The sequence below is a fragment of the Gastrolobium bilobum genome, unplaced genomic scaffold (assembly GCF_033153095.1).
Source record: "Gastrolobium bilobum isolate Gb01-03AN ecotype WA unplaced genomic scaffold, APGP_CSIRO_Gbil_v1 utg4103, whole genome shotgun sequence".
Taxonomy (NCBI): Eukaryota; Viridiplantae; Streptophyta; class Magnoliopsida; order Fabales; family Fabaceae; genus Gastrolobium; species Gastrolobium bilobum.
In genome coordinates this window covers 29,805-88,861 of record NW_026897561.1, presented here as the reverse complement: position 1 = coordinate 88,861, position 59,057 = coordinate 29,805, and the positions used below count along the sequence as shown (strand labels likewise).

The 59,057-nt window shown below is 34.2% G+C and overlaps 3 protein-coding genes and 2 pseudogenes across 10 annotated transcripts; all 5 read right to left on the bottom strand.

Moving 5' to 3' along the window:
- Positions 1-3,369: 3,369 nt before the first annotated feature.
- LOC133308054 (uncharacterized) lies at positions 3,370-5,689 on the bottom strand. The gene is made up of 9 exons (XM_061508633.1): positions 5,540-5,689; positions 5,412-5,494; positions 4,991-5,323; positions 4,745-4,869; positions 4,485-4,492; positions 4,202-4,395; positions 3,988-4,111; positions 3,710-3,892; positions 3,370-3,480 (listed from the first exon to the last, which is right to left on the bottom strand). The coding sequence occupies exons 1-9, from the start codon at positions 5,687-5,689 to the stop codon at positions 3,370-3,372; spliced, it is 1,311 nt and encodes a 436-aa protein (XP_061364617.1).
- A 7,147-nt stretch (positions 5,690-12,836) lies between these two features.
- On the bottom strand, positions 12,837-15,647 carry LOC133308053 (protein REDOX 2-like; annotated as a pseudogene).
- Positions 15,648-18,250: 2,603 nt separating this feature from the next.
- On the bottom strand, positions 18,251-20,579 carry LOC133308052 (protein REDOX 2-like; annotated as a pseudogene).
- A 5,540-nt stretch (positions 20,580-26,119) lies between these two features.
- On the bottom strand, positions 26,120-51,861 carry LOC133308069 (two-component response regulator ARR12-like). Of its 6 annotated transcripts, none has more exons than XM_061508655.1 (8): positions 34,979-35,113; positions 34,798-34,893; positions 33,472-33,652; positions 29,816-29,914; positions 28,197-28,343; positions 27,529-27,843; positions 27,136-27,212; positions 26,120-27,046 (listed from the first exon to the last, which is right to left on the bottom strand). In XM_061508655.1, the coding sequence occupies exons 4-8, from the start codon at positions 29,892-29,894 to the stop codon at positions 26,264-26,266; spliced, it is 1,401 nt and encodes a 466-aa protein (XP_061364639.1). In that variant the 5' UTR covers positions 29,895-29,914; positions 33,472-33,652; positions 34,798-34,893; positions 34,979-35,113; the 3' UTR covers positions 26,120-26,263. The 6 variants fall into 6 exon arrangements, with proteins under 6 accessions (XP_061364639.1, XP_061364637.1, XP_061364638.1 ...); XM_061508653.1 differs by having other exon boundaries at positions 33,472-33,637; XM_061508654.1 differs by having other exon boundaries at positions 33,472-33,632.
- On the bottom strand, positions 41,469-53,692 carry LOC133308071 (two-component response regulator ARR10-like). 3 transcript variants are annotated; one of them, XM_061508660.1, is made up of 6 exons: positions 53,582-53,692; positions 53,392-53,497; positions 51,697-51,791; positions 43,674-43,815; positions 42,135-42,296; positions 41,469-41,847 (listed from the first exon to the last, which is right to left on the bottom strand). In XM_061508660.1, the coding sequence occupies exons 3-6, from the start codon at positions 51,724-51,726 to the stop codon at positions 41,657-41,659; spliced, it is 525 nt and encodes a 174-aa protein (XP_061364644.1). In that variant the 5' UTR covers positions 51,727-51,791; positions 53,392-53,497; positions 53,582-53,692; the 3' UTR covers positions 41,469-41,656. The 3 variants fall into 3 exon arrangements, with proteins under 3 accessions (XP_061364644.1, XP_061364643.1, XP_061364645.1); XM_061508659.1 differs by having other exon boundaries at positions 53,392-53,686; XM_061508661.1 differs by having other exon boundaries at positions 43,674-43,812; positions 53,392-53,686.
- Positions 53,693-59,057: the final 5,365 nt, after the last annotated feature.

Here is a 59,057-nt window from a genome sequence, read left to right as displayed (position 1 = left end):
TTAAGGCCTTGGTACACTGTCAAAGTTCAACACATGATAATAGGCCACAAAATAAGGAAAATGTCAATAGCTCCTCGTTACAAAAAATCGACCAATCTACCGCTTTTATTGGCATTTATTAATTTGTTTGAAAATTTAAAAGTCCAACACACTAATTCGAAATTCAGGGGAGCATTAAAAATAACTTCAAACGAAACGTTTAATGCGCCACTTACCTTCACATTGGAATTGGTCATCTCATCTAATGAGTCAGCTGATTTAAAATTTTGAATTTTGAAATGGAATCTCTCACCTGTTTAATGATTCAGCTATTTTTACATTGAAATTATTAAATATTTTAAATATTTTAAAATACGAAAAAAAACGGAAAATTAATTTTTTATTCAATTAAGTTGTGGTGTAAAATTTTGAATTTTGAAATGGAATGACTCACCTATTTTAATGACTCAGCTGTTTTTACATTGGAATGATTAAATATTTTAGATATTTTAAAAAACAGAAAATTAATTTTTATTCAAATAATTTTTTTGATTTTTCTTTTAAAAATCAAAATTCAAGTTTAATTTCTAATAATTTAAAACAAATGTGGTAGCAGACAAACCATTTAATGCGCCACTTACCTTCACATTGGGATTGGTCATCTCATTTAATGAGTGAGCTGATTTAAAATTTTTAATTTTGAAATATAATCACTCACCTATTTTAATAACTCAGCTATTTTTACATTGGAATTATTAAATATTTTAAATATTTCAAAATACCAAAAAAACGGAAAATTAATTTTTTATTCAATTAATTTTTTCGATTTTTCTTTTAAAAATCGAAAAAAAAAATAATTTCTAATAATTAAAAACAAATGTGGTGGCAGAAAAATCATTTAATGCGCCGCATACCTTCACATTGGAATTGGTCATCTCATTTAATGAGTCAGCTGATTTAAAATTTCTAATAATTTAAAACAAATGAGGTGGCAGACAAAACATTTAATGCGCCACTTACCTTCACATTGGAATTGGTCATCTCATCTAATGAGTCAGCTGATTTAAAATTTTTAAATGGAATCACTCACCTGTTTTAATGACTCAGCTGTTTTTACATTGGAATTATTAAATATTTTAAAATACAAAAAAAAACGGACAATTAATTTTTTATTCAATTAATTTTTTCGATTTTTCTTTTAAAAATCAAAAATCAATTTTAATTTCTAATAATTTAAAACAGATGCGGTGGAAGACAAAGCATTTAATGTGCCACTTACCTTCACATTGAAGTTGGTCATCTCATTTAATGAGTCAGCTGATTTAAAATTTCTAATAATTTAAAACAAATGAGGTGGCAGACAAAACATTTAATGCGCCACTTACCTTCACATTGGAATTGGTCATCTCATCTAATGAGTCAGCTGATTTAAAATTTTGAATTTTGAAATGGAATGACTCACCTGTTTTAATGACTCAGCTGTTTTTACATTGGAATTATTAAATATTTTAAAATACAAAAAAAACAGACAATTAATTTTTTATTCAATTAATTTTTTTGATTTTTCTTTTAAAAATTGAAAATCAATTTTAATTTCTAATAATTTAAAACAAATGTGGTGGCAGACAAAGCATTTAATGTGCCACTTACCTTCACATTGAAATTGGTCATCTCATTTAATGAGTCAGCTGATTTAAAATTTCTAATAATTTAAAACAAATGAGTTGGCAGACAAAACATTTAATGCGCCACTTACCTTCACATTGCAATTGGTCATCTCATCTAATGAGTCAGCTGATTTAAAATTTTGAATTTTGAAATGGAATCACTCACCTGTTTTAATGACTTAGCTGTTTTTACATTGGAATTATTAAATATTTTAAAATACAAAAAAAAACAGACAATTAATTTTTTATTCAATTAAGTTTTTTGATTTTTCTTTTAAAAATTGAAAATCAATTTTAATTTCTAATAATTTAAAACAAATGTGGTGGCAGACAAAGCATTTAATGTGCCACTTACCTTCACAATGAAATTGGTTATCTCATTTAATGAGTCAGCTGATTTAAAATTTCTAATAATTTAAAACAAATGAGTTGGCAGACAAAACATTTAATGCGCCACTTACCTTCACATTGGGATTGGTTATCTCATCTGTGCTGATTTAAAATTTTGAATTTTGAAATGGAATCACTCACCTGTTTTAATGATTCAGCTGTTTTTACATTGGAATTACTAAATATTTTAAATATTTTAAAATACGGAAAAAAACGAAAAATTAATTTTTTATTCAAATAATTTTTTTGATTTATCTTTTAAAAATCAGAAATCAATTTTAATTTCTAATAATTTAAAACAAATGTGGTGGCAGACAAATCATTTAATGCGCCACATACTTTCACATTGGAATTGGTCATCTCATTTAATGAGTCAGCTGATTTAAAATTTCTAATAATTTAAGACAAATAAGGTGGTAGACAAAACATTTAATGCGCCACTTACCTTCATATTGGAATTGGTCATCGCATCTAATGAGTCAGCTGACACTCACCTGTTTTAATGTTTAAGCTGTTTTTACATTGGCATTATTAAATATTTTAAATATTATAAATTAATTTTTTATTCAATTACTTTTAAGTTTTTTTTTGCAAACTTTGGTAAAAATGAAGAAGCGAAGTTGATATCAAAATATTAAAAAACAAATATTAAGGCCTTGGTACACTGTCAAAGTTCAAAACATGATAATAGGCTACAGAATAAGGAAAATGTCAATAGCTCCTCGTTAAAAAAATCGACCAATCTACCGCTTTTATTGGCATTTATTAATTTGTTTAAAAATTTAAAAGTCCATCACACTAATTCGAAATTCAGGGGAGCATTAAAAATAACTTCAAACGAAACGTCAAGCAATTACTAATAATGAAATTAATTGTTAACAATTGGTGTAATGGGGAATTTCAAATGACATCCCTAAAACTGAAACACGTCGTACTAAAGAAATTCACACGTCGTACTAAAGCTGATAACAAAATATTAAAAAAAAAAAATTTTGCAAACTTTGTTAAAAATGAAGAAGCGAAGTTGATATCAAAATATTTAAAAACAAATATTAAGGCCTTGGTACACTGTCAAAGTTCAACACATGATAATAGGCAACAGAATAAGGAAAATGTCAATAGCTCCTCGTTACAAAAAATCGACCAAAGCATAGTTACAGATTTTCTTTCTGCTCCAAAGTGTCACCGGCTGCAGCATCAAAACTGTGCCAAAAATAAACAAAAAGGCACACAGAGTGAGAGGGATGAAATTATAAATCACGTAAACTTTATAATATCTATAGTCATAACTTAACTCTTTCTCTAGCTTTATTTTTTTAAGAGGACGGACAACTCAACAATTATTTTTATCTTCAACAACATCACCATACTTCATAGACGGTGACAACAAAGTGAGAGAAATATCAGCATCATCAGTACTATCACAGGTTTGGCTCTGAACATCCTGTCAACAAAATGACTCTGACCGCTATTAATATAAGGATATGACAATCAAATTTTCCAATTATGTCAATAATACCAACTCACCGCAGCTTTTCCTGACCCTATCGACATAATATTATCATCAGAAGGACCGTCAAATACAGAATCATCTTGAAATGTTTTTTCCACAAACGCAAAAAAGTCATAACTTTGAAAAGTATAGGTTATGAATAATAATAAAAAAAACAAACATTTGGGTCCACTGTGGTCTTCAGAAATGATGTGATAATACTCTCACTGATGCAAACTTTGGCCACATGATATTTTGGCTCACTGTATGAGTTCAAATTGCTAATTTTGACATTCACTTTAAACAACATAGATCTATCTTTAAGAACGTTCAACTCTTCCGGATAATGTTCTAAATCTGCACCCTACAAAAAAGGAAACACAGCAAAAGAAGTACTAAGGGTGTTAAAAGTTTTGAGAACCTCACTAATAAAAAAATTCAAAGTTTTGAGAACCAAACCCGCTTAAAATGTTGCTCGCGCAATTCAGCAGCACTCACTCCTAATAAAGAAAGACAGTCTCTATCAAATAGTACGAAAGAAGCAGAATCCGTGTTATCAACAACTCTGACTTGAACACTAAACCTAAAAAAATAAAAAATTGAATTTTACATTAGTCACACAGTGTGCATGAATAATTTTTCGATAACAATGGCAAATCAAAAAAAGGCTTACTTCGGAGTATATTCATTCCAATGTTTCTGACAGTTCTTACAATACCATTTCTCAAAATCTTCGCACACTGAATATGGACATTCTTTACAGGACTTGTACCACCAGTTGTATTTACTTTCAATGGATTTTACAATTCCATAAGTAATGCAAGTAGTAGCATCTATGCAATTCTTAATATCAGTAAGAAATTTCCTCTATGTATCCTTGAGAAAATCATTTTCATAAGAATATGAAGATGGGCTGGACAACTGAGTCAACATCTGACTACTTTCCATCAGATCACCGGAAACCCTGGAATATAAAATATATAAAAGAATGAGTGAATAGAGCAAAAGAAATGCCTCATAATTTCTCACGGTAGCCCACCTTTTTTTGAACTCTACGATCTCAGGTATATTGGAATCAAAAAGAATTTTCGTCGTATACTTTGTATTAGCTATTCCAATCTTTCCTGGGGGAAAAAAATGCTACGTAAATAAAAGAAAAAGTAAAACAGCAAAACAAAAAAATAAAAAATGAGAATTTTAATCACAAAAAAAGTACCCCTAAAACCCTTTATCCTTGCAAGCTGAAGTATTATAACATTTTGAGCACTCTGATTCTTTGCTAAGAAAGTTTGGACCTCGTCTACGTATGACTCCCTCAAAGTGCATTCAAGTTTCTGACCCCTATCATGATATAGAAACAAAAGGCACATAAGAAATGATGTAAAATCCCATTCTCTTTAAATTCAAAAACACATAAGAAATTACATTACAATACTATCAGAAATATAGATAACATAAATACCTCAGGTTGTCAAGCTCCACGACAACCATTTTTGTATTCCTACCAGAGATGACATGTTCACGTACTTCCCCAATTCCAGACAGCAAACCAATGACGTCTACACAACAAATAACATGGGTTTCAGCCTTACGTCCTATATACAAAATCTTAATTGAAAGCGCATAACACAATACACCAATCCCATCACCTATTAAATAAGGAGAGTCAGAGGATTCTTTCTCAATAACGTCAAACTCAGCAAAATCAAAACCACGCTCAGGAATCTTAGCATCAACAATGGATTTCACGTCCGTCCTCAAGTTGAAAGACAGATGATATTCATGTCGTGTTGGCCTGAAATTACCCGTATTCAACCCAACTCCAAAAATTTTTATAAAATAAGCATCACCCTCACGAATTTTCTTCTGAAACTACAAAGTACCCTTGGCCGTAACATGGATCCTTCCACCCTATAAAATGAAAACACGCAACAACAACAACAACAACAACAAAACTGACAATGAGCTACTGAAAAGATAAAAACATTGAAAAAAAGAAAAAATACATTACCCGTTCGTCGACCAAAACCATATCCACATTGTCATCAAAATCTTTTTGATTAAAACTGGGAACCTTCCAATATCTAACTACACGCACTTTAATCCTCCATTCTTCTTTCGTCGGATTAAGATCCTTTACGAAGTCGTATTTTGAGGACATTGAATACATTGGAGGAGTAGAGAAATGGACCACAGAAGATACAAAATGCTCGTGGCAGTGATGTAGACCAAAAGGCAAAAGCAACACCAAATATCGTCTTTATACATGCAATGAATACATAGAAAATTTCAAAACATTTTAACCGTTATGATCTTAATTAACTCCCAAAAATACATAATGAGTCAGCTGATTTAAAATTTTGAATTTTGAAATGAAATCACTCACCTGTTTTAATGATTCAGCTATTTTTACATTAAAACGGAAAGAATCCTCTAGTGTGAACAGAAATTCAAACATATATATTTTGTTCACTATATCGAAAAGAAGTAAGTTTTCAAGACATCCTCTAGTGTGAACAGAAAGCTGAGATTTAAGGAGAATGCGACACCTCAGCTAATTTTCAAAAGTTTTTTTTACATTAAAACGGAAAGAATCCTCTAGTGTGAACAGAAATTCAAACATACATATTTTGTTCACTACATGGAAAAGAAGTAAGTTTTCAAGACATCCTCTAGTGTGAACAGAAAGCTGAGATTTAAGGAGAATGCGACACCTCAGCTAATTTTCAAAAGTTTGGTTCTCCTTTCTATATAGTAAGATGTCTGTGCTTTAGAGCATGTACAAAATGACGTGGCTTATTTTATTTTTTTTTAAATTTTAACAAGCAAGACATTGGATTTGCATTTCAGATTGTTCGCAAAGCGATATTTTAAGCAGATTAATTCGTTAGAAGAAGAAAATTATTATTATTACTTTTTTTTAAATAAAAAATAAGATGATAAATTTTGGAATCTTCACACTCCGGAATAGGGATGTAAATGGGCTAGGTCGGCCTACAGGGGCCTACGGCCTAGCTTATATTAGGCTCAGTTTGGCTAACTATAAATAGTAAAATAAAACAGACCTAGGCTTTTAAAAAAATCTATTTAGAAAACATGTCATAGGCTTTTTGGGTACATGTCGGGTCTATAAACTTACAGGCCGGCCTATATCATATTATTTATTTAATATATAATAAATAAAATTATTATTTTAATAATTTTAAATTATAAAATAATATTATTTTAGTTATTCTTTTAATCGTTGAATGTTTAATAGGCTTAAACAGGCTAACAGACCTAGGCCAAGGTTTTTATTTTTTAAATATAGGTCAACCCAGACTTGTAATTTGGGGACTACTATCTGGTCTATTTAAGTCAAAGCCTAATCTAGCCTATTTACACCCTTATTCTGAAAACATTTGTTACGAGAATTATTTTTGTTTATATCTTCCTTTTGTTTGTGAGTTTTAAGGGAATTGGAGATTTTTACAAAAAGAGTAAATACCATTTTGGGTCCCTAACAAAAAACACGGTCCCCATTTTAGTCCCTTACAAAAATAAATTAGTCAGTTAGTCCCTAACAAATTCAAAGTGGACCCATTTTAGTCCTTTTGAGGGACTAATATGGGTCTTTTTTGAATTTGTGAGGGACCACGATTTCAACTAAATGAGTCTACTTTGAATTTGTTAGGGACTAACTAACTAATTTATTTTTGTAAGGGACTGAAGTGGGGACCATATATTTTGTTAGGGAACAAAAAGGGTATTTACTCTTAAAAAAATTTCCAAAACCCTTCTTAACCTTCTTCTACCTAATTCTAGATCGAACCTTAAAAACTTTCGTCGACAAACTGAAAGAAAAAGAAACGGTTTAAGCTAGTATTTCGTCGACAAACATATTTTGTTTGACGGTAAATTACTTTTAGTTTCTTTTCTCAACATTTTTATCAGGTTGTAACATTCTCTCAACATTTTTCTTCCAACGATTTTTCTTACGCATCTTGATTGATCAAATATTTCTCATCACTTGGTTCGCATTTCATTACTCACTTTTTTTTTCTTTTCTTTTTAAGTCAAATACGTAGACATAGCGTAAAATTAAACATGTCCTCAAGTGCAAACCCAATCAACAATTGAATAACGACTAACTTGGGAAACTAACTTTGCTGGAGATTCAACTATATCCATATTGTTAGAAATATTGTATTTAGGTTTTCCTTATTTTGTAATTAGGGTTTTCTTATTTTGTATTAAGTCAGATTACATTAGGTTTGAGCTTAGCCCATTAGTTTGCTTATATATTGTACATCCCTCATTCGTTAAATACACACAGAAATATGTCAAATGTTCCTCTCTTTTCTCTTGTTATTTAACATGGTATCAAGAGCCTAAGAAACTTTGAAAAAAAAATTTCGGTGAACCCACTGTTCATCGTTGTTTATTTTTTTTTCCGGAGCTGTCTCATTGTCAGTTTCCGGACGCTTCTCTCTCCGCATACAGCTTCTGTCTCGTCCAGAACCACCGTCCGGTCACCGTTTTCGGCGATCCACATACCGCCGTGATCATCTCCGCCGCACGGTTCCAACGCCACCGGTCTCATCCAGTTTCAAGGCCACACGCGACCTCACGCGCGCGTGGAAGGTCTGCCACTCTCCTCCACTCCGGCGGCGCGTGGCAGCTCCTCTGTGGCCGCGGCTGGTTGCGATCTTCTCATCTCGGTGTGTAGGTTCTAGATCTGGTCTTGTTTTGGTGTTTGGACCTCTTTTTGTGTTGACGCACAGATCCCTCTTCTACCGGTTAGTTTTTGACCTGTGCTTTATGCTTTTTTATTATGGTCACTCCTTTCTCCAATGTTTCTGTTTCTGGGACTCCGGCTGGACAAAAGTCGGAGTCTACTATTTTCTCAAATTATATCCTTGCTCCGTTGAGTGTGGATAAATTGGATGGGTCCAATTATGATACTTGGTCTTCCAATCTGCGACTCTGGTTGGATGGGCAGAATTACACATCCCATCTCACCACTAAGGTTGAATTTGTGGCGGAAAATGAGCGCACACGATGGAAGATGATTGATGCTCAGTTGTGTAGTCTCATTAAAGCTACTCTTCATCCGTCTATCAAATAGATTTTTCGACCTGTTGTTACCTGTGAAGCTATTTGGAGTCAGGCAAAGGCATTATACACCAATGATACCCAGAGACTCTATTGTGTGTGTCAGAAATTGATGACTACCTTTGCTCCTAGGGACTTTAACTGTCCTATGACTGAATATTTGGGGAAATCTCAGAGTCTACTCCGTGATCTTAATGAACTTTTGCCTCTCACTGGTGATGTTGCTAAGGAACAGGAACAACGTAATACACTGTTTATGTTGTTCATTTTATATGGTTTTCCTGATCATTTGTCTGCCAATCAGGATCAAATTTTGGGATCTGCTATAGTTCCTACACTTGATTCCGTGATGTCTACCTTGCTTAGAATTCCCTCTAAGCCCTCTACGTCATCAGCACCTCCTATGATGCATATACCCCCAGCGAATTCTGTTGACTCTTCCGCTCTTGCTGCTCAAAGGTATGGTCATGGACGTAGAGAAGACTTTGTTGACTCTTCCGCTTTTGCTGGTCAAGGATATGGTCGTGGACGTCGAGATGATTCTGTTGACCCCTATGCTTTTGCTGTTCAAGGATATGGTCGTGGACGTCGATTCTCTAAAGGCAAGCTCTCATGCACTCATTGTCATCAGACCAATCATACTCTTGACCGCTGTTGGGAGCTTCATGGCTGGCCACCTCCACCTTCTCGGAATGCTCATGTTGCTCAGGCTTTCTCTAGTACCTCTGCTCCAGAGTTACCTTCCAGTGCACAACCTCCAGCTGCTCTTTTGAATGAATTTGCGACTTGGTGGTCTGAAAAGCAATCATCAGGTCCTACTGCATCCATTGCTCCCTCTGGTAATTCTTTTGCTGGCATTTCTCAGTTGCACTCTATAGGCCCTTGGACTCTTGATTCTGGGGCTTCTGATCACATTTCTGGTAATAAGTCCTTATTCACTTCTCTTTGTACTACTGGTTCTTTTCCCACAATTACTATGGCCAATGGGTCTCTGGTCCAATCAAAGGGGATTGGCACAGTTCTTCTTTTACCTAATTTATCTCTGGATCATGTTCTATATGTGCCCGATTCTCCTTTTAACTTACTTTTTGTTAGTTGTTTAACAAAATCCATTGACTGTGTTGTTTCTTTTACTAAAACCTCTGTCATCTTTCAGGATCGGAGTTCGGGGAAGGAGATTACCAAAGGATGTGAGTCTCAAGGCCTCTATCAACTAGTTCCCTCTTCTTCAGCCTGCTCCTCTTACTATCCATGCTCGTCTGGGTCATCCGAGTCTTGCAAAGCTTCAGAAGATGGTTCCCCATTTATCGTCTCTTTCTACTTTAAATTGTGAGTCTTGTTAGTTTGGGAAACATACTCGTAGTGCGTTTCCAAGTCGTCTTAGTCGTCAAGCTGTTTCTCCTTTTTTGTGGTCCACTCTGATGTTTCGGGACCAAGTCGTCATTCTTCTACTTTGGGTTTTAAGTACTTTGTTACTTTTATTGATGATTATTCCTGATGTACTTGGTTATTTGTAATGAAAAAGAGATCTTATTTGTTTTCTATTTTTCAGTTATTTTATAATGAAATAAAAACTCAGTTTGGTATTCCTATTCGTACTTTTCAACAATTCTTTTCATCTCATGGAATTTTTCATCAAACATATTGCCCTCATACACCTCAACAAAATGGTGTAGCTGAGCGCAAGAATCGCCATCTGGTTGAAACCACTCGTGCCTTGTTAATTGATGGTAATGTTCCATACACATTCTGGGGTGATGCTATACTTACTGCATGCTATCTCATTAATCGCATGCCATCATATGTTCTCAATCATAAGGTACCTCACTTTATTTTATTCCCCCATCAGACTTTATATCTTTTAACTCCATATGTGTTTGGTTCTACGTGTTTTGTTCATCATCTTGGTCCAGGTTTGGATAAATTGGCTCCCAAGTCTCATAAATGTGTTTTTCTGGGTTATCCTCGGTCTCAGAAGGGTTACCGTTGCTACTCTCCCACTTTACGTCGGTACTTTATCTCGGCGGATGTCTCCTTCTTTGAATCGGTTCCCTTTTTTGGACCATCTACTACTCCTGTGGATACTGATTATGTGCAGTCGTCCTTCCCGGGTGATCTTCTTTACCTTCCGCCTTTACCCGTCTATGTTCCTGACTCTCCTTCTATCACCTCTTCTGCTGATGAGATCGAGCATAGTTCGTCAGATGTCTCTGTGGACTCACATTCACCTGCATCTCCTCCCACGACTTCGGTCCCACCTTCGGATAGTGACCTTCTCATTGCTCTTCGGAAGGGTACTCATGATACTCGCCCTCCGGCCAGGTATACAGTCAATATTAGTTATCATCGTCTTTCTCCATCATATTTTTCTTGTCTTTCCTCTTTGTCCTCTGTCTCTGTTCCTAAGACTACAGGTGATGCACTTTCACATTCGGGATGGAGACAAGCTATGATTGATGAGATGAGTGCTCTTCATCATAATGGCACATGGGATCTGGTGCCTCTTCCTTCTGGCAAATCTGTTGTTGGTTGCAGATGGATTTATGCTGTTAAGATTGGACCTGATGGTCAAGTGGATCGTCTTAAAGCTCGCTTGGTAGCGAAGGGTTTTACTCAGGTCTTTGGCTTGGATTTCATTGATACTTTTTCTCCTGTGGCGAAAATGTCTATTGTCCGCCTTTTATTGCTATGACTGCTATTCGCCATTGGCCTCTCTACCAACTGGATATCAAGAATGCTTTTCTTCATGGTGATCTTGAGGAAGAAATTTATATGGAGCAACCTCCTGGATTTGTTGCTCAGGGGGAGTCAGGTCTTGTTTGTCGTCTTCAGAAGTCTCTCTATGGCCTTAAACAATCTCCAAGAGCATGGTTTGGAAAATTTAGTAGTGTTGTTCAACAATTTGGCATGTCTCGGAGTGCAGGTGATCATTCTCTCTTTTATCGGCATTCTGCTTCTGGATCTATTTATCTGGTGGTATATGTGGATGATATTGTCATCACGGGCAGTGATCGGCATGGGATCACTCGATTGAAACAACACTTATGTCATCACTTTCAGACTAAGGATCTTGGAAAACTTCGATACTTCTTAGGAATCGAGGTGGCCCAATCTAAAACTGATGTTGTAATATCTCAGAGGAAATATGCTCTGGATATTATTGAAGAAACTGCTCTGTTAAATTCAAAATCTGTTGATACTCCTATGGATCCAAGTATCAAGCTTCTACCAAATTAGGGGGAGCCATTTTCAGATCCTGAGCAGTATAGAAGATTGGTTGGAAAATTGAACTACCTCACAGTCACTCGGCCTGATATTTCCTTTGCAGTTAGTGTTGTCAGTCAATTTCTCAATTCTCTATGTCAAGAAAATTCGAATGCAGTCATTCGTATTCTTAGGTATATTAAGGCATCTCCAGGAAAAGGCCTTGAATATGAAGTTAAAAGTCATGATAAAGTGGTTGGGTACTGTGATGCTGATTGGGCTGGTTGTCCAGCTGATAGGAGATCTACTGCCGGGTACTGTGTCTTTGTTGGAGGCAACTTGATTTCCTGGAAGAGTAAGAAACAAAGCGTAGTTGTCAGGTCAAGTGCTGAAGCAGAATACCGCTCCATGGAGACTACTACTTGTGAGCTCATATGGCTTAAACAGCTTCTCAAAGAGCTTAAGTTTGGAGACACTGGATAGGCAACTCTCATTTGTGATAATCAAGCAGCTCTTCACATTTCATCAAATCCAGTGTTTCATGAAAGAACCAAGCATATATAAATAGATTGTCATTTTATTCGAGAAAAGGTTCTTGCTGGTGAACTTAAAACTAGCTTTGTACCCTCTAATGAGCAATTAGCAGATGTGTTTACAAAATCTTTGAGGGGCCCTCGAATAGAGTTTATATGTAACAAGCTTGGTGCATATGACTTATACGCTCCAGCTTGAGGGGGAGTGTTAGAAATATTGTAATTAGGTTTTCCTTATTTTGTAATTAGGGTTTCCTTATTTTGTATTAGGTCAGATTACATTAGGTTTGGGCTTAGCCCATTAGTTTGCTTATATATTGTACATCCCTCATTCGTTAAATACACACAGAAATATTTCAAATGTTCCTCTCTTTTCTCTTGTTATTTAACACATATCATTGATTGGCAACATTGATAAATACACGCCATGGATACGAAGTTGTATTTGATGACATTTTGCTACAACTAGGAATAATTTCAGGGGTCACCATGCCACAGTTCTTCCAAGGACTTGAAAGGCCCATTTTCTGATACAAATTGTTCTCCTCGAAACATCCTACGCTGTGGAATCTGGCTGATTTTCTGTGATTCTTCCTGGCCCAGTTCCCAATCAAATAATTCAAGGTTTTGTTTCATCCTCTCCGTTGAAATGAGATAATATTTGCTGAGTTGTACAATTGATGGAATTTTAATCATTGATTACACAATTACATAATCATAGGAGATTTGTATTAAATAGATTAATTTTCACAATGGCACTTGCCCCTTGCTCGTATATCCATCTTAGTGCCAGCTGCATGACAACGATATTGCCCTTGATGAACATAATTGTGTAATTTGTTTATGAACCACCTGGTTATCAAAATGAGAAATTATGTCCACATAAAAAATGTTAGACTTCACACTATTTTATTTTTATTAAATCACAATGTTTTATTATTATTAAATGGTTGAAAATATTTGAAATTAAGAAATGTTACACTTCACATATGTACTTGGCAACTTGTTTCTCCCTGTTCCTACGTATACTTCATAGAGGCTAAGCCCAAGTGTGCAACAAATGATGAGGTTGCCAGTTGCTTTACTTAACAACTTAATGATTCTGATATGAAATATTAGTGCCTTTGTAGAGGATAAGTATTAGTGTTTTTGACGATGAGCTGCATGAGGAGAAAGAAGGGAAGACTACTAAAGTGAGTGTTTGATGTTATCAGTAATTTGATATTGAATTAAACTGAAAATGGAGACTGAACTGTTGGTGTTTGTAGAGCCAAAGATGTATCCCTCAAAGGGTATAGTATATCAATCTAGGGGTATTCTTAGTGAACCAAGGCTATGTTGGAGCTTCCCATCTGTTGTATGCGAAAAAAGGGGGTATGTGTAAATGCCTAAATGGCTATGGTGGCTCTACTATTTTGCAGAATAATAGCTCATAAGAAGAAGAATAGATTAGAAGATTCCCCTTCAATGGGAGAAGGGAGATACAAAGAGGAGAGGCCACTCTCAAGCATGGGAGAAAGGATGAGGAAAGTTGTACCACCTAGCCAAGCCTTATCTTTGAGACCAGGCATGCTGCACCCATTGCCAGTGTACAATGGGCAGCAATGTAGCGAAAGGGGAATCCCCAACGATGAGTCTCTGTGGCTTTTGATAAGGTGCCCTTTAGAAGGTTCTAGAAGTGAGCTCTTAATATTGGGCCTAACTTATTGGGCCTAAAAGGATCGGACAGAACAAAAACTATTTCCTTCAATTACAGACACAACTAAGAAAAAAACTTGTGATAGTAAAAATCACAAGACACTAACAATGAAATATGCAGAAAATAACAAGCTAAACACTAAGGAAAATGACCAAGACTCACTCTCCAAGACCAACAAACGTAGGTCCTAAAGAGTTCTCAATTCTTCACTCCAAATTGTTCAATTCATGCGTCGCCCCCCACCTTATGGTCCACCTCTATATAAGAGAGTCTTCAACCCTTTGCATGTGTATGTGAGGTGTCTTATACACCGGAATAGAGTGTGTGATGAATCCTCGTAATGGGGGCCATTCCGAGACTGGGGTTGCCGTGTTTGGTACTAGGATAATCATTTTTGGTCATATGATACATTTAACGCGTAAATATGATTGGGATTACTGTTTTGTCTTATGTTAATAAGTGAAGCATTGGACAACATGACCAGGAGGGGTCCATAACACTCTCAATTTGAACTGTTGCTTTGTGGAATGACAATGAGAAAATATGCAAAGAAATCTATTTACTAAAAAGAAATGGACCTATTGGTTTACTCCTTTACTTAAAAGTTTAAAACTTCATGGTTACTAAAGTTATATAATGCAGGGTAGTTTAAGACTGAGATGGTAAGAGCACCTGAGCCACGCTCTTCTGTCTTGTTCGAGCGATTTCCGTAAGGATTGGGTTCTCCATCACTGCATTTGTACCCCCACAAAGTTTTGTAAGCTCCTAGTGGTGACCATGCACTCACATGCATTCCTTCCTGCTTGCAGAATTCTCTAAGGTTCCCCTACTGCCATGATGGGCTCATTTCCACCTAAAACCAATTGAATGGGATCACCAACAAGAGTTCATCACTATGTCAAAATCAAGCTTCCTTTGCTAAATTTTCATACCTGATTGACAGCAGGAAGGATAGTAGCATTTTCTAAGAGCTGGTTGAGCTTTTTGATGCCAAAGTTGCTGACACCAATAGACTTGGCTAAACCGAATCTGTGGCACTCTTCCATAGCTTCCCATGTTCCTTTTATGTCAAAGGGCAACACATCCTCCTTTGACATATGAAAAAATTCAACTCCAGGTTTCAGCCTCACTGGCCAATGAATCAAATAGAAATCCACATACTCCAGTACCAGCTTCTTAAACAGTTTCAAGGAAACTTAGAAAACAAGCATCATCCAGAGGGAGATTCCAAATAGAGAAATTAACAAACTTGGGAAGAGGGTTATACTCAACTGCAGTGTGGTTTTTAGTGCTGGAAGAACAAGGTCATGTTGTGTATCAGTGCACCAAAGTTTTGAAGTGATGAAGACTTCATCACGGCCTTTTATAAGGCCCAGCTCTAAAGCCTTTGCCACAGCTTTTCCTAGAGGCTCCTCGCTTCCATACAAAGAAGCAATGTCAAAGTGTCTGTATCCAACTTCAAAGCCATCAATGAAGATTGAGGTGAGAGCTTCATATGGTGGAAGAGTATGTGCTGCAGTTCCTAGGCCTATTAGTGGCATCTTTTTCCCTGAGTTTAGTGTTACCTCTGGGATTTTCTTTGCTTCCATATTCTCTCAGTGTGTTTGGTTTGTGTAAAATGTGACTACAATATGTATAGGTGTTTCTGATAAGTACTTAGCGAGTTGAGAGATGTTTGGTCTGAATTGTTAGAAATTTTATAGAATTCAAATGTTATGATTAAGAAGTTGGGTGCGAAGAAATGTGTCTTTATATTGTTGGACAAACATAACTATTACTAGTGAACATGTATGACTTTTCACCGTCGAACAGTCACTACTCTCAACTGCCAACAGGCACCATTCATCATGACCGGTGAAGATTTATAAATAAGGAAAAAAATCAAAATAAACTAGTTGCTTTTTTGAAGTTTAATATTTTTTGTATTATTAATTTCTGTTATTCTATTTAAAGTTTAACTATTACTAGTGAACAAGTATGACTTTTTATCGTCGAACAGTCACGACTCTTCACTGCCAACATACACCATTCATCATGACTGATCAAGATTTATAATAAGGAAAAAAATTAAAATAAACTGGTTACTTTTTTGAAGTTTAATATTTTTTTGTATTATTAATTTCTGTTATTCTATTTAAATTTTAATAACAAGAATATGATATAATATAATTGTGGTACTCTGACAACTTGATTTGCTTAAAGTCAATAGATAGACTGAAAGAGAAAAAAAGAATAAAAAGGAATGATTTTTTTTAAGGCTTAAAGCATATCCCGTCGTTGACATTCCACAAATTAATAACACTTTGTTGGGGAAGGTTATATTTATAAATTTTTGTTTACAAACTACACTAAGAATGACCGGTTATACTTTAATCAAGAGTGTATGACCGGTCATACTTAGTGTAATTTGTAAAAAAAATTGTAAACGGATCCTTCCCCTACTTTGTTTCTTCCTTCTTAAGATATGAAAAATGAGTGAAGAAGTATTTAATTCATTAATTAAGCACCCTTTGTTTCTTTAGATAAAAAGTTTAGATGAGAAAGCACATCGCTTGCAAGACCAGAGACAGAGAAAAATCTTAGAATCGAATATAAACCACCTCGAACGTGTGCAAAATGTTGGATTAGATATGCCAATCCTCATTGTCAATTGGGGAGTAAATCATGTCATGTATTTATTAACATGACCATATTATGTGAGAGAATCATAATCATACAAAGATGAATCAATAATAATAAGATAAGAGAGAGAAAAAATATTGAAATAAGTAGTTACAAAATCATTGGTGTTGATTCACCTTTATATGGTTAAGATTCTTCCATGTAATATGATCATGTTAAATAAAATATGAGAGGATTTGTTTTCTTGTCAAGCACCCTCCTTCACAAAAAATATAAAATAAAAATTGGAAGTGTTTTAAACCTGAAATCTGAAAGAAAAAGAAACGGTTTAAGCAAGTATTTCAACGACAAACATATTTTCTTTCATGATAAATTACTTATATTTTCTTTTCTTGCCATGAAATCAAATCATCAGAAGAAATGTTCGATAGAGAAATTATTTTTATCAGGGTATAACGTTCTCACATATTGAGTTTTACTTCCAACATTTTTTCTTGCACAACTTGATTGATTAAATATTGCTCATCACTTTGTTCGCATAATATCACTCATATTCCTTTTTTATTTTAAAGTTGTTGATAGTTTATAACACTTTGAAGTTGTTCACTGCTAAATGCCAACATATAATATCTAGGAGGGGTGATATTTTTACTATCCCATTTTTCTATTATCACTCTAATTATCGTTGGATCCCACTTTTCAACAGACAATATCTAAAAAGTTTTTGAAAAGAAAGAAAAGAAAAACAATTTTTGATGTACTCCCCAAAGTACATAGTTATATTAGAGTGATAATAGAAATAATTGATAGTATAAATATCCTACCTCAATATCTAAATCTCAAAGTCAAATACGTAGACATAGCATAAACCTAAAACTATACATAAGTGCAAACCCAATCAACATATTTATAAATCCACGACATTGGTATGAAGTGTTGAGGAATCCAAGTGTGAATGATTGAGTGAAAAAGGTCCCATATTGGTTAAGAATGGACTAAGTGAGCACCATATAAGTGGAAGGACCCATGCACCTAATTTTTGGGTTTGATTGTGGAGTTCCGAGCCCACTTAATGTTGCTGCTCACTTGGCCCATGGTTGGCGATCTCTCCCTGCCATGAGCTCCCCGTGCACGACCCAACAATTGGTATCAAAGCTAATAGTGGATTGGCCTGTGGTGATCCGAGTATGTCTTGATGTGGGAAGCCAAGGTCTTGATGCATAGTCAAGCCTTGATGAGGAACCCCATGAATACTCGAAGAAAGAATGTGGGCCTTGGATTCACACTTGAGGGGGAGATGTTGAGTAATCCAAGTGTGAATGAATGAGTGAAAAAGGTCCGACATTAGTTAAGAATGGACTAAGTGAGCACCATATAAGTGGAAGGACCCATGCACCTAATACCTTAAGGTTTTGGGTTTGATTGTGGAGTTCCGAGCCCACTTAATGTTGCTGCTCACTTGGCCCATGGTTGGCGGTCTCTCCCCGCCATGAGCTCCCCGTGCACGGGCCAACATGAAGTTGTGCACATACATATATTTGATGACATTTTGCTGCTACTAGGATTGATTTCAGGGGTCACCATCCCACAGTTCTTCCAAGGACTTGAAAGGGCCATTTTCTGATACAAATTGTTCTCCAAAAAAATCCTACATTGTGGAATCTGTCTGATTTTCTGTGATTCCTCCTGACTCAGTTCCCAATCAAATATTTCAAGGTTTTATTTCATCCTCTCCTTGTTGAAGCTCTTCACAATGGCACTTGCCCCTTGCTCGTATATCCATCTTAATGCTACCTGTATAATTTGTTTATGAACCACCAGGTTATCAAAATAAGAAATTATGTCCACATCAAAAAAGTTACACTTCACACTATTTTATTATTATTAAAAAACATATGTACTTGGCAAATTATCTCTCCCAATTTGAGCGGTTGCTTTGTGTAATGACAGGTAGAAAAAAAAATCCTGCTTTACTCTGCACGCTTATGCATGTTTATTAAAAAGGTACAAGTGATCTCCATAACTTTTTCATAAAAGCATTTTTCACCTTAAATATGAAAATATACCAACTATTTCTAGTTAAATCCCAACTAGCAAGACTAGGGAGTTGGGTGAGCTCTGATATCATATAAAGAACCAATACAACCCAAAAGCTTAAGTTGTTGGGTAAGGGTCTTTTTAATAGTTTATACTATTATCTAACATGCCCTATCAAACGAGAGCCCATTGAACTTAAAGAGTGGACAATGCACAGACCCACCTACCTGTACTAACAAACTCCACAAGACTTAATTAAATAGAGGGCGGTGAGGATCGAACCCATGACACCGATACTCTAATACATATAAAGAACCAATTCAACCCAAAAGCTTAAGTTGTTGGCTGAAATTATATTAATGGTTTTATATATCTTTAACATTTTCCCTCACTCGAGAGCCCATTGGGATTGAATGGTGGACAATGTACAACCTCACCTACCTATGCTAAGAAATTTCACAAGAGAAAATGGTGGGCGGTGAGGATCGAACCCGTGACACTGAGGTTCTGATACCCAATTCAACCAAAAGCTTAAGCTATTGGGTGAGGTTACATTAATGGTTTTATATATCTCTATCAGAGGGCATTCCTTATTAGAAAGTCTTATTCTTACATAATGTAAAGAGATCCTTTCATATTTATAAAGAGATTGTTTCCAAAATTTGACCTCGTGACCTTTCAGGCTCAGCCACAAAAGAACAGCTTTAGCACAACTCCAAGCTCACCCTCTTAAAGAAATGGACCTATTGGTTTACTCCTTTACTTAAAAGTTTAAAACTTCATGGTTACTAAAGTTATATAATGCAGGGTAATTTAAGACTGAGATGGTAAGAGCACCTGAGCCACGCTCTTCTGTCTTGTTCGAGCGATTTCCGTAAGGATTGGGTTCTCCATCACTGCATTTGTACCCCCACAAAGTTTTGTAAGCTCCTAGTGGTGACCATGCACTCACATGGATTCTTTCCTGCTTGCAGAATTCTCTAAAGTTCCCCTGCTACCATGATGGGCTCATTTCCACCTAAAACCAATTTAATGGAATCACCAACAAGTGTTCATCACTGTGTCAAAATCAATCTTTCATTGCTAAAGTTTCATACCTGATTGACAGCAGGAACGACAGTAGCATTTTCTAAGAGCTGGTTGAGCTTTTTGATGCCAAAGTTGCTGACACCAATAGACTTGGCTAAACCTAATCTTGACACTCTTCCATAGCTTCCCATGTTCCTTTTATGTCAAAGGGCAGCACATCCTCCTTTGACATTTTAAAAAATTCAACTCCAGGTTTCAGCCTCACTGGCCAATGAATCCAATAGAGATCCACATACTCCAGTCTCAGCTTCCTAAACAGTTTGAATAAAACTTAGAAAACAAGCATCATCTAGAGGAAGATTACAAATAGAGAAATTAACAAACTTGGGAAGAGGATTATACTCAACTGCAGCGTGGTCTTAAGAGCTGGAAGAACAAGGTCATGGTGTGCATCAGTGCACCAAAGTTTTGAAGTGAACACTTCATCACGGCCTTTTATAAGGCCTAGTTCTAAAGCCTTTGCCACAGCTTTTCCTAGAGGCTCCTCGCTTCCATAGAAAGCAGCAGTGTCAAAGTGTTTGTATCCAACTTCAAAGCCATCAATGAAGATTGAGGTGAGAGCTTCATGTGGTGTATGAGTATCTGCTGCAGTTCCTAGGCCTATCAGAGGCATCTTTTGCCCTGAGTTTAGTGTTACCTCTGGGATTTTCTTTGTGTTGAGAAATATAGTCTCACATTGGTTGTATAGACAACTAATGTGAGGTTTATAAGGCCTTGGGCACTCCCACCCTTTGAGCAAGCTTTTGAAGTGGTGACCTCAAGGTTCTTAACATGGTATCAGAGCGTTCGATATCTCACCGCCTCCCACTTTCTTTGTAGTGGAATTTCCACATGTAGGTGGGCTTGTATATTGTCAGCCCTTCAAGCCCAGTGGGCTCTCGTGTGAGGGGGCGTGTTGAGAAATATAGTCCCACATTGATTGTATGGGCAACTAATGTGAGGTTTATAAAGCCTTGGACACTCCTACCCTTTGAGCTAGCTTTTGGGGTGGTGATCTCAAGGTTCTTAACACTTTGCTTCCATATTCTCTCAGTGTGTTAGGTTTGTGTAAAATGTGACTACAATATATGAAGGTGTTTTCTGATGTTTTGTATCCACATATTCTGATGAAACTGTAGCCTTTGAAGATAGTCCAAGGCCATCACGTTTGAATAGACCCTTCCGGGAGATTGTTTGTCTAACTAGCAATCATCTTAGATAAAAATTTGGAAATTTTGTTTTCTTTGGACACTTGATAGGTCCAACCTAACATAGTATGATGACAAATTACTCGGCAACTGACTTGATGTGAAATTGGTTATAATTACAGGCTGTGAGTGTGTGAATAAATTACTAGCTATTTATTCTGCCCAGGATGGAGCTTATAATATGTGCAACTGTGTTAGTCACAGAATAAATTACTACTTTATTTCTTGAAATTATTTGTACAAATGTGATGGAATAGTTGGTAATAAGTTAAGTGAAAACTATATAAATATAATTTAAGATTAAGATATGATGTTGGATTTAATTGTTATGATTGATATAATTTAACCCATCAATTACGATTTCCCGTCATGTGCTTGGTAACCCATCCCATCTGACATTAATCTACTTTTAAATTAATTATACATACATAGGAGTTTATATTAAATAAATACCTTTTAGTGATTAAAATGAACTAGGTTGACAGAAGTTTTTCCTATTTAAAAATTAAATATTACACAATTAAATCTAAAGACTAGCCTACCAAAAAAAAAATCTAAAGACTAAACTGTGAGGCGAGGATAATTTCTATCACCTGAGTTGCTAAATTTATCCTTTTTAAATAGCTTGAGTTAATTCTTCACATTTTTTAATGAGATTTACACTTTGTTTGGGAGTTAATTTCAGAAGGGGAATGAAAGGAAAAGAAAGTGAGGGTTTTAGTAAGCCCTTCCCATATTTGTGAGTTGAAAAATATGAAGGGAAGAAATTGAGGATTTTTACTAAACTCTCCAAAACCCTCCTTCTTCTTAAAATTAAAGTTCCCTCAATTTGGGGTTTAAGGGGAAAAATATTAAAAATTATTTATCTACCCTTAGCATTAAAAAGTGAAAACTACATAAATGTAAATCATTTTTAAATGTAACATTATTAGAAAAGTCTCAAATACCAACATAATTTATCGACGAAAAATAGTTCGTCAAAAATAGAGATAAATTTTTAGATGAAAATCATATACGTTAAAAAAATATCGTCAAAACTAAAGAAAAAACCAGATTTTGCCTCACTAACATAAATTTTTTAAGGAAAAAAAATTTGTCAAAATTATTGATAGAATCTAAATTACGTCCAAACTTTCCACGAAAATATTTCCGTCCAAATTTTTGACGAAACACATTTCCATCGAAAAGTTTTGATGTAAAACAAATACGTCAAAATTTTTTACGAAAAAAATTTCTATCAAAATTTTTCGACGAAAAACATTTCCATAAAAATTTGTGACTAAAAACATTTTTGTAAAAAAATATTGACGAAAATTTTTTTTGCCAAATTTTTTTACGGAATCTAAATTTCGTCAAAACATTTCACAAAAAAACATAATCATCGAAATTTTTGACGAAAATATTTCCATTAAAATTTTCAACGAAACACACTTCATCGAAAATCTTTGACATAAAAATATTTCATCAAAATTCTTTGCAGAATTCAAATTCCGCTGAAAGATTTCGACGGAAACTTTTCGTTAAACTTCTTGACAAAAAAAATTTCTGTTCAAATTTTTAAGGAACACATTTCCATCGAAAATTTTCTAAGAAAATTATTTTCGTCAAGTTTTTTGATAAAAAAACATTTCTATCAAAATTTACAACGGAAAAAATTTCTGTCAAAAATTTTCTACAGAAAATATTTTCCTAAAATTTTTTGACGGAAAATATTTCGATAAAAAATTTTGACGGAAAAATATTCCGTCAAAATTCTTTACAGAATCTGAATTTCGTCGAAAGTTCCGAATGAAACATTTCCTTCAAATTTTTTGAAAAAACAATTTCCGTCGAAATTTTCGTCAGAACACATTTCCATCAAATTTTTTGACAGAATTCTTTTATCGTTTTAAACATTTGATGGAGGAAATCATTTTCGTCAATACTTTTGACGGAAACTAAATTTTGCCCAAAATTTCGATAGAAAATTTATTTTTGTAAAAATTTTCATCGGAGAAAAAATTCTGTCGCTTTTCGACGAGAAATATTCTGATGAAAAAATAATTTGTGACGAAATTTTCGTCATTTGCAACGTAAAAATTCCATCGAAAATATGATTTTTTTAATATTGTGAAAAGTACATAAATAAATTTTTTATAAATTTTAAATTTAATTTAATTTATAAAATATTTTAATTATATTAATTTAAAAAAAAGGTAAAATGGTAAAATATCTCATTGACCGTCCATTTTTCTCCCTTACCATTTTTTTAACTCCCAAACAAGGGAAGAGAATATCCTTTAATTTCTTTCCCTTCCTTCCCCTCCCTCCCCTTTGGATTCTCTTCCTTTTCATTCCCTTTAAACTCCTAAACAAAGCCTAAGGAAATTAACAGTGATTTTGTGGAAGGTATGAAATTAAAAGAAAAGAAAAAAATGAAAATAATTAAGCATTTGATTATTTAAACAAGATTTTGTTCTGGGTTCGCCATCCAAAAGCTCTTCCAAGGACTTGTAAGGTCCATTTTCAGATGACATAAAAGGAAAGATGACACCTCAATTTCTTTATCTTCATCTTTCCTCTAATTGAGGCAAGCAAGCGGTTGATGAGTTCCTATCCATCCTTCTCTTTTAAGTTTTTAGCTAAGTATAATACTGATTTTTATGGTTCTATATTAATGTGAAATCTTGATTTGGGTTAATTCATTTGATGATCTTGCTTGTCTTGGATATTTATAAATGACATTACACTTTTATTTGCTTTGAGCATTTAGCATGGTCATGTGGGCTTCTGTGTTATATTTATTCTTCGAAGCAAGCAAGTATTTTTTTGTGATATTTGTTTGGTTGGCTTGAATAACACTAAAAGGAAAAAAGAAAAAGAAAAATAGAATAGAGTCTGATACTTACTGGTGAACATTTATTATCAAATGATGTGTAAGTACAACTATAACAACTCTCTAGAGCTGAACATAGGCATTGAGTATTGTTTTTTTTTTTTGGAAATATTTCAATTGGTTCATCGCTTCGCGACTAGTCTGATTCGGGACAGGTACAGAATTATGGCTTTAAACCTCTCTCAAAGGTGATATTGAGAAGGATCAAATACATGTTCTCACCTCCACTTGCTCAGCTCCCATGCGCCAACTGAGCTATCACCATTTGGTTGCATTGAGTATTTTTGATTGTTGATTTCTGTGTTTTTCTGTTTGAATTTTAATAACAGGGATGGGATATAATATAATTGTGATTCTCTGACATGTTTGAAGCCAATTAGGGATAGACATGCATAAAGAGAAAGAAATGAGAGTATTGTTTATTTGTTATTAATTTATTTTTTACTTAGTTTTATCAAGGTATATCATTGTCTTTTAGTGACCTTTTTTTCTAACCTTGTCTCTTGCACATTAAAAAAAAAAATTCGATGCACAAGATTTTCCAACTTGTAATAATAGCGATGATGATCAATTGTACGTAATAAGGAGAATATTTTCCAGATTCAAATCTGTGATCTTTTGATTACAAAAAATAACTTTACTAAGACTCCCTTTCCTCTTTCACATCTAAATCGATCAAATACTGCACACCACTTTGCATTTCATTTGCCTATGTTTTATTATTAAGTTGTTAGATAGTTAATAACACTTTGAAGTTTTTCACTGCTAAAAGTCAACATATAATGTCTAAATCCTAACGTGTAGCAATTTGGGTCAACACGGGGGATAACAATGATGACAAATACACAAATAAATACATAGATGTATACATTTGTATGTTGGCATAACTAATGTATGTGAGACGGGCATAGACTATGATGCACGGACACTGACCCGGGACACGACACGACACGCCAACACGTTTGTTATGGGCCAGAGAAAGGCCCACAGTAGCAAGAAGCCCAACCAACATCAGCCCAGAGGTAAGCTCTATAAATAGGACTAAAAACCACAGGTATGACTGATCTCTCGAACCCTATTTCATTCAAACACGACAGTGCACACACACACCCCCTCTGGTTAAGGCCACCATATAGTGTGTAGCGATCTGCTGTCCCCAAGATACCTAATTCATAAGTATCTAGTGAGAAAGCCCTAGATCCAATATCAAAGACCCGACCGTAGGTCAGACAGATCTGCTCAAGGCAGAACAACATTAATTCTAAAAAATGGCATATTTCGACACGTTGGGACACGTTTTGATATTAAATAATATTTTTAATATATATAATATAATTTATATTTAATACATATAACAGTTCATAATAAGTCATATAACCAATCAAATATTCAAATTTCATAACATAAATATAAAAATAAAAAAAAATTCGTACCTTGTTAATTTTTCATGTCAAATTTCATAACAGAAAAAAATTGATTTATAAATAATTTTTTTTATTTTTAGTTAATAAAATAAAATTAAGATTAAAAAAAAAAACCGTGCGGAACGTTGATCACGTGTTGAAAAAAATTGACTGCATGTCGAAAAGTTGACCATGTGTCCCAAAATATTGACAGCGTGTTGAACACGTGTCGGTGTCCAACACGCATATTTAAAAAAAAAAAAAAAAAAAAAGGCGTGTCGGGGTATTGTAGGGCATAGAGTGCAAAAGATATATAGCGATTGAATTCGTGACATTCAATTCTACAATGAATATGTTTGATTAATTAAGATTTAATAATCATGATCTTTCCAACTTAATGCAAGAATGAAAACTTAATCCTCTAGCTGGACATCTTTCTGGAATACTAAAGATATTATAATACATGATAAAAATATAAAGAATGAAATACATTATTCATATATGATTCATGAGAGTCATTGCTTCCCCAATATATAGAGGCATCAAGACAATTTGGTGGAACACATGTTGTCATGGTATAATGTATGACTACTTAAAGAGTACCTACAATTCGGCTAAATAGCTCGCTCGTCAAGGCACTCAAATGATGGAAAGGAATGACTGTATAATACGGTAGGATTGTAGCGCCAAAAAGCAACTATGTTAACCGTTAACTTTCGAAATTTTCAGGACAGATTTTTTAAGAAGCAAGCAGAAATATAACATCCCTCATAAAATAATTCTAAGCTTTTGGAGCAAATGTGTGAATTAAAAGCTATGATCTTGAAAATTACACTTAAATGACATTATCAACTACTTAAAAAACAAAAGAATCCAAGTCAGAATCGAAGTTCAAGTTTCAGTAAAAAGATTGAGTTCATTGGACTACGAACTTTTGAATTAAACAGCACCATTCAACGGAACCAGTGAGTCTATTAGCTACCAATATGACGTTAAGGATGACTGCCATCCTGTCTTTGGTCATCCAACCTCTGAAAAGGCACATTATTACTCGTTTGCCCAGGAGCATTTGTAACACTACTCAGATTCCTTCCTTGCAAGGGTGCAAAACTCATGTCATATATATTAGGAGGCCTTATAGCCTGCCTAAAAGGTTCAACACCCTCATTCCTACTCAGATTCCCTCCTTGCAAGGGAGCAAAACTCATGTCATATATATTAGGAGGCCTTATAGCCTGCCTAAAAGGTTCAACACCCTCATTCCTACTCAGATTCCCTCCTTGCAAGGGTGCAAAACTCATGTCATATATATTAGGAGGCCTTATAGCCTGCCTAAAAGGTTCAACACCCTCATTCCTACTCAGATTCCCTCCTTGCAAGGGTGCAAAACTCATGTCATATATATTAGGAGGCCTTATAGCCTGCCTAAAAGGTTCAACACCCTCATTCCTACTCAGATTCCCTCCTTGCAAGGGTGCAAAACTCATGTCATTCCAAAGCAGTTGGTCAAGCTCCCCAAACATTGGCAATCCCAGTAAACTATTTTGATTATCATAAACTAAGGCTGATTGGAAATTACGTTGATCATTGGTTGAGTTGTTTAAGTTCTGTGCATGATCCAATTGAAGAGTTGCAGAAGAAGGCAACTCTGGCACAACAGCAGGAGTGTCCAATCTTCTAATCATCCCACCAGGTGAAGACGATCTAAAAGCACTGACGTTATTAACTTGTTGAGTTGGCTTAGAGCTGATTTTGTTCAGACTTTTTCTATACTTCTGCAGCAATTGCAAAACCAAATAAAGTTATGTGAATGACAAAACTTTGGTTTTATGAAATTAAAGCAGAAAGGAAAAGAAAAACACACCTGAAGATGGCTGGCCACATGGTCCCTAGTAAGCTCCTCAACGTTCATCACTTGAAGAACTTGTTTAGGTACAGCCTCTTCAATCAAAATAACACAATTCAGTAACAGAAAACTCATGATACTGCGTTAAGACTTAATTATAATGGCATGGTATTTACTCCAGTGGCATTTATGATAAAGAAGAGTACTAGAAAAAGTATTCAAAATAATGTTGAACAAAATTTTCATGTCATAATCTTTTTAGCATTGGATTGCTATTAGCTACTCAAATATTCAATAAAAGTATTGCTAAAATAAAGTAGAAACATCAATTGTTTGACCTCTTGTAGCAATTGATATCAATTAAGATAACAACTGTTTTGCATTTGCATTGTGAGAGAGTGAATAACTTACTGTCAACACCTCCTAACTGATTAACAGCGGCCAAAAAACTCTGGTGCAGCTCCTCCGTCCAAATAACCCGATGCTTCCTTTGGATTGCTTGGTGCTCCTTGTTATGACCAGGCTCTTTATAGTCGTCATCCTCATTTTCTGCCTGCTTCTTAGAATTAATCTTTTCTTCCTGCTTCTTAGAATTAATCTTTTTTTTCACTACATGCTGCCATATATTCTTGAGCTCTTTAATTCTAATTGGTTTCTCCAAATAATCAGATGCTCCCAGAGCAACTGCTTCCATCGCCAACTTGCTGTCATGACCATTGGAAAACACTGAAATAAAAAATTTAATAACGTCAAAGGATCATCAAACGACAAAATGAAGCCCCAAATCATAATACCCTGAGAAAATCTTTCTAGGTTCACTTTTAACTCGCACATCTAAGTTTCATATTTATTAATCAATTATGAATCTCACACAAAATCGAAATGAAAAGCACAACCACCGTGCGTAACAATTCGTTTTCCGCTCTACAAAAAAGACCCAAAATCCTATAAATAATTGACAGTGACGAAGTAAACAAAATGTAATTAAATTATATAGAACCATAAAATCAAAATCTCAATAATTGAAAATAAAATAAAAATAAGAACAGTTGAAGATTACATATAAAATTATCACATACATATAACAGGTATGTCCATCCAAGCTTGCATGAGCTTAAGCAGCTTAAGTCCATCAATTTCAGGCATGTGAAGTTCACTGATTACAAGGTCAAACTTGTTTTCTCTCAACATCTTCAGTACTGTCGTTGCATCTGTAGCCGTGGTTACTGCAAAGTCCATAATTACAATAATTTTTATTATCTATGAACAAAATGAAATATTGCAAATACAAGCATAACACAAAACCTATAAAAATTTCATTAGATGATTTCCATTCATAGGAAAGTAGTTACATCCTGCATTTGAAGCCAATATGAATGATAAAAATTAAAAATAATTTTATTAATTAATAGTAACATTGACAGGACATAATATAAAAAAAGAAGATATTAGACAAGAAAATGACTCAACTTTATTGATAATTTTACACAAATATATACAGCTGAGTAACAAAGAAATCAATAAAAGATTTGTTACCTTAAAAACGAAACAGCAGAAACTAAAAGAATCAATTTGACAAATTTAATTTATTAAAAAGATGGAAAAAAATGTTATAATTCCAAAAATAATACGTGTAGACCAAAAGAAACAAAAGTATACAATGAAAAAGCCACATCCTCATTATTTTCAATTTTTCACGAAACTGAAAAAGTAAAGTAAAGAAAAGTAAAACACAACACAAGGTGCAGACGTGGTAAAACAATCTTTCAAAACCAACACTAAGAATTAGGATAAAAATTATAAATGATTATATTGATTAATAGTAGCAGTGACTAGATATAATGTACAAAAAGAATATTTGACGGGAAAATGATTAAATATCAGTGATAATAATTTCACACAAATATATACAAGAGTATACAAGTGTTAGTTAAAGAAATAAAAGTGTTTTTACATAAGAAACCAAACAGAAAAAACTGACACAATCAACTAGACAAATTTAAATTTATAAGGAAAAAAAATTCTTTTTTATTCCAATCAAAAACCCACATCTAATTATTGTCAGAAAAATATAGAAATAAAAAGATATATATATATATATATATGATTATATATATTTCCAGAACTTAAAAAAACAAATATCCTATGTTTCTTTTGTTAGATGAAACACTAACTTAAAAAACAGACGAACTCAATCTGAAAAATTCAAATTTACAAAAAAAAAAAATGTTGAATAAGTGATATGATGTCTGGGTTGAAAGATACAAAAGCATGGGGCTTAGTCCCTCTTTATTTACAAAAAAAAAAAAAAAAAAAAAAAAAAAAAAAAAGATACAAAAGCACACAAAAAAAAAAAACCCACATCCTGTCCATAAAAAAGAAAAAGAAAACCCACATCCTAAATATTTTCAAGAAAAAAAAGAAAAGGAAAGAACACAATCAGCACCATCAATATTGCCAGAATAATAGAGAAAAAGAAAGAAAGAAAAATATATTTATATTGGAATAAAGAAAAGCAACTAAAAAGACTAACAAAACTCAACTGGACCTTGGTATTGACAAGCCATATACCCAATCTTTTCAAGTAAGAAACAACAGCACACAATCCAAAAGCAAGCCATCAATTTTTTTGTAAAAATAGAAAAGAAAAGAAAAAGAGAAGAAAAGAAAAGAAAAAGAGAGAGCAGAAGTAACACACCATGGTATTGACAACTTCGGAGCATAGTCTCTAAACTGAAAATGCTTTCTCGGTCGTTATCAACAAGAAGAACACGCATTCCTATCGGAAACCCGTTTCCTATATCATTTTGGTTATCATCATTCACCAGCGCCATTGTCTCCTTAGATACCACAAAGGGCAAGATGAATATTGACCGTTTTAGTAGTTATTATTCTGCTTTGTGCTTGTTTGATTGTTACTGCGAATATATATAGGCTTACCTCCGTTTTATTCTCTCGGCGAATCTTTTATTTCCTTTTTCTTCATTCTTCATATAAATATTTAATATTACAATTAATATTTCTATAGATTTTTTTTTTTCGAATCCGCCTTTCTTATTTTGCACTCATCGTACTAAATCCCTGATAAATATTATGTTTAATTTAGCTACTAATTAAATTAATTATTTATAGTTATATACTAATTTATATTAGCTTCAAATTTATTAAAGTTTTTATTACATAATGTGTATTTATAAAAAAAAATATTAATAATTGCGTGTGGATGGGATAGCTGAGAAATATATATTTATTTTTTTCCTAAATTTTTTAATTTTAATTATGAAAAATATGAGACAGGCTTGGGTTGAGAATAAATTAGCTACATAACTAATAAAATTAAAGAGACTAAATATTAAAAAAATAAATAATTACCATTTAAAATTGATAATTATATATAAGTAATAATAAGTCTTTTTACAATATATATATATATATATATATATATATATATATATATATACACGGAGTTTACATTTCTGCAGCTGTTGTACGTGCAGTAATCAAATACTTGTCATATATATACTTGATAGCATTAAATGCATGGAATCATAACCACAAAAGATGAAAACATTAAATGTGGGGAATCATAACCATACACCTGTCGTTGTTGTACGTAAAGCGGCTGCAGAAATGATTTTACTTTATATATATATAGAGAGAGAGAGACGGTTATACTTACTACTAAAAAGTTTTACAACTTTTCCTACTAAACTAATCAACGTTGATTTCCACCAATTTAACGGTTATAATTTATTGAGTACACTTATTCATTAATGTTTAATTCCCAATAAATTATAATCATTAGATTTGTGAAAATCAATAATAATTAGTTTAATAGTAAGAGTTGTAAAACTTTTCAGTAGTAAGTATAATATCTCTCATATAGATTGGCGAAAATTATCTGCTGCAGTTCCAAAATGACATCGTTTTGGGATTAATGATTAAAACTAAAGGGTATTTTAGTAAAATTTATAATTCAAAGAGGAATATAAAATTTTCAAAATACCCTTTATTTTTTGGGTTTAATATTTCTCCTGTTAATCAAGATAAGTTATCTCTAGTGAATCCAAAACGATGTCGTTTTTGGGCTGAAAAATTTAAAAAAAAATAATAAAGACTAATATAACCCAGAAATAAAAAAAATTACAAAAATGAATTAATGTTTCTCCAGTCAATCGAAATAAATTATCTCCAGTAAACTCAAAACGATATTGTTTTGGGTTTACAAATAAGATATTTTTGTAATTCTAATTTATTCTAGTGTTATATTAATCTTTATCATTATAATTTTTTAATCTTTGAACAAAAAAAAGTCATTTTGAACTCAGTGGAGATAACTTATCTCCATTGACTATCAAATCCTTATTTTTAATCCTAAACCCCAAAACGATATTATTTTAGGACTACATGAGATAACTTGCCCGTTTGGATGAGCTTTCCCCCCTCAAAAAGCTACTTTTTTAAAAAGAAAAAAACATTTCTCACTGTAAGTTCGTTTATATGTCTGCTTAAAAAAAAAAGAAAAAAACAAAAGTCACAATAAGCCAAAAATCTGGTCTTTTTGAAAGCTAAAAGTTTTAACTTCTAAAAAAAGCATAAGTAAAAAACCAAATATTTTTTTCAATAACTAAATATTTTTTAAAAAATCTAGATAGTTTTAACTTTTGTGAAAAATACTTCTAAATTAAGCAAGGCATAAAAGGTGCTTTTTTTAAAAGGCTAAGCAAACGAGCTTTTTATCTCATGTGACAAGAGACCTGTTTTTCCCATATATAAGGAAAAATATACTCTCACGTTGTTGGAGAGTGTTTTTCTCTCCTACACATACATCGATTTTCGTGTTACTTCCCCCTGCTTTTATAGGTGGGTGGGTCTCACACATGGTTGTGTCAATAACTTGAGAGGAACTCTTCTATTGCATAAGATTAATAAAGCCATATATATATATATATATAGGTAGGATCCTTTGACACCTCATCTGAGAGCTATTAAATCAAAGAAGATCAACGACTCTGATTTGTAAGCATGTGACATCATTGATCTTTTTTTATCTAATAGCTCTCAGATGAGTCAAAGGATCCTACATCATATATATATATATATATATATATATATATATATATATATATATATATATTGATTTATCTTTTATCATGTCACATGACATAAAGTTATGTCATATAGATAGATAGACACACACATAAAGTTATGTCATGTCACCCCAGAACTATATCATTTTGGGAGTTAAGGGAAATTAATGAAGGATGTTTTGGTAAAATTCATATAATAAATAAACAAACAAAAATACCAAAACATCCTTCATTAATTCTTCTAACTCTCAAAACGATGTAGTTTTTGGTTAACATAAAATAACTTTTATGTTATATGACAAAATAAACCCCATAAAGTAATAGTGATATGATTCTTCCCTGATTTATGAGAATCAAATAGGATTAGTTCAATGATTAATTAAGATGGATTTTATAATTATTTAGCCTTCCTTTTATCTATATATACTGTAATCGAACATATTTGATAAATCAATAAAAATAAAGCATTCTTCTATTTATCACTTGAATTTCACTGTTGTTAGTTGATTACCTTCATTTTAAAAAGTGATTTCTCAGAACCCCATTGCTTGCAGCAGTTTATCTTGAATTAAGTTAAAAGGTTTTTTTACATGTACCCAAAAAAAAAAAAAGTTAGAAGGATTTGGAAAAAGAAAGGACAGTAAAATTTTATCACAGTGTACTATGCATACTGACATTTGATGTCTCTAATTAGAGACAAATACTTGGGATACTTAAGGGGAAATCATCATCCTTATACTTTATATGTTAAAAATCCATGGCTTTTCTTATATGGAATTTTTCAAATAGACTTTTACAGCTAAGCAGTAGAGGGATTGCACCACGTTTGCTTTTTTATCTAGATCATTGGTTTAAGGAGGAGGATGTCCAATCCATCTTCTATTTGTAATCTTTGTTTCCCTGAATAAAATATTCCCTTTAATCTAAACAAGATGACGGCAACCCATGATATTTGGCTATTTTGTTAGGTTAAAATTGTGTTAGCTGCACTCCTTTGATCATATTAGTTTTGTTATGGTTATTATGGCTAGTTTTGTTTTAGTTATCATTCAAGTAAGCAGATGAAAAATAAAAAGGGCATCAACCAAGTTGTATTTATTTCAGAAGTTAACCAAAATCCTGATTCTAGCTTACTTCAAACAAGTGTCTGTCAGTTGCAACATAAAGCAATGCTTCTCATGATTATAAACAAAGTGCCCTATAAACAAAGTGCCTTATAAACAAAGTGTGTGGGTCTGTGTGTATGAGAGAGAGAGAGGCTCACATAAATTGTGAATACAACAGCAACGGCCATTATGGTTATCCCCAAGTGATCAGAAAAATCATCGAACAGTTTTCTGGCAACAAGGACACAGAAAACAGCAACAGGAGCAATGATAAGAAAAACCATCAGGGCCAACGATCTTACCTGGACCAAATATGAACCTGCCCTGAAGAAAAAATTTCTGTCAGGAAAGGGACGAAAAAATTAATGTGTCTACATTATTACAAAATCACCAGAAGAACAACATATTTCAAATAAAATTGCAACAACAGTCATTAAATATTTCTATTCTTTATAAATTCTGTGGAAAAAAAAATTATGAAAAGAAAATATGAGATATAAATTCGGAAAACACTTTTAACTCACAACATAAAGAATTTGCCAAAATAATTTATATGTCAGTCAGTACTGTCAAAATTCAGTGACAAGGGTTCAGCCAAAATTCAATATATCATCTTGAGAAAATGACTAGCAATTACTTCTTACTTCCCAACTAAATCGTTTGGAAAATGTTAAGATTTATCGAGTGACTCAGCAAAGCCAAGAACCAGTTACAACAGTATTTAGGTAACTTCATGTATGCTGCTATCTATTTAATACAAAGGCTCAATGTTCAGATATTACAACATAGAAAATGCCAGCTCAACAGCAAAAACACATACAAATCAGCTAATTCAAATTTAATTTCTGTTCCAAGAATTTCACATATTAAGCCCCAGCAATTCTCTTTACTAAAGCAACCTAACAAAGGAAACTTGTGGTATTCAGATTGCTTCATTTTAGTTAAATTACTCAGATTGCTTCATTGTGGGGAATTATATATACTTCATTAGCTATATCAAAGAGTGCCCAAAAAGCAACAAAAGACGTTAATGACCCAAGTGTAAATTAGTACTCGAAACAAATCAGCTTAATCTCCACAAAACAACTAGACAAACAAAACTAACAAAAGGTCACCATCATAGGTCATTTACTAATTAATCAAATCAATGGGTATAATTTTCACCACCTTCAGTAATTTTCATTTTCCATGTAACTTTACCCTTAAGATAAAACTGAATTCCACCACAAATTAAAAGAAAAAACATTAAACAATAAAAATCACTACTCATTAGATCCCGACTAAAGTGAGGGCATGCAACTTTACCATTGCATATTTTTGGATATATTTGCATACATTTGCATGTTAAACAAAACAGAGTATTTTTGGAACAGACTGTGACTGATTAGAGAATAAGTTAGAACAGAATCTTAAATTGATAAGCATAAGCAAATTAAAAAATAATAAATAAATCGAAAGAAATAAAATCCAGAACCAGAACTCACATTGCTACACTTCCACGCTTGGTAAACCCGCAAATCACCGGATCCTGAACCCGGATCCGATCGCTGAGGTGGAGTTACCACGTACATATCGAATTGCTACAAAAACAAAATAACAATCTCTCTCAGTTCAAAACAAAAAGGAAAGAGCTCGAAAGCACTCTAAGGTTCGGAATTGACGGACATGGAGGCCAGGTTTCTGCGAGCTCAATGGGTTGCGTTGGTTCGCAGACAAGGCACGAGGGTTTGGGAACAAGATGCGTGCTGTGCTGCAATGGAAGCAGAACTTCCATCGAAAATATTTTCGGTGCTCCACTATTCAGTGACGTGGATTCCACATTACTGAATATATTTTAGCAAATATAGTAAAAAACAATATTTTTACGCTATCTTTATTTTATATTTATTTTCATTCATATCTTTTTTTTTATCTTTATATTTATTTTTATTCACATCCCACTATTTCCCTTTTTTTGTCAAGGAAGAACAGAAAGAAAAAAAAAAAAAAAAAAAACTCTCTTTAGATTTGACTATGAGTGTTCATGTATATATGTCTCTGCTTTACAGCATGTACAAAATGACGTGGCTTTATTTTATTTTATTTTTATTTTTTTTAAATTTTATCAAGCATGACATTATTTTATAGATTTGCATCTCAGATTGTTCTAAAGCGAGATTTTAAGCACATTAATTCGTTAGAAGGAGAAAATTCTTATTATTACTTTTTTTTTAAAAATAAGATGCTAAATTTAGCAAAAAAAATTAATTTATTATATTTTAAATAAAAAATTATAAATTTATGGCTATTTTCAAAATAATTACTTATTTATTGCACAATGTCACGCCCATTTTAAGCGTCACAGGTCACGCTACATGTAGGCGTCACCTCCATGTGGGTCACGCCTAAATGGGGCATGACCTATGATGCCCAAATTGGGCATGACATATGCAACTATGTAGCCCAGCAAGGGCGTGAATGGTGTAAAAAAATCTATATAATCCATTATCACTCTATATACTTTTCACAACTCTTCTTTACCATCAATTCTTACATTTACATACATAATTATTAGCTTAAATATAGTCTATTATTTTATTTGTTATTCCATTTTAAAATGAGTCACATTTTGATTCTGTTCGTATTGTGTTATATTACAATGGTAGGAAGGTGAAAGGCCGAAGAGGTGTAATGTTTGAAGCTGGAAAAAATGCTGACACGTATCAAATGCAACTCAACAATTGACGAATTGCGTCAAAGAATTCGTCAAAAGTTAACTCTTCAAGGTAACCAATGTATCACTCAGATAACCACAAGGTTATGGCAATCTGAACAATACATTAGTTTGCAAGTGGTGGATGATGAAGACGTCGAGATGATAATGGAAGAATTTTTCAATCAGTCAAGGAAAGATTTTTTGGAGTTGTATGTGGACATTGCCGAAGCAGAGGATGTAGTTTTATCGGTGAGGTCAGTTGCTTTAAATTCTCCACGTCATGCATCAATGTATGCTACTTATGCTTCTCCAGTTGCTAACATTTCTGAGGGAGATGAAAATGATCCTACTTTTGTTATGCATGACTACGACGATGATGAAAATATCGAAATGGAAGAATGTCTTCTGGTCGAGGATGCTAGTGCTTCAGAAGGAGATGACGATGGTGACAGGCCTGCATCTCAAATCCCAATATACCATGAACCGATGGAGTCTCAAATCCCGCAACTTAATGACATGAGCTCCGCACAATTAGCAGAACATCATGGAGGTATTTTACTGAATAACACGTATGTGATTTAGGGTGTTTAAATAATGTATTAACATGTTTTAATTCTAATATGCAGGTGATAATGTTGTTATTCTTTTTTGGGAAGGAATTCCACATTACACACATATTGATTGGAGTTATCGGAGAGAACAAGAATCATGTACTGATGGTTCGGTTTTCGAATCGGGATCAATACAAGTTATTTGTGAACTGAGAATTTGCAACAAAAAAGGAGGTTCAAATGGCACTGAAGATCAACCCTATTAGGGAGCATCAAGATGCAATTGTAATTGAGAGCACGCCTACAAAGTTAAGCATGAAATGTTGCGCGTATGATAAGGGTTGCCCGTCGCGCGTTATGGCGATAAAACCAGTGTTTGGTGAAAATTGAAAGATTACTAGATGAGCTCGTCCTAGGTACGTTTTCTGCTTATTGTGTGATGAGATATCATGTTACTGCTTATTTACGTTAGTCTTAATGTGTATGTCACGACTTCATTGCTAGGGATGATAAGGGAAGAATCATCAGTCTCAATTGCACTAGTTCAGAAAAGGATCACCTCTAACTATGAATTCAAATTTCCTTTAGAAAGGCATGGTATGCGAAGCAAAAAGCAATTGCAATGATGTACGGTGATTGGGAGGAATCGTATGCTTTTTTGCCCAGGTGGTGTGAATACATGATTCGCTTCTCACCAGGTTCTTTTTATCATATTCAAACAAATGATTATTATGTGGAGCATGGAATAGTTCCTTTAAAACTCGTGTTTCATCGTATCTTCTTGACGTTTAGACAGTGTTGCAAGGCATTCAATTTTGCCAAACCAACCCTACAGATTTCGTCACTCATTTATATGGAAAGTACAAAGGAAAATTGTTGGTTGCCACAACCCAAGATGGAAATGAAGAATGTTTACGCCTTGTATTTGCCATCGTTGAAGGTGAGACCTTGGACGCTTGGGACTATTTTCTTGTTAATATTCGTGCTCATGTTACGCAAATGTCAAACATATGCCTCATCTCGGATCGACATCGTAGCATAATATCTGCTGTGGAGAATAACCATAATTGGCAGCCACCAAATGTATATCACGCGTTTTGTATTCATCATATTGTAGCAACTTCAATCAGAAGTTTCGAAACGAGAGATTAAAAAGGACATTAAAGAATTTAGGTATTTTTGCCTCAACTTTGTTTATCCATTTTTTTATGTGTAAAGTTCTATATATTTAACATTCTGTTCAGGTTATACCCCGTCAATGGTGGATTTTGAAAGAGGTTTTGCACAATTCCGTGAAGCTAGTCCTCAGGTTGCAGAGTGGATTGATGTCATCCCTAAGGAAAAGTGGACGCGTGCATATGATGTTGAAGGATGTAGATATGGGCATATGACAACTAACTTGGCAGAATCTGTAAACAGAGTATTAAAAAAGGCAAGAAATATGCCAATAACTACTCTGGTCAAGCACACATACAACAGACTGGTTCATTATTTTGTTACAAGAGGTCAAGCAGCTGCTTCACAACTTCAATCTGCACATCGTCACTGCAAAAATATTGTTGAATTGCTCAAGCACAACGAACATCTAGCTACAGGCCACCATGTGCGTGAATATAAAGTTGATCAAACAGTCTTTGAGGTTGACGAGGGATGGGATCGATCGTATTCTGTTAGTCTTCCAGAGAGGTTCTGTCAATGTGGAAAGTTAAAGGCCTTCAAATACCTGAATAGTCACGTTGCTGCTGTTGCTTTAAGTGTTCGCTAGAATCCTTTCCAATACATGGATGATGTATTCCTGACAACTAACTTGGTTCCGGCATACTCGTACCTGTGGTAGCTAAGGGTGGTAATAAGGCCAGGGGCCTTAGCCCCAACCTGTTTCAGCCTGGCCCGCCCCGTCGTTTTTATTAATCGGACCCAAACTTGAACTCAATTAATAGCCTTTTTATTTAAAAAGCATCAGGCTTCCATGTGTGAGTCCGGCCTTGGAGCCTAGGAGGCTGGCCCGTCATTACATTATTATTATTTTTTATATTAATAATTTTACCGTGAGTCCGTGACAAGTTGACAAAGTCCATCTACTTCAACCTTCTTCTCTGCGCTCTCTCTCTCCTCAACCAAGTTCTCCCAAATCGATCCAGCGCTCTCTCTCTCTCTCCCCTCCAAGTTCTCCCAAATCGATCCAGGTAATCATCCCCAACAAACGCAGATCTCCATTCTCTGAAATCAATCCAGTCAGATCCACTAACTCTCTATTCTGAATACATGTTGCATCTTTCTACGTGGGGATGGCGTCTCGCTATAGAACTAGACTTGTATGCACTAATATAAATTTTTCTCTATTCTATAATTGGTGGCACAAATCGATTGGAACTAGGAACCAAGGGTCAAATGTAGAAAGCACATGAAAATCATTAAAAAAATACTTTTCCTCTGGCTTTTGAGCTTTGATTCATTATCGTCCATGTGTTTTTTTCTTTTTCCTCTCTTCCTTTTTCGTTTTGGATAAGCATCATCATGCCTGATAAACTGTTCTGTGGAGATGGAAATTCACTAGTCTTTTTTTGGAATTTTTTTAATGCTAGGGAGTATCGAATTCTATATTCTTTTTTATTAAAAAGGGAAAAAAATTTCTATCTTTATCCATTTTTTTTATATAATTTTTTTAAGTCCAATTTTCATAATTTCTAAATTTGATATTTTCATTGCTAGGTGGCGAGATGGTGTGGTCGCTGCGGAGCAAAGTGGTGGTGATGATTCTGAAGACGGAGGCACGATCACCTGTGCAAAGCGACCAGATCTATGAAGATGAACATTCCACCATGGTGTGGTGTCTGCACTTTGTATCTCCGTTGAAGATGAAGATATAAGATGTAGAAAGATTAAAAATGATAAAAAAGAAGAAGAAAGAAACTAAGGTTGATGGTGGGGTTCAAACCTAGAATGTGGAAGAAAATTAAGGAAAAGCAAAGACGCAAAGTAAATGTGTTGTTGTTATTTTGACTTTTTAATATTAATATGTTTTTTTATTATAAAAGAAACAACTATTATTTTCTTACAAAAAAATATCAGTGCATGATTAATGGGCTAAATACTGCTGCAAATTGGAAGCTAAGGTTTTTATTTTTAATAAATAAACCAGGCCACAGCTTTTATTTTTTGTAAACAAACCAGGCCACAGGCCAATATTATATTCATAACAGGTAACAGGCTAAGGCCAGTCTGACATGTTTAAATACAAGCTTGGCCCGTTAAAATTAAAGTCCGGCTCGGCTCGGCCCGTTAACACCCCTAGTGGCAGCCAATTGGTAATAAGGATGTTATTCCACCAAGTGCAGGTCTAGTGCTTATACCTGACTCTTCTACGCTATGTGCAAAAGGCCGTCCAAGGTCCACCAGAATCCGTAATGAGATGGATGAAGTTGAGAAAAGTCAAAGTCGTATTAGGTGTAGTATTTGCAAGCAGTGTGGCCATAATCGCAGAGCGTGTCCTAATCGCGAAGCAAACGATTGAATTGTTATACTTAAAACTACCTTTTGTACGATGCTATTTTTTCATTCTGAGTGTGCAATCTATTAATTTGGTATTGTAAGATAAAGTTAAGATAAGTTTTGTTCGATACCGTTATTATCTTTAGTCCGCTATTTTTGTATGTTACGTTATTATCTCAATCACCAAAACATACACGTTCGCAACAAATACACATTACATAAGATAAATGAAAGTCTATAAAACAAATACAGTCATAGGATAGACCACACTCCATAAAGTATATACAGTTCATGACAAAAAAATTACATAACCCTGTGAAATTGATTATAATTACAGGCTGTGAGTGTGTGAATAAATTACTGGCTATTTATTCTGCCCAGGATGGAGTTTATAATATATGCAACTGTGTTGGTGACAGAATAAATTACTACTCTATTTCTTGAAATTATTTGTACAAGTGATGGAATAGTTGGTAATAAGTTAAGTGAAAACTATCAATATCAACAATACCTTTATCCCAAATTAATTGGGGTCGGTGGTAGATAAACTCAAATAAAATATATGAAAGGATTGAAAAAAGATAAAAAATAAAAATAAAAATAAAAAAATAAAATATTAATATATATATATATATATATATATATATGATTCTACAGTAAATATAAATAAGTTATCTACATTCATTCCCAAAACGATGTAGTTTTCGGTTGAAAAATTAAAAAATTATAATAAAGAACACTATTATAATCTTGAAATAAATTATATTACAAAAATTTCTTGATTTTCGCCTCAAAATGACGTTGTTTTGGCCTCAATGTAGATAAGTTATTTACATTGACTATAGAAAAAACGAACCCAAATAAAAAAATATAAAAATAATAAAAGAAGGGGAAAAGAAGAATTAAAAGGGGGGAGATGAAGAGTAAAAAGATATCATCTGGAACATATGAATAATAACGAGTCTAACCCTCCATCATGAACATAGGAATAACTACTTTATTTCTTGGAATTATTTGTACAAGTGTGATGGAATAGTTGGTAATAAGTAAAGTGAAAACTATATAAGTAAAATAATAATAATAAACTCAACGCCTTAAAATTTAAAATTAAAATATGATATCGAACTCATTTGTTATGATTGTTTAACCCATAATGACAATTACCCGTCATGGGCTTGCTAACCCGTCCCATCTGAGAGTAATCTACTTTCTAAATTAATTATACATACATAGGAATTTATATTAAATAAATACCTTCAAGGGATTAAAATGAACTAAGTTGATAGAAGTTTTTCATATTTAAAAATTAAATATTACACAATTAAACTTAAAGACTAAACTGTGAAGCGAGGATAATTTCATCACCTGAGTTGCTAAATTTATCCTTTTTAAATAGCTTGAGTTAAATCTTCACATGTTTTGAATGAGATTTAGGAAATTAACAGTAATTTTGTGGAAGGTATGAAAAGAAATGAAAATAATTCAGCATCTGATTATTTAAACAAGATTTTGTTCTGGGGTCGCCATCCCAAAGCTCTTCCAATCCAAGGACTTGTAGGGTCCATTTTCAGATGACATCTCAATTTCTTTATCTTCATCTTTCCTCTAATTGAGGCAAGCAAGCGGTTGATGAGTTCCTATTTTGATCTTCATTCTTCTTAGAATTAATCTTCTTTCTATATACATGCTGCCAAATATTCGCAGCTCTTCAATTCTAATTGGTTTCAACAAATAATCACATGCTCCCAGAGTAACTGCTTTCATCACCAAATTTTTGTCATAATCATTGGAGAACACTGAAATAAAAATTTAATAACGTCAAAGAATCATCAAACAACAAAATGAAGCCCCAAATTATAATACCCCGAGAAAATCACTTTAAGTTCACTTTTAACTCGCACATCTAAGTTTCATATTTATTAATCAATTATGAATCTCACCCAAAATCAAAATGAAAAGTTGACAGTGATGAAGTAAACAAAATGTAATTAAATTATATAGAACCATAAAATCAAAATCTCAATAATTGAAAAATAAAATAAAATAAGAACAATTGAAGATTACAAATAAAATTATCACATACATATAACAGGTATGTCCATCCAAGGTTGCATGAGCTTAAGCAGCTTAAGTCCATCAATTTCAGGCATGTGTAGTTCACTGATTACAAGGTCAAACTTGTTTTCTCTCAACATCTTCACTCTCAACATCTTCAGTACTGTCGTTGCATCTGTAGCTGTGGTTACTGCAAAGTCCATAATTACAATAATTTTTATTCTCTATGAACAAAATGAAATATCGCAAATACAAGCATAACACAAAACCTATAAAAATTTCATTAGATGATTTCCATTCATAGGAAAGTAGTTACATCCTGCATTTGAAGTCAATAATTTAATTGAACACAACGTTTCACAAACAATATCAAAGAATGATAAAAATTTAAAAAAAAATTATTAATTAATAGTAACATTGACAGGACATGATGTAAAAAAAGAAGATATTAGACAGTAAAATGACTCAACTTCGTTGATAATTTTACACAAATATATACAGCTGAGTAACAAAGAAATCAATAAAAGATTTGTTACCTTAAAAACGAATTAACAGAAGAAACTAAAAGAATCAATTTGACAAATATAACTTATTAAAAAGATGGAAAAAAAATGTTATAATTCCAAAAATAATACATCTAATTATTTTCAATTTTCATGAAACTGAAAAAGTAAAGAAAAGAAAAAGTGCATATCGTGGTAACACAATGTTTCAAAACCAACACTAAAGAATTAGGATAAAAATTATAAATAATTATATTGATTAATAGTAGCAGTGACTATATATAATGTACAAAAAAAAAATATTTGACGGGAAAATGATTAAATATCAGTGATAATAATTTCACACAAATATATACAGGAGTATACAAGTGTTAGTTAAAGAAATAAAAGACTTTCTACATAAAAAAAACAAACAGAAAAAAACTGACACAATCAACTGGACAAATTTAAATTTATAAGGAAAAAAATTCTTTTTTATTCCAATCGAAAACCCACATCTAAATAGTCAGAAAAATATAGAAATAAAAAGATATATATATAGGATTATATATAATTCCAGAACTTAAAAAAACAAATATCCTATGTTTCTTTTGTTAGATGAAACACTGACTTATAAAACAGACGAACTAAATCTGAAAAATTCAAATTTACAAAAAAATATATATATTGTTATTATTCCAGTGATATAATGTCTGGGTCGAAAGATACAAAAGCACACAATAAAAAACCAACACCCTCTCCATAAAAAAGAAAAACAAAACCCACATCCTAAATAATTTCAAGAAAAAAGAAAAGGAAAGAACACAATCAGCACTCTCAATATTGCCAGAATAACAAAGAAAAAGAAAGAAAGAAAGATATATTTATATTTATATTGGAATAAAGAAAAGCAACTAAAAAGACTAACAAAACTCAACTGGACCGTGGTATTGACAAGCCATATATATACTCAATCTTTTCAAGCAAGAAACAACAGCACACAATCCAAAAGCAATATCCTCAATTTTTTTTTGTAAAAATAGACTAGAAAAGAAAAAGAAAAAGAGAGAGCAGAAGTAACACACCTTGGTATTGACAACTTCGGAGCATAGTCCCTAAACTGAAAATGCTTTCTCGGTCGTTATCTACAAGAAGAACACGCATTCCTATCGGAAACCCGTCTCCTATATCATTATCGTTATCATCATTCACCAGCGCCATTGTCTCCTTAGATACCACAAAGAGCAAGATGAATATTGACCGTTTTAGTAGTTATTATTCCTTTTTCTTGTGCTGACATGACAATATATTGAAGACAGATACAAAAATTTACAAAAAAAATATATTGTTATTATTCTGCCTTGTGCTTGTTTGATTGTTACTGCAAATATATATAGGCTTATTTTGCACTCATCGTACTAAATCCCTGATAAATATTATGTTTAATTTAGCTACTAATTAAATTAATTATTTATAGTTATATATTAATTTATATTAGCTTCAAATTTATTAAAGGCTTTATTACCTAATGTGTATTTATAATAATAATAATAATAATAATTGCGTGTGTATGGTATAGCTGAGAAATATATATTTTATTTTTTTCCTAAATTTTTTTATTTTAATTATGAAAAATATGAGACAGGCTTGGGTTGAGAATAAATTATCTATATAACTAATAAAATTAAAGAGACTAAATATTAAAAAAAAAATAATTACCATTTAAAACTGATAATTATAATGATCCCAAAACGATATTTTTTGTAATTGTGATGGTTAAAAATAAGGTATTTTTGTAATTCTAATTTATTCTACGGTTATATTAATCTTTATCATTATAATTTTTTAGCCTTTTAACAAAAAAAAAAGTCATTTTGAATTTACTGAAAATAACTTATCCCCATTGACTGGAGAAACGTCAAACCCTTATTTTTAATCCTAAACCCCAAAGCGATGTTATTTTAGGACTACATGAGATAACTTGCCTGTTTGGATGAACTTTTTTTTCTCCTCTAAAAGCTAATTTTTTTAAGGAAAAAAGCATTTCTCACCGAAAGTTCGTTTATATGTCTGCTTTAATAAAAAAAAAAACAGAAGTCACAAAAAAGTCAAAAATCTGCTTTTTTTTTAAGCTAAAAATTTTAACTTCTAAAAAAAGCATAAGTCAAAAATCAAATATTTTTTTTTTCAAAAACTAAATATTTTTTTAAAAATCTAAATAGCTTTAACTTTTATGAAAGTACTTCTAAATTAAGCAAGGCATAAAAGCAACTCTTTTTAAAACGCCAAGCAAACGAGCTTTTTATCTCTTGTGACAAGAGAATTGTTTTTCTCATACATACGGAAAAATATACTCATGATGTTGGAGAGTGTTTTTATCTCCTACACATACATCGATTTGCGTGTTACTTCCCAGGTCCCACACATGGTTGTGTCTATGACATGAAAGGACTTCTCTTCTATTGTTATGAGATTAATAAAGCCACACACAGAGAGTGTTTTTCTCTCATACACATACATCGATTTCCGTGTTACTTCTACAGGTACCACACATGGTTGTGTCTATAACATGAAAGGACTTCACACACACACACACACACACACTGGGAATTAATGATCAATTCATAAGTTTTATTCCCAATAAATGATACACCGGTGTCAAAGGATAAGTTTTGGGAGTTAGGGGAATTAATGAAGGGTTCATTTTTTCTGCAGTCAATGTAGATAAGTTATCTACATTGAGCCAAAAATGACGTCGTTTTGGGACGGAAATCAGGATATTTTTGTAATTATAATTTATTTCATGGTTATAATAGTCTTTCTTATTATAATTTTTTAATTTTTAATCCAAAACGATATCGTTTTGAGAGTGAATATAAATAACTTATTTACATTCACTGTTGAAACATTAAAGCCATTAAGGAATGATGTTTTGGTAAAATGCATATAATAAATAAACAAACAAAAATACCAAAACACCCTTCATTAATTCTTCTAACTCCCAAAACGACGTAGTTTTAGAATGACATAACATAACTTTATGTCATGTGGCAAGATAAACCCAATAAAGTAATTAGTGATATGATTCTTCCCCAATTTATGAGAATCAAATAGTATTAGTTCCCAATATTAAATAAGATGGATTTTATAATTATTTAGCCTTGCTTTTATCTGTATATACTATAATCGAACATATTTAATAAATCAATAAAAATAAAGCATTCTTCTATATATATCACTTGAATTTCACTGTTGTTAGTTGATTACCTTCATTTTAAAAAGTGATTTCTCAGAACTCCATTGCTTGTAGAGATTACTTGTAATAGCTTGACACGTCAGCATAGTTAGTTACTTAGTGAAGTAGTTAGTTAGTTTCATTTCTGTTTATATATAAACACATAGTGTACTTGTTCAAATTAATTAATCGATTCAGTTTTTCCTTTTTACATTTTCTCTGTTCTCTCTTGATGCTCCAACATTGTAAGATGGTATCAGAGCTCTGATATTCGCCATTTGATTTGTGTTCGTCATTCTTTCTTCGTTTGTTATACTTTTCTGATTTTTTTTCTTTCGATCTTCAATACAAATTTGTTGATTCTCCTATTGAGAATTTTTCTTTCATCACAACTCGAGATGGATCAGAGCTCTGTGCATGAAGTTGTAGTTACGAACGAAGGTGCAAATGAAACTGCACCTAGGAAACAAGAGAGTTCATCAAGATCTGTTGATATCTCAGATCCAGCAAGTCCTTTTTTCCTTCACCCTAACGAAATCCTTCACTCGTTTTGGTCTCTGCTCCTATGAATGGGAAAAACTACCATGAATGGGCTAGGTCAATGACAATGGCTCTAATCTCTAAGAACAAATTATCCTTTGTTAATGGAACGATATTGATTCCAGATGTATCAGATCCTCGATTTGGAGCCTGGGAAAGGTGTAACACAATGGAACTTTCATGGCTTCATCGTTCAATTACAAGCTCGATTTCTCAATCAATCCTATGGATGGATCGAGCTTATGATGTTTGGAAGGATCTCAAGGAGAGGTTTTCACAATGTGATATGTTCAGAATATCAGATCTTCAAGATGATATTTACAGATTGCAACAAGATGATAGTTCAATTTCAGATTACTTCACACGCCTCAAGATTATGTGGGATGAACTTGAGGCACTTCAACCTACTCCTACATGCAAGTGTATCAATCCTTGCTGTTCAATTGCAAAGGAGATCAAGGTTATTAGGGAGCGGGACTATTCCATTAGGTTTCTCAAGGGATTGAGTGAGCAATTCTCACATGTTAAGTCTCAGATCATGCTCATGGATCCACTGCCAACAATTAATCGCGTTTTTTCTCTAATAGCTCAGCAAGAAAGGCACCTACAATTGGAAGGTAATGTGTCTAACTATCATGATTCTTCAAAATCATTTTTCAATTCTGGTGATCAGGTTCAAGGAAGAGGACGTGGTTACCAAGGTTGTGGCAGAGGATGAAGTACATATCAATCTGGTAATACATACCAATCTGGTAATACATATCAGTCTGGTGGACGTGGACGTGGTTCCAGGTTATGCACATGCTGTGGCAAAACCAGTCATACAATTGAAACATGTTTCGAAAAACATGGATATCCACCTGGCTATAAGGTGAAGAATTTTGTTAACGGGGCACATATGGTTACTAGTGAATCTTCTGATCAGGCTGATGGTACTCTTAATGCTCCAGACACAGAGGTGAGAAACAATTTCACTAAGGATCAATACCATACCATAATGGGAATGATTCAGCAATCCATGCAACTGCAACAGAATCATGGATCCTTTTCCTCTCATGATACATCAGCTCCTCGAATCAGCAACATGGTTCAAACCACATCAGCCCTAAATGCTGATAGCAACACTTCTTCAACAGGTATGTACAATGATCAATGGATACTTGACACGGGAGCAACTGATCACATTACCTGTTGTCTTAGTATTCTGTCCAATATTAAAAGTATAGATCCCATAGCTATATCTTTACCTAATGGATATAGAGTTTTCTCATATGCTTGTGGCACTGTTATGATCTCAAGTTCACTCATTCTAACTGATGTCCTATATGTGAAGGAGTTTGGCGTCAATTTGATATCTGTGAGTAAATTGACTCATAATTCTGATTGCCATGTGATATTTCAGCATCAAACATGTACAATTCACCAGGGACATCACTCAGAAGTGATTGGTTCTGCTAGACTAGAGAGAGGCTTGTATGTTCTATCTTCAAGCACTGCCAACCAGGATAGATTTCCTGAAGAAAGTTCACTCAAGAATTTGAAGACACTTAATAATAGCAGCTACATAGTAGATACTCAAGCTACTGATATTTGGCATTTTCGATTAGGACATTGTTCCACATCTGTAATCAAAGCCATGATGTTAAAGTTTCCTTTCATTACTTGTAATAACTTGCACAATCCTTGTGACATTTGCCATATGGCTAAACAGAAAAGGCTTTCTTTTAGCCAAAGTATTACATCATCGAATGCAGCTTTTGATATTGTACATGTTGACATTTAGGGTCCATATTCTGTGACATCCATTCATGGCCATCGTTTTTTGCTCACAATTGTAGATGATTGCACTCGTTTTACATGGGGCATTCTTATGAAAACTAAATACGAAGTAAGGGGACATATTCAAGCTTTTGTAGCCTTAATTCAGACTCAGTTTCATAAAACCATTAGAATTTTTCGAAGTGACAATGGAATGGAATTCAAAATGACTGATTTCTTTTCTCAAAATGGGATTATCCACCAAACTTCTTGTGTGGAATCCCCTCAACAAAATGGCATAGTGGAGAGGAAGCATCAACACATACTTAATACCTCTAGGGCTCTTCTGTTTCTAGGCAAATTGCCACACAGCCTTTGGTCCTACTGCATTACACACGCCATCCATATCATAAATAGACTCAGCACACCAAAATTAGGCAACAAATCACCATTTGAATTGTTATATGGTGAACCACCATCACTCACACATCTCAGAGTTTTTGGGTGCTTGGCATATGCCTCTACTATTGTTGCTGGTCGTTCTAAATTTGACTCTAGAGCACATAAATGTGTTTACATTGGACATAAGGATGGCACAAAAGGTTATGTGCTATATGATCTCCTCTCCAAGCAAATTCTTGTCTCCAGGAATGTTGTGTTTATGAGCATCAATTCCCACTTGGCATTGAGTCATCTGATCAGAATTCTAACCCTTGGCCTGTAGGCCATGATACTGATACATTTTCTGATATGTCTCTCACAGGAACATCAAGTCTACCTGCAGCCTCTAGTCATGATGCACCAGAAACAGAATCTAGTCATACCACACCAGAAGCCATTTCGCATGACATATCAGTAGACAATACTCATCCAACTATTACTGCAAGCTCCAATCCAGAGCCAGATGACAATACTCTAGAGCTCAGACGTTCAACCAGGGTAAGAGCTACCCCTAAACATCTTGATGACTACCAATGCAATATGTCCACTATCACTCTCAATTCCTCTCATTCTCTGTCTTCCTTAGTAACTTATGAGAGATGCTCACCCAAATATTCTTCATTCTGTCATAATATTAGTTCTTTTCTTGAGCCAACTAGTTACAAACAAGCAGCACAATTCCCAGAATGGGTGGCTGCCATGAATGAGGAACTTGATGCATTACACAGGAACAATACTTGGGAGTTTGTTGACTTACCCAAAGGAAAACGCCCAATTGGATCCAAATGGGTATATAGGATCAAGCATAATCCTGATGGCATTGTTGCTAGATACAAAGCTCGTTTAGTAGCCAAGGGTTTTAATCAAATGGAAGGTGTTGATTACTTTGAAACCTTCTCCCCTGTTGCCAAGCTAACAACCATCAGATTGCTCCTTGCTTTAGCTACCGCTCGTAACTGGTTCCTTGAACAATTGGATATAAACAACGCATTCTTACATGGAGACTTAGATGAAGAGGTTTTCATGAAAATTCCAGAAGGAGTCTCTGCTGTCCATAAGCCTCAACAAGTGTTCAAACTGAGGAAATCACTTTATGGACTCAAACAATCGAGTCGTCAATGGAATACTCGTTTAACTGCAGAACTTTGCTCTCTTGGTTACTCCCAATCTGCCTCTGATCATTCACTCTTTACCAAGGTCAGTGGCACTTCATTTACTGCTCTTTTGGTATATGTTGATGACATGGTCCTCATTGGGAATGATATCATGAAATTAAATCTGTTAAACTTCATCTTGACAAGTTGTTTCGAATCAAAGATCTTGGTCCTTTAAAAAAATTTCTTGGTCTTGAAGTTGCTAGATCCTCCCAAGGTCTAATACTTAATCAAAGAAAATATGTACTTAAGCTTATTAAAGATGGTGGACTTACTGGTGCCAAACCAGCTTCCACACCAATGGAACCTGGACTTCGTCTTCAGCAAAACCAGGGGGTTGCCTATTCTGATCCTGCTAGCTATCGTCGTTTAGTTGGTAGATTGCTATATCTCACAAACACCAGGCCCGATATTGCTTTTTCCGTCCAACAATTGAGCCAGTTCGTTGCCAATCCTATGCAACCTCATTTTGATGCAGCTTGTCGTGTCTTACGATATCTAAAAGGTTCTCCAGCCAAAGGACTTTTCTTCTCAGCAAACAACCCTTTGGACCTCCGTGGATTTGTTGATGCAGATTGGGAAACTTGTCCAGATACCAGGCGCTCCACCACTAGGTACTACGTTTTCTTTGGATCTTCCTTAATCTCTTGGAAATCCAAGAAACAAATTACCGTGAGTCGTTCTTCTGCCGAATCTGAGTACCGTGCCCTTGCTGCTCTTACATGTGAGATACAGTGGTTGGCTTATCTACTTAAAGATCTCATGGTTCCACTTCCACAACCAGCTATTGTCTATTGTGACAATCAAGCTGCCATACACTTGGCCCACAATCCTACTTTCCATGAGAGGAGTAAACATATCGAACTTGATTGCCATGTTACAAGAGAAAAACTTGTGGCTGATCTCATTCGTCTTCTTCCAATTTCTACGTCCCAACAGATAGCAGATAGCTTTACCAAAGCTTTACATCCAGCTTCTTTTCATGATTTTTTGTCCAAGTTGAGGCTTCATGATCTTCATCTTCCACCTTGAGGGGGGGGCTGTAGAGATTACTTGTAACAGCTTGACACGTCAGCATAGTTAGTTACTTAGTGAAGTAGTTAGTTAGTTTCATTTCTGTTTATATATAAACACATAGTGTACTTGTTCAAATTAATTAATCGATTCAGTTTTTCCTTTTTACATTTTCTCTGTTCTCTCTTGATGCTCCAACATTGTAAGATTGCTTGCAGCAGTTTATCTTGAATTAAGTTAAAAGGTTTTTTTTACATGTACCCCAAATAAAAAAAAGTTAGAAGGTTTTGGAAAAAGAAAAGACAGTAAAATTTTATCACAGTGTACTATGCATACTGACATTTGGTGCCTCTAGTTAGAGACAAATACTTGGGATACTTAAGGGGAAATCATCATCCTTATACTTTATATGTAAAAAATCCATGGCTTTTCTTAGCCATCAAAGTTATGGAATTTTTCAAATAGACTTTTACAGCTAAGCAGTAGAGGGATTGCTCTACGTTTGCTTTTTTCTCTAGATCAATGGTTTAAGGAGGAAGATGTCCAATCCATCTTCTATTTGTAATCTTTGTTTCCCTTAATAAAATATTCCCTTTAGTCTAAACAAAATGACAGCAACCCATGATATTTGGCTATTTTATTAGGTTAAAATTGTGTTAGCTGCACTCCTTTGATCATATTAGTTTTGTTATGGTTATGGATAGTTTTGTTTTAGTTATCATTCAAGTAAGCAGATGAAAAATAAAAAGGGCATCAACCAAGTTGTATTTTTTCAGAAGTTAACCAAAATCCAGATTCTAGCTTACTTCAGACAAGTGTCTGTCAGTTGCAACATAATGCAATGCTTCTCATGATTATAAACAAAGTGCCTTATCAAAGCTGTTGAAAATATAGAGTGAAAGAGAAAAAAATAAAAAGTGTGCGTGTGTGTGTGTCTGCGTGTGAGAGAGAGAGAGAGAGGCTCACATAAATTGTGAATACAACAGCAACGGCCATAATGGTTATCCCCAAGTGATCAGAAAAATCATCGAACAGTTTTGTGGCAACAAGGACACAGAAAACTGCAACAGCAGCAATGATAAGAAAAAACCATCAGGGCCAACGATCTTACATCTGGACCAAATATGAACCCAGCAGGAAAGGGACGAAAGAATTTCAGCAGGAAAGGGACGAAAAAATTAATGTGTCTACATTATTACAAAATCACTAGAAGAACAACATATTTCAAATAAAATTGCAACAACAGTCATTAACATATTTCTATACTTTATAAATTCTGTGGAAAAAACAAAAACAAATTATGAAAATAAAATATGAGATATAAATTCGGAAAACACTTTTAACTCACAACATAAAGAATTTGCCAGAATAATTTATATGTCAGTCAGTACTGTCAAAATCAGTTACAAGGGTTCAGCCAAAATTCAATATATCATCTTGAGAAAATGACTAGCAATAACTTCTTACTTCCCAACTAAATCGTTTGGAAAATGTTAAGATTTATCGAGTGACTCTGCAAAGCCAAGAACCAGTTACAACAGTATTTAGGTAACTTCATGTATGCTGCTATGTATTTAATACAAAGGTTCAATGTTCAGATATTACAAATTTACAACATAGAAAATGCCAGCTCAACAGCAAAAACACATACAAATCAGCTAATTCAAATTTAATTTCTGTTCCAAGAATTTCACAAATTAAGCCCCAGCAATTCTCTTTACTAATGCAACCTAACAAAGGAAACTTGTGGTATTCAGATTGCTTCATTTTAGTTAAATTACTCAAAGATAGCAGGATTTCTATTTTTCCCAGCATATTTGAGGAAGCATGAAATTATTGAACTTGTGGGGAATTATATATACTTCATCAGCTATATCAAAGAGTGCCCAAAAAGCAACAAAAAACGTTAATGACCCAAGTGTAAATTAGTACTCGAAACAAACCAGCTTAAACTCCACAAAACAAATAGACAAACAAAACCCATCTTAAACTCCACAAAACAACTAGACAAACAAAACTAACAAAAGGTCACCATCATAGGTCTTTTACTAATTAATCAAATCAATGGGTATAATTTTCACCACCTTCAGTAATTTTCATTTTCCATGTAAATTTACCCTTAGGTGGTGTTTGGTTCGGGACATTTGTAAATTTTCCCGGTCAACTGAGTGTGGTATTCTCAGTTGTCCTCGTTTAGTAGAAGAAATAAAAAAGTTTACCCATCAAACGCTTTTCCCCGAACATTGACAATTGTATGTAAAAAAGCAACATATGCAATGTGCAAGAATGCAACTTTCAACGTGATATTTGGGAGAAAACCAGGCAAATGGCAAAAAGCAACATATGAACATTGCAACTTGCAACTTCCAACGTGCTTTTTCCCAATAATATTTTACTCAATCAAACAACTTTTTTTAAATTTTTCTTTCAAACTTACTTTTTTTTTTTTTTTCTAGTAATTACATTTTCTTAGTAAAAAAACGAAACAAAGTAAAGTGAGCGCATACAGCTTTATCATTGCATATTTGCACGTTAAACAAACAGAGTATTTTTGGAACAGACTGTGACTGATTAGAGAATAAGCTAGAACAGAATCTTGAATTGATAAGCAAAAGCAAATAAAAAAAAAAAAAAAAAATGGAAAGAAATAAAATCCAGAACCAGAACTCGCATTGCTACAATTCCACGCTTGGTAAACCCGCAAATCACCGGATCCTGAACCCGGATCCGATCGCTGAGGTGGAGTTATCACGTACACATCGAATTGCTACAAAAACAAAATAACAATCTCTCTCAGTTCAAAACAAAAAAGAAAGAGCTCGAAAGCACTCTAAGGTTCGGAATTGACGACATGGAGGCCAGGTTTCTGCGAGCTCAATGAAGGCAGGAGGGTTTGGGAACAAGGTGTGTGCTGTGTTGTGCTGCAATGAAAGCAGAACTCTCATCGAAAAAATTATTTTTGGTGCTCCACGCGTGGATTCCACATTACTGAGTATCTTTTAACAAATATAGTAAAAATCAATATTTTTACACTATTTATATTTTATATTTATTTTCATTCATAACTCATTTTTTTTATCTTTATATTTATTTTTAGGGTTTTATAAGAATTATGTTGTAGGAAAAGTGATTGTGTTATGTTATAGAGATTCGTTTTGCGTGCCGAATTTTTTTTTTTTGCTGTGGGCCCCACAAAATGTTGTGTGTGTAAGAAATTTTTTGTGGTCATGTTAAATGATAGATGATAAACCCTTATTTTTATTAACATCCCACTTTTTTCCTTATTTTTTTGGCCACGGAAGAACAGAAAAAATTCTCTTTAGATTTGACTGAGTGTTCATGTATGTCTGTGCTTTACAGCATGTACAAAATGACGTGGCCTATTTTATTTTATTATTTTTTTAAAATTTTAACAAGCAGGACATTATTTTATAGATTTGCATCTCAGATGGTTCGTAAAGCGAGATTTTAAAACATTAATTTGTTAGAAGGAAAAAATTCTTATTATTGCTTTTTTTTTTTTAAAGAAAATAAGATGATAAATTATGGAATCTTCACACTCTGGGAACATTTGTTACGAGAACTATTGTTGTTTATATCTTCCTTTTGTTTGTGAGTTTTAAAAGAATACGAGATTTTTGAAAAAAATTCTAAAACCCTTCTTAACCTTCTTCTACCTAATTCTAGATCGAAGTGTCATTGCACATAAACCTGACTTTGATACTGACTTGAGTGTCGGAGAGTCATTGTAGGTACCCTCAATCAGAATCATAGCGTTGAAGAAGGATCGTACCCATCATATTATCATCAACTATCAACAGCCCAGAAAAAAGATAACTCAACTCAAAGTCTTCTTACATCAACCGTGTGTGACTAGGCCTGGTACATATTGGTCAGCTCATATTGTATTGGTCTGATCATTGGCGTAATCTGTGAAAAAAATCTCTTGAAACCCATTCATTCACAAATCTAAAAGTGTGGTTGATACCAGAAGCAAATCCCAGAACGGTTCCAAAGGAAAGCAAAAGGAAACACCAGCCTCCCATGAAAAGTCAGCTTCATCAGTTGCACCAATTTCTATGCACCACGAAAGTCCACCCACAACCCAACACTTGCTGAAACTTATTACTTAGCAGAACAAAAAAATTGCTCAGCAAAATCGAGATTTAGATTGATTAAAAAAATTACAGAAGGCTAAAGAAAAAAATCAGGAAGAAGGAAAAGAAAAGAAAAAGAACTTGAGAAAGAAACTGAAAAAGAGCTTGAAAATTCTGGTGAGAGTGAGCCACGACATGAATATTCAAAAAGAGATCCTGGGCTTTCTGCTCCGAGCAAGAAAGGAGAAGAAGAAAAAGAAACTCCTGGAAATTTCCAAGAAAATTCTAAGACAGCTTCACTTGTCTTACATCCCTTTACCCCTGTGTGATGAGGATTCCCATCCCAAGGGATGTAAAAATTACAACCGAAAAATATAATGGAAAGGGTGATCCGCAAGAACACTTGGAGAAATTCCAAACAAACATGATGGCACAAGATGTTGCTGATCCGATAGCTTGCAGATTATTTCCAACGACACTGAAAGAAATCACGCTTAGATGGTATTCCGCTTTACCAACCAATTCAGTTCAAAGTTGGGAGGATCTCACTAACCAGTTCCTCATACGGTTCGCAACTAGAAAAGCACAGTACAAATCCACCCATACCTTGAAAACAGTACGACAGGGAACACGTGAAACTTTGCGCTATTACCTCAATAGATTTTTTGATGAAGCGCTCTTAGTAAAAGATCTAGATTCACAAGTTTCCTTACATCTCATCATTGAGGGATTTCTTGAAGGCCCTTTCTCTATGTCGTGGGCTAAACATCGCCCACGAACCATAGAAGAATTAAGATCGCGATTTGAAAAGTTCATTAATATTGAAGATTATAAACGATCTCGGGATACTTCCGGCGTAAAATCAGAATTAGACAATTTTGAAAAGACTTCCAAAAAAAATTCAAGGACGGTTCCGCGAAAAAAGAAAGTGGGAAAAGTTCGATAATTATACTCCCTTGAACACATCCCGAAGATGGATCCTTAAGGAAGTCTTCCAAACTGGTTATGTTTGCGTTGTTAAGCCCCCACCATTGAAAAAAGGTGGACAACGTGACGAGACAAAATTCTGCGTGTTTCATAATGATACCGGTCATACCACAAATGAATGCTTTGATATGAAAAACACCATTGAGATACTTATCCGAGCAAGCAAACTTCAAGAATTTATTTCTATCTGCAGAGAATATAATGCTCAAAGAAGATGCGATAGAAATCCTGATAATGATCAGAATCCTGACTGACAAAGAGCATATCCCAAGAGGGACAATAATCAGGCCAGACATAACAATGATAGGAACGCGTGTTATGACCACACCGATAGACATGAAGGTATACCAACACGGGACAGACAACAGGCAGCGCAACAGCAACAACTGCCTAATAATGCTACTAGAGTATTAGCTATAATTGCTGGAGGAACTTCCGGTGGAGGAGCCACTAGCTCGCAATGAAAGCAACATTTAAAATCAGTCATAACAATTCATGATCATAAATAGCCGTCCACATCCCATGCCAAGCGTCAATCCATAAGTTTTGAGGATGATGATTATGGCGACATCATCCCGGACCACAATGATCTGTTGGTAATTTCTGCTTGCATGGCCAATCTCCAAGTAAAACGTACTATGATTGATAACGGCAGTTCTGCGGACATAATCTTCTGGGATGCTTTCCGCGCGATGAATATCCCAGAAGAACATTTAATTTTAGGTTATACAGATTTGATTGGTTTTTTCGGCGAATGTGTACAACCTAAATGTACCATTGAAATGTGGATAACCTTTGGGGTCATGGCTTTGGCTCGTACTATTAAAGTACGCTTTTATGTTATTGAATATGTGTCTGCATATAACGTCATTTTGGGACATCCAACTATTGTCGCTTTGAAGGCAATCATCTCTATTCCCCATCTCTTGATGAAATTTCTAGACTCCTATAGCACTATTGTTGCTATTAGAGGCGATCAGAAAGCAGCACATAGCTGTTACTACACCAGCTTACGAGTGAAATCAGCAACTCATCGCGTTGAGAAAGGCAAGGCATCAATCAACATGACCGACTTAGATATGCGTGAAGATTTGGTAATGCGTGGCCGCAGACTGATGGCGAATTAGAGGATCTTCAACTTGGTCCATTACCTGAAAACATTACCAAAACAGGTCGTCATCTACCGGACATTGAGAAAAAGGAATTGGTAGCGATATTATCAAAAAATAAAGATCTTTTTGCTTGGACAACAGTTGATATTCCAGGAGTGGATCCTGATGTAATATGCCACCATCTTACTCTTGATCCTAAAGCAAAACCAATCGCGCAAAAGAAGCGCAAGATTTCTCCTGAAAAACAGTAGGTAGTCGATACTGAGGTAACAAAGTTGCTCAATGTTGGGATTAGAGAGATCACATATTCCACTTAGCTCTCTAATGTCGTGCTGGTCTAGAAAACCAATGGAAAGTGGTGCATGTGTACTGACTACACAGATCTTAATAAACATTGTCAAAAGGATTTTTACCCTCTCCCTACCATTGACAAACTGGTAGATAATTCTGTATGATATCAGATTCTTTTCTTTATGGATGCATACTCAGGGTATAATCAAATCCCCATGTTCAAACATGATGAGGAAGCCACTGCTTTTATGACTGAAAAGGCCACTTATTGCTATAACATGATGCCATTCGGTCTTAAAAACACAGGTGCAACATATCAACGTATGATGAATAAGGTCTTCAGCCAGCAGATTGGCCAAATGTTGGAGGTATATATAAATGACATGATTGTCAAAACCACAACAATTCCACAACACCCTCAAGACTTAGAACAGGTGTTTCAACAGTTGCGCAAGTATAAATTGTGACTTAATCTGGCCAAATGCACATTTGGAGTTCCCGCTGGAAAATTTTTGGGATTCATGTTGACACACCGAGGCATAGAGGCAAATCCTGACAAATGCAAAGCAGTCATCGACATGGCTAGCCCTCGAAATATCAAGGAATTACAACAATTGACTGGACGGATAACAACTCTAACTCGGTTCCTGTCAGCATCTGCACAAAAGTCATTACCCATGTTCAAATTATTGTGCAAGGAAACCAATTTTAATTGAACTCCTGAATGTGAAGCAGGGTCAATTGCTATAAAAGAGCATTTGGCCAATCGTCCAGTCCTAGTAAGACCACAACCCGATGACACTTTGGTCCTATATCTTTCGGTAAGTAGCGAGGCTATCAGCGAGGTGCTATTATGAGAAGATGTCAATGGACAGCAACCAATTTATTTTGTCAGTAAAGCCCTTCAAGGTCCGGAATTACGTTACCAGCAGATTGAAAAATTAGCCTTTACGCTCGTTATAACATCTTGCAGGTTACTTTCAAGGGCACACTATTAAAGTCAGAACTAATCAGCCACTTAGGCAGGTCTTATGTCAACCTGATCTGGCGGGACGAATGATCACTTGGTCAATCAAATTGTCAGAATATGACATCATTTATGAACCATGCCAGACAATTAAGGCACAAGTATTAGCTGATTTTCTTGTAGAGATGACCCATCTGGAAAGAACTCAGTCAGAGGATGATTGGACAATTTTTGTTGATGGATCTTCCAATCTTAAAGGAAGAGGAGCTGGAATTACTGTTGAAAGCCCCCAAGGTATCACGGTGGAACATTCTATTCATTTTGGATTCAAAGCCTCTAACAATCAAGCGAAATATGAGGCAGTTCTGGCTGGATTAGCAATGGCAAAAGACTTGGGGGCAACAAGAGTAATCTTGAAAAGTATTCACAGTTGGTGGTAGTATAAGTACAAGGAACTTACCAAGAAAAGGAGGCCTTGATGACAAAGTATTAAGACAAGGTACGTTTGTTGTTAGTTGATTTTGAAAGTTTTAAAATTCAACACATCCTAAGAGAGAAGAACGCCAGGGAAGATATTTTATCCAAGCTTGCTAGCACCAAAGGCCCTGAGAATAATAGATCTGTCATTTAACAAAGTGTTCCTAATCCAAGCATTGCGATGGTCATCACCAAGCGCAAAGCCCTCCCCTTTCATGATACGGAACACATGATAAATGATGATGAGATACAACCAGATGATAGGGAAAATTGGTTGACACCAGTTTGGAACTATCTAACTAAAGGAAAAACGCCATCTGATTCACATTCAGCTAAAAAAATTAGCGCGAAATGCTTTATTTTATACCATCATCAATAACCAGTTGTACAAGAAAG

What these genes read in the sequence shown, in the direction of transcription:
- LOC133308071 (XM_061508660.1), bottom strand. Translation starts at nt 51,726, where the DNA reads ATGGCCGTTGCTGTTGTATTCACAATTTAT. An exon ending in CCGAAGTTGTCAATACCAAG is followed by an intron (nt 42,297 to 43,673) that starts GTGTGTTACTTC and finishes TGGACTTTGCAG; the next exon opens with TAACCACAGCTACAGATGCA. An exon ending in GATGGACATACCTGTTATAT is followed by an intron (nt 41,848 to 42,134) that starts GTATGTGATAAT and finishes TTTTTATTTCAG; the next exon opens with TGTTCTCCAATGATTATGAC.
- LOC133308069 (XM_061508656.1), bottom strand. Translation starts at nt 29,894, where the DNA reads ATGCGTGTTCTTCTTGTTGATAACGACCGAGAAAGCATTTTCAGTTTA. An exon ending in GATGGACATACCTGTTATAT is followed by an intron (nt 27,844 to 28,196) that starts GTATGTGATAAT and finishes TTTTTATTTCAG; the next exon opens with TGTTTTCCAATGGTCATGAC. An exon ending in TCAGTTAGGAGGTGTTGACA is followed by an intron (nt 27,213 to 27,528) that starts GTAAGTTATTCA and finishes TTTTGATTGAAG; the next exon opens with AGGCTGTACCTAAACAAGTT.
- LOC133308054 (XM_061508633.1), bottom strand. Translation starts at nt 5,689, where the DNA reads ATGTCCTCAAAATACGACTTCGTAAAGGATCTTAATCCGACGAAAGAA. An exon ending in TGGTTTTGGTCGACGAACGG is followed by an intron (nt 5,495 to 5,539) that starts GTAATGTATTTT and finishes TCTTTTCAGTAG; the next exon opens with CTCATTGTCAGTTTTGTTGT. An exon ending in GCGAGCAACATTTTAAGCGG is followed by an intron (nt 3,893 to 3,987) that starts GTTTGGTTCTCA and finishes CCTTTTTTGTAG; the next exon opens with GGTGCAGATTTAGAACATTA.